This window comes from Tenebrio molitor, chromosome 8 (assembly GCF_963966145.1).
Source record: "Tenebrio molitor chromosome 8, icTenMoli1.1, whole genome shotgun sequence".
NCBI classification, from domain to species: Eukaryota; Metazoa; Arthropoda; class Insecta; order Coleoptera; family Tenebrionidae; genus Tenebrio; species Tenebrio molitor.
The window spans coordinates 17,322,078-17,386,371 of record NC_091053.1 but is presented as its reverse complement, the minus strand read 5'-3'; the positions used below and the strand labels follow the sequence as shown (position 1 = coordinate 17,386,371).

The 64,294-nt window shown below is 33.8% G+C and overlaps 2 protein-coding genes and 1 long non-coding RNA gene across 3 annotated transcripts; 1 reads left to right on the top strand and 2 right to left on the bottom strand.

The window, feature by feature from the left end:
• The first annotated feature begins 27,254 nt into the window (after positions 1–27,254).
• On the top strand, positions 27,255–47,397 carry LOC138136973 (G-protein coupled receptor dmsr-1-like). The gene is made up of 4 exons (XM_069056281.1): positions 27,255–27,320; positions 34,165–34,814; positions 46,151–46,824; positions 46,875–47,397. Exons 2-4 carry the CDS (start codon positions 34,273–34,275, stop codon positions 46,880–46,882), a joined length of 1,224 nt encoding a protein of 407 aa, XP_068912382.1. The 5' UTR covers positions 27,255–27,320; positions 34,165–34,272; the 3' UTR covers positions 46,883–47,397.
• Positions 47,398–55,705: 8,308 nt separating this feature from the next.
• On the bottom strand, positions 55,706–56,477 carry LOC138137415 (uncharacterized). Its single transcript, XR_011161723.1, has 2 exons — positions 55,961–56,477; positions 55,706–55,907 (listed from the first exon to the last, which is right to left on the bottom strand). It is a non-coding gene; the product is annotated as an uncharacterized lncRNA (long non-coding RNA).
• A 3,239-nt stretch (positions 56,478–59,716) lies between these two features.
• On the bottom strand, positions 59,717–62,711 carry LOC138136728 (UDP-glycosyltransferase UGT5-like). The gene is made up of 4 exons (XM_069056008.1): positions 62,209–62,711; positions 61,356–62,159; positions 61,086–61,305; positions 59,717–61,034 (listed from the first exon to the last, which is right to left on the bottom strand). Exons 1-4 carry the CDS (start codon positions 62,441–62,443, stop codon positions 60,758–60,760), a joined length of 1,536 nt encoding a protein of 511 aa, XP_068912109.1. The 5' UTR covers positions 62,444–62,711; the 3' UTR covers positions 59,717–60,757.
• Between the last annotated feature and the right edge of the window lie 1,583 nt (positions 62,712–64,294).

Here is a 64,294-nt window from a genome sequence, read left to right as displayed (position 1 = left end):
ATTTTCGTTTTAATCAGGAATATAACTTCTTTTTTTGACTTTTTTCAACGAAGTTGTGCCGGTAGGGAAAAAAATAGTATTCAAACCTTGTTAAGAAAGTGCCCTTGCAGACCTTAGGCACTTACAAACCTCGCCTACGGCTCTGTTTATAATCTTTGCCTGCGGTCTGCAAGAAAGCACTTTCTTACCTTGGTTTAAAATATACTATTACTTCAGAACATAAAAGATTCATCATTGAATCTTACTTTCGTAATGGTGTTTTCAATAACGAAGAATGGACATACAGGGCTGTTACCTGTCTGACCGAGTTTCAGCAAAAATTTCTAAATTTAAATTGAAATAGGTATAGGCAACCAAAAATACATCCAGCATTCCAGAGCATGTGAACGTCTGAACCTCAAGAAGATTTGGACATATAGCCGGAAGAATATATATTTGAGAACTCATTATAAAAAGCCGATTGCCTTTTACAATGGTTTATAGCTTGTCCGTAACGATGTCGTAAATAATACCTGATTTCGGGCGGCTGGCCGTACTCGAAATTTTGTAATGTGTACCAGGAATTCTGACTCTTTCGATAAAAAAATGGATTATTGGATTTTCCAAGCCCTTCTAGGTACTTATTGATACTTTGAAATGATACGTGACGTGATCGGCGCGACCTATTTTTTATTAGTTCGCAAAAATTGCAGAGCACAAATGCGTTGAAGAACTCCAGCGCAAATGTAAATACAGCCCATTTCTGAACCTCCAATAATTTGAATTATTTATGACGGCCGACAGCAATGGTCTGTCGCAACCGTTCCGACCCTCATAAAAGTATTAATACGTTATAAAGACCTGCATAAATCGTTCCCAAATGTCTGTTCCTACGACTATACGTCCAAAATCTCAAAGGCTTCTTTGATTTAAATAATTGTTGATTGCACGGTACAACTCACAGTTAATTATTATTTTTATTAGCTATTACTGTACATAACGATTAGTATTAACTTACATACTTGTTGCTAATTGTGAGTTATAAAAAAAATTATGAGGTTTCTATTTTATACGCGTATGGATTTTCTGGCAATGAAGAAGAAAAACCTCAGCTTTATCTTATTTAGCCACACTTGAGACCAATTTATCGTAAACTCAAACAATATACTTAACTCAAGTCAACATGTAGCACTTTTGTATTTGCCTTGATCTTGCTCCTATTGCTTTGGTTTCCTGTTTTGTTTTATTGTCATTCGTGATCGTGTCCACTTAAAGATAATCGACTCAAGAACCGTAGTATGCTATATCGTGCTGAACTGGAATTTAACTAAATGGATTACGAGACATTCTTCAGTTTCCGAGATACTTTGTGACTTCGTGACTGGACATCACGATATCCAGTAATTTATCGAATTGAAGTTGTTTAGGGGATATGAGGATAAGACACTAGGAAATTGAATAAATGTGTGTTTGTTTTCTTACATTTTTGTTTCATTTGCTACTTGGTTTTTCCGATACATAGTTATTTAAGTATGTTTTTTTTTTAAATTTAGAATCAACTAATTAATAATTATTACAGACATAAAAAAATAAAGGAGTACAGCACTCGGTACAGCACCTGCCGGATAACAGGTATATGCAACCAAAAATTCATCCATGTATTCTAGAGCATGCATCTGAACGTCTGAACCTCAAGAAGATTTGGTTTGGACATACGTCCAAAATCTCAAAGGCTTCTTTGATCTAAATAATTGTTGATCGCACTGTATTACGAGGTCGGTTATAACACCCCATGTATGTATCGTATCGTGCGTTCACTTAAATTTATCCTCAAAGTTGGCGTTGAAGAGTCGATTGTGAACGCATCACTCTTGTAAAAACGTAAGATTTAAACAACTGATCCGTGATCCGTAATCCGTATAGTTCGTTCACAATCGAGTCTTCAACGCCAACTTTGAGGATAAATTTAAATGAACGCACGATATTTGAATTGTCATGCGGAAAAATCCTGTTATAACTAGATCTAAAAATAGATCACCGACCGACGCAGACCTTATTTGGCTTGATTTATGTTTCCAAACGGCAAATATTCAGTCTCGTTAGACCTCTCTAAAGAGAATCATGTGGACTTTTACTAAATTAAAACGTAGACAGTTCACAATTAGTAAAAAATGGAGATTCTATAAAAAGTCGATGGTGGTGTTACAAAATCTGTAGCATGCAAAGAGTATGGTTCATCCAGTCAATCTTATCCACTTAAAAAAAACGAAGAAATAGCCATTCAATTTGGTGTATAAATAATTAAAATCCTCCAATAAATAAGAGACTTATGGACTCGTCTTTATTTTGGGGACACCATGCTTTTAGTCTTCTACGTTGTCCCACAACCTCGTAGGTAAAATTTTGGCACATTTTTAAAATACACCTTTGTATAGTCCATTTTTTAATTATAGTCCGATGTATCAATTAAAAAGCAGAACAACTGTCATATTGCTATCTCTTTTCAACATAATGTAAACAAACTATTGAATTCTTGTACGTATTGTATTAAGCGTGTCCCACTATGCATCTCGCTTTAGCATGTACGATTAGAGCAAGACGCGAATTGTACGTTTATTCCACTAGCGACGTCAAATTTTTAGGTTACGTTTTAACCACGTTATTTGTGATAATTTTGTTTAATTTTGCTTGAAATGTCCTCCGTATGATGCCAAGGAAAAGCATGTGGACAGATCCTTTTACAGAATTTGTAAATTGCAAAAATAATATTGGAATTGCGCGGAAACTTGCAAGACTGGAAGTTAACAGGTAAGGGGGTAAACTAATTCATAGAGAGTTGTTTTGTGTTCATGGCGTTGCCGAAACAAAATGTAGCAAGAAAGAAAGACAGTCTAAATGTGGTTGTTTAGTGCTGTTTTCAACAATTTTTAATATATCTGACCTATTAGGTAGTTGATATGTAAATAATTATCAAAAGCGTTCTGAAGGGAGCGGTTTTTTGAAAGATAAAATTAAAACGAGGAATGAATTTGCAGAAATACCAAGAAAGCACGAAAGAACACAATATCTGTCTCATGTTGCCTAAATAAATGTTCAAATATTGGTAGAACCATGCACTGCTGTCAAATGTCGAAAGCAGACGCAGGTCATGTCGACTTCTTGATTCGGACTAAGCTCATCGGACTATAATAAAAAAATGGACTATATATCTTGTATATGCTTTAAAACAAGGGAACCGCATTAGGGTACGTTTTATAAAACATGATATACAAGGGTGTATTTTAAAAATGTGGTGAAATTTTACCTACGAGGTTGTGGGACAACGTAGAAGACTAAAAGCAACTATAAAAAATTGTACCTCAAAAATCAAATATCAATTTTTTTTTGACATAGAATTTTTTAAATATTTTTTCCGAGTTCTACATGAAGCCAGTAGCTCGTGGTTAAAATTATTCCGTGTATTTCGATTACACCCTGTATAATTTATTGAAATTAGACAATAAATAAAGTTGTTATAGCATTTTGGAATTATTAAAGATCACCTGTATAAACTAACACCTGGTAAGACTCTTTGGGGCCCGATTTCAAGTCATGGTGGCAAATAGGTGGTGCAGCGCAAATATGTAGCTTTCTTTGTCCTACACATTAATTACCAATATGCGTCATCTTTCTCTCTTGTGCCGTTACCATGACAAGTGCGACCGTCGCAAGTCAACTTGAAATCGGCCTTTAAGTCTTAAATTTAAAATTGAAAAGTCTTGTGGGGGTAAGTTATCGAAAGAACGGATAATGGCGAAGAGCTTCATGACTGGGATTCGGAACTCGTTAAGAAAAAAAATTCTCGTCGTCGTACATAATTGGTCAGTTTGCCCACAAGTCCTTAGTTTGAAAAAATATTAAGTTGGTATTTTTACCCCGCAAGACAACTTCAGTGCTGGAGCAGTTAAACCAGTGTATAATAGAAGAAGCTCAAGGAGATTAGCAATAGGATGACGAAGTGCCTCTAAGAGTAAATTTTGTATGGCATTAACTCTGAAAAAATCAACTTTCATGAATTTGTACATATTGACAATCTTGCCCATGCATTAGTCCATACTAATGGAACTTCAATCGAAGAAGAACAGATCGTTGACGGTGCCTACTCCAAAACACGATTAATCTGAATTTGAAAGTGCTGAAACTGACGATGGTGAACTATAATAAAGATTAAATATAATAAAGATTACCAGAAAAAATCTCCGTTGAGAAGTCAGCAAGTGTGTGGCAAAATTGCGAATTATTTTCGAAGCAGAAACTACTTTAAATGTCAGAGACATCTTTGAATTAATTACATTAATTCAGTAATCCACAAGTACATACGAGTACTCGTATATTTATCGCAGATGTCTTATTCCCATCACAGCGCTTTTCATCTTTTCACGTCAATTTTTTCAGTTTCATCTATAAGTATAATAAAGATCAATGGGCTGAGTACTCTTCCCTGCCTTACGCCGGTACTTATATAGTACTTGTAACTTCCTAAGGAATTCTGACTTAAACCCTAAATAAACCGAACAAAAACCCTAGTTAAAGAAATTTATGGTCATATTGTGCCTGTCAATCACTAGACGGTCTCCGACAAATATTTTGATTACTACCCCAGGTAATTTTTTTCTCCGAGACCGCCTAGTGATTGACAGGTACAATATCACAATAAATTTCTTTAAGTAGGGTCTTTGTTCGGTTTATTTATGACTTAAGCTAAAATTCCTTACGAATTTAAAAATACTATACCAAATTCTTTGCTGCACATAGAGGGTGGTCCAACCATTTTTGCGATTACGCAGTTTCTAATTATCGAAAAAATTTTACACTTGGCTAGGAAGAGACACACATTATGGAGCTATAAGCCTGTCTCATTATTTTATTTTTTATCAATTAAAGAAGGTGTCACATAACTGACAGGAATTTATGACGCAGTTACACTAAGTGCCTAATCACAAACCAATTCAGAAGTAAGATTTGCAATAACCCATCACCAAACTGCAGGTACTTACCCTGTCAGGGCCGAACTCGACTATTTTACGCCTAGCAATTTCGGCAAACATTTTGAAGAAATTTTCAAATAAATTGCGTAATGAAGTTGAAATTATTCAATATTCAGTTTTCTAAAATATCTATTTTTCATTTAAAGAAAAATCCTTTATTTGCTGCGAATCGTTTCTATCATAAACTGGAATTTCACCAGTACTGACCTGAAAAATGGTTTCGGGGGAGCCGACAGCCCTGTGTCAAAAAGATTTATTGAGGGACCATCACATTACGAGCTGTCCTATTCAGCTCTACCATAAACGGTCTTGGATTCCAGCTTTCTTTAACTTGATATTTGATCGCAATTTTCACTATTACCTAATTGTAATTCAAAGTCGGAAGTGGATCAATCAAAAAGGTGGGGAGTTCTGTAACTAGTAGAGAAAAAAAAAAGCTTTCAATACGTGGACCAATTTGATATTAAATCGCTATAAAGTTAGCTCCATCACAAAAATTTAATTGAAAAAAATTTATCATGCTCAATCATAGAATATTAATTGTAGATTGTGCCTACCGAGTTTCAGAATTTTTGGACAATTATTAAACGTGTAATCGCAAAAATGGTAAGTGTTGGACCACCCTGTAAAGTGCGTCTATGGATATTTTGAAACGACTTTTTAAACACGAGTTAACATTTTGGGTCGTTTATGATGGTCTCATTACTAGGGGATTATTTACCTACCCTGTAACAAAAACTCTCGATGGTACCTGCGGATTATTGAGGATCGGTTACTCACCACTTTTACGACAATCTTTGTTAGCGGGGAAATAAACCACTGAAGGAAGCAAAAGGTCATTTTAAAATATCGATAGACCCACTTTATTTTGAGTTCTTACCACGTTTCTCGTGCATACGTAATTGCTCTTGGGGCATTATCAAAATAACAATAAAATGTAATTCATATGTTTAAAATATTACTGTGTATGGCGTAATTTACAAACATTTATATAAAGTTGTCATTAACATAATCATTTTAATTATTAACATTAATTATTAATTAAAACACGGTGCGTATACACGAGATTTCAAAGGACTTATTTAATAAAACCTTTTTTAACCAAGCTAATTTGAAAATCCCGTGCGTCCTCGTTATAACCGAATTCTTTGTAGCTGTATATGAAACATACAAGTATTACGTATTTATATAACATTAAAAAAAACTTTAAACATGTTCAAGCTCTTGGATGGGTAACCTTTGTAAACAAAAACCAAGTTGATATCCAACCGGATTTGCGAGACTATATTTTTTTCTCCATTAGTGGTGAAATCGTAGCGAAAGTTTATGTCATACTTGTCGAATATCATATTTTTTGGTCTGAGGGTTTAGGATGGACAATATGAATCGGTCAGTCAGGACATTTGTCTTTGTATACTTACAGGATATTTCACGAGTGATAATGAGCCCGGCGGAATTGAAAATGCAACCCACAATACATTTCGTATTGTTTTACAATGAAATTATGAATCGATGATGGCTTTGCTTCCAATAATTTTATTTGTCACTACTGACATTTAACAAAAAGTGAAAACACGACGATTAAAATGTATTCGAACGATGAGAAAAGAGACATGATCCTGATTTAAGACGAATGTAATAAAAATGCTTCTGCCGTTGCGCGTTTATCCAGACAATAAAACATATTTTTCCAAAAATTCTTTGCTTTTTCACAATTTCATTTAACCAAGCGAATATGACATGTATGTCAAAATTTACGAAACTGCAGAATTAACTGTGCTTTACGTTTTCTAAATCAAAAAACAAATATCCACATTAGCTTTGTGGGTTGCATTTTCAATTCCATCGGGCTCATTATCATTCGTAAAATACTCTGCATAAAGAAAATTGGGATTTTGATATTTCGTTAATAAAACGAAGATACAATATTTGAGGAAATTATATGTAATATGTAGGTTGGTAGGAATATTTCAAATGAACATTAAGTATCTCTTCTTTATTTTACACGTTCTGTTAAATTTTTTCTTTTGCAAATATCCAGACGCTAAAGCAGAAGATGCGTCAAGGCAGCAAGCCTTTGAGATTGCCAGGGATGATATTAAATTAAATGATTGAAGAAATTAGTGAAAAATTTAATTTTGGAAAATTGATAATACATACGTATCTTTCTTATGTTCTAATGTAGGATGTTGGCATTTACGTTGTAGAGAGTTAGGTTAAGACGAATAAGCAGGATGTACAGTCTGATCCAAAGAGGAAATCTATGAATCTTTTATTTTGAAAGTTATCAGAGTTAAATTGTAATAAAAAATGTAAGGAAAAGTAACGATAGTTTAAAAAGTGAAAATTTCGTTCTTCAAATTTTTTATTGGTAAAATGACATGTAATAATTTTTTTCCAATACAGTGTTCCCATTTTATCGGTTCCCGCCTTAAAACTACAAAATAGGCAACATAATTTTTATTATTCTTATTTTAAAAAATAAATAATTTCCACCAAGATATCTGTGCAATGTATTATGTGTTGCCTATTGCTAAACCGTAAGGCGGGAAGAGATAAAATCGGCATCCTGTACTTATTAGAAAATGATCACTAATAAATACAAGAATAGTGACTACGAGGAATAAAATAAACAGTTTTGACAACTCCATCACTTCGTATTTGCATATTTATCACCACCTGTTTTTGTTTCTTATTTCAACTATTCAATGTTATTTTATGCACTGACGCAAATCCTTTGACGCACATTACTTTTTAAATACCCAAAATAATTAAAACATACCTTAAGTGCATATTTTACAATAAATAAAGTACAAACTTAAATTTATCAAGTTAGTTTGTTGTAAGCGTTGTTAGCTCAGCATGAAGAAAATTTTGATTCTTCTTTGTATTTTTGTTCTGGTTCTTGGACAAAATCAGAAACCTGGTCGTTGTCCCACTTCTACAGGACCAGGAATTTGTCCCGAAAATTGTAAGTCAGATCAAGATTGTGCAAAGGACCAGAAATGTTGCTCCAACAATTGCGGTCACATATGTATGGATCCTGCAAAGAACAACTAATCAATCTGTTTCTAAAACATATTCTGAAAGTTTAAAAAATAAAACTGAACCTGCAGTTCTTATTAAACCAAAGAACATTGTCCAGACTGTCAGTCGCACTAAATCTGACGTAAATTCTGCGATAAATCCTGTTGCTGAACAAATAAATGTAAATAAGGTTAAGAGTATAAACAACGGTGGCTTATTAATCGGTTTCTCTTCCAAAGAAGACAATGCAAAATTCAAAAGAGTTGCCGTAAAAAATCTATCACAAGATTATGAAATTAAAGAAGTGAAAGGGTTACAACCGCGAGTAAAATTAGTGGGAATGTCTCAGCGCTTATCTGAACAAGAAATTACTGAATTTATTGAACATGCTGTCAAGTATAATAATGATTGCAACAACGTAGAATCGGAGTGTAAGTTAATCAAATGTTGGCCCACAAAAAAAAAATCGCAATGTTTTCCAAGCTGTTGTTCAGGTGCATCGATCTGCATATGATCAAATTATGAAAGCCGGTGGAGTCTTCATCGGATATGATTTCTGTTTTGCCTTCGATGCTCATGATATCTTAAGATGCTATAACTGCAATGGGTTTAATCATTCTTCAAAATTTTGCAATCAGAAAAAGTCATGTCCAAAATGTGGTGTAGAAGATAAATTAGATCATACCATATCTGAGTGTGAATCACTGACCATTAAATGTATAAATTGTATCAAATTAAACAGAGACGAAAATGCAAATTTTGATACAGAACATGCCGCTTGGGACTTTCGCTGCACGTGCTATCAGCGTGAGCTCGAAAAAATAAAAGATTACTTTCAACTAAAAAAATAGCAATTAACTTCTTCTTCTATTACTAGTAACAAGGCTAAAGAAATTACTATTTATTATCAAAATGTTCGGGGAGTTAACACAAAATTAAATGAAATATTCAATGCTATTTCCTGTTCATGTTTTGACTTTATTGCGTTATCTGAAACCTGGCTGAAGTCTTCAGTACTTGATTCTGAAATATGTCCTAGTAACTATAAAGTTTTTCGAAGCGATAGAAATCTGTTGAAAATGGACAAAAGTACAGGAGGAGGTGTTTTGTTACTTGGTAAATGCAATTACTTTATGGAAAAACTAGATCTGTCCTCGGTAGGATTTGACACTTTGTCATCAACTGACATCCTTGGTATTAAATGCTCCAATAATATTTCCACTGTTTTTATTTTCGTTATATATATGCACCCCAAATCCTCTGCATCTGAATATGAACTTTTATTTCAATTATTGGCCCAATTTGTCGATATTCAAGGACACAGGATTTTACTTGTCGGCGATTTTAACATCCCCCATTACTCACCTGACTTACCTATTGATAGCATTGGAAATGACCAAAAATTGTCAATTTTATACAACTATTTAAACTTTTTCGATGTCAAACAGTTTAACAATGTACCAAACCATCATGGTCGCTATCTTGATTTGATCATTTGCAACGAATCGTGTGAAATTACTAAAGCCAATGATATTCTCACAGCTGAAGATCCGCATCATCCATCACTCTGTATAACTTTGAAGCATGTTAGTATTGCTAATAGATCATTCTGTAATTTAAAATATAAGCAATGGAATTTTAAGAAAGCTAACATTCAGCAGTTGTATGATAATCTTTCTAAGATAAACTGGTCCTTTCTTCACAATTGTGACAATGTAAACTATGCTTGTTTATTATTTTATAATAAGCTATACAGTGTGTTCGATACCTGCGTGGCCAAAACGCACTGTGGTAGCAGCAAATCTTTTCCCCCGTGGTTTACAGCAAATATTATAAAAATGATAAAATGTAAATGGCAACTGTGGCGTAGCTATAACAAAAATCGGTCAATCACTAACTATAATAAATTCAAAACAATTAGGGCTGAAGTAAAAAAGAAAGTCAATGCCGCTCACATTGACTATCTCAAAAAAGTTGAAAACGATATAAAGATGGATCCAAAAAAATTTTGGAGCTTTCTAAGTAATATGAAAGGTACCTCTGGGATTCCCAGTCAATTGATCTTGAACGGTGAAACACTCTCTACACCAATCAAAATTGTTGATGCCTTTGCTGATCATTTCAATGTAAATTATATCAAATCTAATTCAAGTCCTAGTCTAACTGATAACTTAATTTATCACATTATCTCTTTTGGCTCGGTTTCCGAAGATCAAGTCCTCTCTGCTTTAAAGAAAATTAAACCGAAATCAACAACTGGTCCTGATGGCATTCCGGCTTTTCTGCTGCCCAATTGTGCCGCTACACTTGCATTTCCTCTCTCAGTAATTTTTAACCTTGCACTAAAAACAAGTGACTTTCCTTCAACATGGAAAAATTCATATATAACCCCAGTTCATAAAAAGGGTGATAAGTATGACGTTAGTAACTACAGACCAATTTCACTTATCTGCAATTTTGCCAAAACATTTGAGTTCATTCTGCATGAGTATTTATTTACTAAAGTATGTAATCATTTATCCAACTGCCAACATGGTTTCTTTCTGAAACGCTCTACAATCTCGAATCTTTGCTGCTTTACCCAGTTTTCAGCTGAGTGTATTGATGAAAGAAAACAGGTTGATGTGATCTATACGGATTTCTCAAAAGCCTTTGACAGATTAGATCACAATATTCTTCTCTCTAAATTGAACAGTTTTGGGTTTTCTGCTTCTTTGTTAACTTTTTTTAAGTCTTACCTAACTGGAAGGAAGCAGTATGTTTTCTATAAGGGATTCAAATCTAAAGAAATTATTCCAACTTCAGGTGTTCCTCAAGGATCTGTATTGGGACCCCTCTTTTTTTCGATTTTCATCAATGATATAGTCAATGGCTTATCATCTTTGAAACTGCTATTTGCTGACGATTTTAAGTTGTACCGTGAAATCTCTACCATTAGTGACTGTGTGCTTCTTCAAGATGACTTACTCAAACTCAGTCGATGGTGTCATGAAAATAAATTAGATCTAAATCTGAACAAGTGTACTGTAATGTCCATTACACACAAAATCAACATCATTGAGTTTGAGTATAGAATTAATAACGTGAAATTAGCAAGAGTTCAATCGGTTGTTGATTTAGGTATTACGTTTGACAACAAATTGTCCTTTGTTCCACATATAAACGTTGTCGTTGCAAAAGCATTTCAGGCACTTGGCTTTATTATAAGGTGTTCCATGCACTTCAGAAATATTGACACATTAAAACTCTTATATTGTGCATATGTAAGATCAAAACTTGAGTATGGCAGCATCATTTGGGATCCAAGTTATCAGAGTTATGTGGATAAAGTCGAAACTATTCAGCGTCGTTTTCTCAAATTCTTAGCATTCAAGACTGATGGTGTCTATCCTGAGAGAGGTTATTCTCAACAGAACTTACTCAAAAGATTTGACTTTCTAGATCTTCAGACCAGGAGAAGAAATTTTTCAATTAATTTTTTAAAAAAATTGATCAAATACAAAATTGACTGTCCTGACTTGCTGAGTCAGATTTCTCTTCATGTGCCTAACAAAGGAACTCGCCAGTCGAGAACTTTTTACATATCCATACCCAGAACGAATGTTTTGAAGTTTTCACCTTTACACCAAATGTGCACTTATTATAATGAGTCACAAGACAATGATATTTTCAAGTGATTGCTGAACGCCGTAAAGTTTCCTGCCCCGTAATTGGATTCGTCTGTCGGGCAGTGTATAATAATAATAATAATAATAATAATAATAATAATAACTAAGCCTGGTGTATAACGTTTCTGCAAGATCTTTGGTGATGGGTTTTTGAACATTCTTATGACAGTGTTATTGTAATTATATTGTGCGTTTTAAACATTAGTAATAAAATGATTACATATTACCTATTCTTCCTAAATTTCATCCTTTAAGAACTGGAGGAGTCGAAAGATAACCAATGAGGCATCATGCTCTAAATTAAGTGTAATTGTTGTGTCTAGTTACTTTGCATTCAAAATAAATATAAATAAACCATATCAGTTAGTTTTGAAAAAACTGTTTGTAATAAAGAAGTGCACGAAAGGAACGGAGAAGATGTTCTATCACAAACTGGAAGTTTACACTTGAGGACAGTGACAACATATTGTGATGGCTATAAGGTTTCATAAGCTGCAGCACAGAGAAAATAAACATGTTTTTATTTAGACACCCGATAAGTGCAAAATTGCTCATATTTCCAAAACAACTAATCCAACGTAATTAATTGTGATTAATATACAGGATGTTTGCGAAGTTGAGGCGTTCCTTTTAACATGTGATAGTATGCGTTGTTCTAAAGAGTTTCAGCCAAAATCACTTTAGTAAAATGTGTACTACAATGAAGATACAATAAGTTAATTTTTTTGAAATTTTTGAAACCGGTCCTGCTCAAATTTGCGCTGATTTGTTAGAAATTAGCATTGACAAAAAATAATCAAATGAGCATGGACATTAATCAAAAATACTGTCAGAGTTGTCATCTAATTAGTCGGAATGGCTTTATCATTACGAAAATAATGAGCTCTCAGATATGTTGCTAATGTATGGGCAATGTTATCACGTTATCAGAATGCAGCTGCGGCGTCCAGAGAGTACGCAGAGCGATAGAAAGACACCATCTTGGGCAACGTCAGTTATTAATCTAGTGCAGCGGAGAAATAGGCAGGACCGGACTCAAAATTTTAGAAAACAATAAAAATATACAATCAATTATCTCCGTTAATACAAACATTTTACTAAGAAGATTTAGGCTAAAATTCTTAAGAATAATGTATATTACCTCGTGTTACAAGGAACGCCTCAACTTCGAAAACACCCTGTATATTAATCGATTATAATGATTAATCATAACTAACAATAAAATTATGACTTCCTCCGCATGGATGGACACGCGGTCCCTGTTTTTCTCTCAAGATCAGTGACATAATGATGACACAGATCTTAGTGATTTTGTAGGCTGTGATTAAAGTTGCAATCGTAATCAAATAACAGACATACAAACAGTCTTCAGCTGGAGTCCTCACAATATTTTTTTCACTGTTTAGCTTCCTTACGTGATAGCGTGATTATGCTAATTGAAAAGAACAAAGCTATCCAACACTGAAAGATTTCTGGAAAACGGTCCAGTAATTCTTGAGTTTACCCTGAACATACAAACACAGCAGGCCTTGCAAATTATTATCGGTCATGTCGTGGCGGATTCTAGATATGCAAATAAGCGTTCAATGCATGGGCGTGCCGTAGACAATTTGTGGTCTTAAACGCCAGTTCATAATAAATCATACCTCATGAATTTTAGACATTGGAATTATAATTGTGCATAATGAAGGAAATTTACTAAATAAACATTTTACATTCGGAAGAATGGGTAATTTACCAGCTTTGTTGCCAAACGCGACGCCACTGGTAAGCAGATTTTCCGCGGAAATGTCAAAGAAACGTCAACAATGTGCTGTAATTAACCTTTTAGCAAAGTTTACAGATGTTTACTGTAATTGTAAGCGGCAATTATTCCCAGTGGCGGCTCGTGACTCGTTGACGAGGGAGGGCTCTGTCACATATATGAGATAAAAAAATGTTTTATGCTGTATGAACATCACACAAAAACACGAATAGTACACGAAACGTATTATACCGAGAGTTTTTTATTTTACTGAACATACGCCTAATGTATATGTAAGTTTGGTTGCCTATCTCAAATGAATTGACTTGTCCACTTTAGAACTGAACATAACAATTTTACATCACATAAACGTAAAATATCTATAGTTTTTGCAAGAATATCTCTATTTTTCGTAGCCTCACAAAATTGTTTTTATGTTTTTTGGGATCCTCATGCTTGTTTATTTTTGTAACAAGATGTTTTAAATGACACACAACTTCGTTAGTCCACTTATCGTCTCCACCAAACAGTAGGCACACAAAACAGAAAAAGGCATTTGTTTCTTCACAACCACATATCTACGGTTTTTTTTATAAACACTCTATTTTTTAAATAAATGTTCGTTTCTATAGTCAATAAGTACCTCAAACTTCAGATTTTTTAAGTCATTTACTTTCATTTTGTCAACGTTAAAAAAGTGTAAATACTGCCAACGCGCGTCAAAATCTCGTTTGCAACGAAGCCTGTGAACGCTGGGCGCCGACTTTTCCTGCCACAGATCGTCTGGTAAAACGTGACGTTGTCATGGCAACGCAACTCGACGCTGCATTTCATTGTTGCATGATACGCGACCGAGAGCTCCGCGCTGGACGCCCAAAAGAGGAGAATGAATAATATGAAACTTACAGCGGACGCGGACACAGTTAGATTACTACAACCTTTAATAAACTAGGCAAAAATGAATAGGGAATTTCACAATTTTTCTTGGAAAACAAAATAATTGCCCCAATCCTCCCACGTATTCTTCAACACAAAATAAATTTAAAATGTTACAAGTACTTGAAACATTACATTTAATGTGTATATTAATATATTTCTCACACATTTCATTGCAAATTTTAAACTGTATTTAAAAAAAATTCAAAAAAGGAAAAATTCCCTATTCATTTTTGCCTAGTTTATTTTAAAAAAATATTTCCCTTATTTTCTTTATAAATTTCTGGGAGGGCGCCACCCCAGAGCCTCCCTCACGAGCCGCCACTGATTATTCCAGAATTTGTGTAGTATTTCATACCTGGGAAGTTTATATAATTTTAAAATATGTATATTGTTAAAGTTACGTAGGTATTAAAATAAGAACAAAAATGAAAATGTCGAGTAAGTTATAAAATAAACTCCTCCAAGTTATTCCAAATGGAACATTTTTCTTTTGTTTTATTAAAATTATACCGAATTGGGGTTGGAAAGTCCTGTGATCTGTAAAATTAATGTAGAATTCTATTTATGAATGAAGAAGCTACCGACCGATGACGAGTTAACGGAATTAATTAAATTGCCTGGAGTGGCTGAAACGAGTAGAAAAGAGAAAAAGAATTAGCCTTTGTTTTCCCAAACTTCACATTACAAAGAACTTCATTAAAGGTGTAGTCTGCGTAGGTGCTCTTTAATGGAATTGCAATCATGAGGCGGATTGATTTCTGTCTGATGTGAATAGATGAGTAAGCTGTGTGTAATTGAAGAGTAAATTGCACATTCGATCTCATTAGCGGATAAATCTTCTTAGTGACTCGCCGACCACTCATTATGCAGTATGTCCAGAGAAATTTCTAGATATACAGGGTATTTCACGAGTGATAATGAGCACGGCGGAATTGAAAATCCAACCCACAATACATACAATATCGTATTGTTTTAAAATAATATTATGAATCCACGATGGCTTTGCTTCCAATAATTTTATTTGTCACAAATGACATTTTACGAAAAAGTTAAAATACGACGCTTAATAGTTATTTACGAACCAAGTGCGGGAAGACGATGTTCCCGCATGAGCGCATTTTTTAAAGCACGAGCGACGAAGGAGCGAGTGCCTTTAATTAATGCGCGAATGAGCGGAAGATGTCTTCACGCAAGTGGTTCGTACAATATTTTTTGTACGAACATTAAATTAAAATTTTTTGTTTTAATATATTAAACATAAACGAACATAAAACCAAGTAGGCAGTGACCTTTGGTTATTAGAAACAATTGCTTCACTTGAAATTTCAATGTTTGCAATAATTTGTGAATTTTGTAGGAACAATTTTCAACGATTATAAATATTTCCCTAATTTTTTAATGAAGGAAAATTCAGGGAAGTTGTATTTTATGAACTAAATTTTATTATTATCAAGACCGATTTTTTTTTGAATGTCTCAAAGGGCCAGTGTTTTTTGCAATTTTCCTTTCGGGTGTTGGAAGCGTCGCTTTCAAGGCTATGAGTACAAAAAATGTATTCCAACGATGAGAAAACAGACATGGTTTTGATTTATGGCGAATGTAATAAAAATACTTCCATCGTTGCTCGTTTATCCATTTTCTCAAAAACTCTTCGTTTTTTTATAATTTCATTTAACCAAGCGAATGACCTTTATGTCAAAATTTACGAAACTGCACAGCTAACTATGTTTTATGTTTTTTAAGTCAAAAAACAAATATCCACGTTAACTTTGCAAATGAATTGTGGGTTGCTTTTTCAATTCCGTCGGGCTCATTAGCACTCGTGAAATACCCTGTATACTCTAGACCTCACACTTATCGCCGAAAATCAATTGTTAATGAATGTTAATAAATAGAAAGCATTCATGATACATTTGTACTTCAGGAAATAGAAGGCCTGCAAGATCTTTGAAGACACTTTTCAAATAAAAGCGCTTCTTACAACGCACTGGCTCACAATGTATGTAGTTCTATTTAAGGAAAGCATTTAGGGCGGCATTCAGGGCAAGAAAGGTAGCAACAGGAGATGTAAACATATCCACGATGTCTCCGACAACCTAGGACGTCAATTAGAGGAAAATCCAAAGAAATCTAAGACATCTTTCGCGAGAAATCAATTCCCTGTTGAAATTTACCTCACCACTGACAAAAAAATATTTTTGGAGGAAGCTATCAGCTATTGACTAACTTAATTTATTTTTCTTTAATGATGAGGCTTGGTTCCATATGGTGTAAACACTTTTGCATTGGGTCAAAATTAGTACATATTTGGTGTATTTAATCACGGAGAAAGTAAATTGCATTATTTGATTACACGAATGTAATCAGATAACGCTACTTGTGGCATTTTCTGTAGTTCCTTTTGAATTAACATTTTACTTAATAGTTGTGTATTTGAAAGACACCTCAAAATTCACAAGACACAAACTAGTTTCTAATTCGACGTGATGCTACCAGCTTTGCGAAATGCTGGTGGTTTCTCTTGTGGTTATGCGTCGAGGTTACCAATTGTGGTTGTTTTTGTCATGGTAATATCACACACGTGATGATGTCGGATTCACCAATGTGCGTTTTAGCTTGGAACCGATAAACTTACAAATGTATCGTATGATAAATATATGTATGTGTGTGATAAATTCGTTGCAATTTTAGATAATTTAACGTTGAAAATACAGCATTAACACAGCAGTGAAGATTATATCACATTGTGTAACATTAAACGTATAAAGATGAAATAATATTTACTTTAGATGTAAACAAAACATAAATGCATTTTAGAATTTTTATATTTATAAAAGTAAAATTGAACGTACAATGGCCGGCAATAAAAACTACCCAACACTTTTCTGTCACGTCCAAATCCAAATATGTAATTAATTCTTTAATTACACTGACATTTAAATGATGGCTAACTTTTTTTGCCGGCTACTGTACATAACAATAAAATAGTAATAATATAATTTCAGATATTGTTGAGCCAAATATACCTGACACTACAGCAAATATAAAACAGAAGTCTTTACATGGGAGATACTTTAAAGAACTGGAACAACGAGAAATTAATATTTATGCATGGCTTAAGAAATCAAATATTCACCCTGAGACAGAGGGTTTTATATTTGCAATGCAAGATCGTGTTATAAATACAAGAAATTATAAAAAACACATATATGCGGTTTGCAATCGATCATTGATAAATGTAGGATTTGCGGAACTGAAGGGGGGCGTAAGTTTTATAAAATATGATATACAGGGTGTATTTTTAAAATATGCCGAAATTTTACCTACGAGGTTGTGGGACAATGTAGAAGACTAAAAGCAGTTAAAAAAAAATTTTCCTCAAAAATTAAATGTCAATTTATTTTTTGACATAGAATTTTTTAAATATTTTTTCCGAGTTCTACATGAAGCCAGTAGCTCGCGGTTAAAGTTTGGCCGGACGTTTACCTAACACCCTGTATACAATATACAGTATGAGTCAATTGTGGTCAATTGTGGGGTATTTCTGAAATGGTCTTTGATGCAACCAAAAATACTAATTCCAGCATTCACTAGATCTGTAATTTAAAAAAAATTAAAACATTAATCCATGATTGCATTGCTTTGAGAATTGTCAACTTTGTCTTGACAGTTTTGCTAAAACTTGGTTATGAACTCTTATGACTCAAACAATGAGAAAGTGGACATGGTTTCTCATGTACGGGGTACGCATGTCGTAAAAATGCCATGGTTGCTGCAAATCTGTATCTACAGAAATATCCAAATTGCAGCTACATTTTTATTTTTTACAAAATGAGTTAGCCCTTATTGTTGGAACAGTTAGATGTGAATAAATGAACAAGACAACAATGTAAAGGGGTTCTAGCAGCGCCTTTAAATTTTTTTCTTGTGGGAAAGAGTCTACCAAACACCTGTACTTACGATTGATGAACTCAAAGAATTCGTGATGAGTGCATGACCATAACGCCAGAGACATTACACAACGTTCAAAGGTCCTTTTTAAACAGGGTTGACACGTGTTTACTCCAAAATGGAATGAATGTTGAACAATTTTTACGTTAGTTTTCTTTTTACGTTGTCATTTTGCTGATTAAATTTCCCAATTGTCATTTTGACGTTTGTAGCCAAAAACGCAATTTTGATTCAATTTATTATTTATGTTAAACACAGTATCAAGCGGTAAGTGGAATTAGTATTTTTGGTTGCTTCTAAGAAAATTTCAGAAATACCCCACAATTGACTCATACTGTATATATATTTTATAATAACTACAAATAATATATGTGACTCAAGCAGAACAGAGAAATACCAAAATACAATTAGAATTGGAGAAAAAGCAACTCGAACTCGAAAAAAAAATTTGAACTCGAGAGAAAAGACTTCAAACTGGAACTGGAGAGAAAAAAACCACGAACTCGAAAACAAATACTACGAATTACAGTTACAAAAACTCGAATTCGAACTTAAGATTAAGATATTATCAAAATATTACGTAAGTTAATGTGATATTGATTAATTAATTTGCCGTGATTTCTAATACACGCCTACGCCCTTCGATGAAAATTGTCCCGAAATCTTGCAAAATCGTGCTACTTCGTCCCGGATTTGTGCTACTAAATATGGGTGTTGTGGTTATTAAAAACTCCGTTTCGTGTAAAACCCACTCACAAAATTCTTGCCGGCGAATGTAATCGTTTGGTTGCAATGCTTGTACCCGCTGAACATGACATGGGCGCAACCCTTGCTCTTTAAAAACAAGGGCATACTGAGAAACCTTCAGTTCACGAGCTAACTGCCGCGTACAGTTAATTTCAAAATTATAGAGTACACCTAATTCTCTACAGTGTGAAATGCACTTACATTTTTTGTCAATGATCAATGTCAATTTTGACAAACAAAATGACTAGTCTAACCGAAAACGCGAAAGTGCTCTTTGTTTCCAAATTAGAAGAAGGGTTCTCGATCCGGAGGGTAGTCCAGTATTATAACATCACGAAGAGCACCGTGCAGAGGATAAAACAGACAATATAATGGTGTTCTAAAAGATCAGCGACATTTTATGTTGTCAAACTTACCTAATCTATATAAAAAATATGACGCTCAAAATTCAAAAAGGCATCTTTACATGTAGAAAAAACTGTAGTAAATCAACTTCTTGATTTTTGAGGTGTACTCGATAATTTTGAAATTAACTGTACTGGTTTTCTTCCACAGTGTCTAGAATTTGGGGTTCGAGGTCTAATATCAGTGGCGTACGCTCTTGGCCCCTATCCACACTTCTCGGTCAAAAAGTACCATTTTCCCGTTGACAACAGCCAGAAATGTTTGCGAATGCGGAACACGACGCGCCGGAATCTTTTCGCGATACAAAGCTTGTACCCTTGAGACAACACCATCTGCACTTCTGTAACAAAGCACCACATCGGTCATTTCACTATTGGTATAATTTCCCATGATAATGGCAGACTGAGACGTACAATTCGAAGCAAACAATAGCCGAAGGTCGCACTGAACGCAACTAATCTGCACGCGGTACTAGCATCCGCGACAACAAAACTTCTTGCATCTTTTTGCGTTGCACTGGATAATTTTTTTGTGCTTAATCTGTACATGGCATTTCTGTCCTCAAGTGAAAGAAATAATGAGAAGCCTGGGAAAGTATGTGAAGGAGAAAAAGCTGGAAGTGAATGTTGAGTGAAAAGCTTGAGTGGAAGTGTGAAGGAAGGAAAATAGAACGAGTGAGCGAGTTCAAGTATTTGGGATACACCTTCAACGAAAGAACCACGGACAAGCCACATAGTGAGGAAGGCAAACAAGATAGTGTGGGGGAAATGGAAATGTGGGAAATGGAAAAGAGAAAGTGGGGAGGTGATTTCAGGAGGAGAATGATGATGTTTGAGAGCATGGTAGAAAGCGTATTGATGTAGGGGACAGAGATCCGGGGATGGCAGAAACAAGAGGAGGTAGAAAGTGTGCAAGAAGAATATTGAGATGGGTGCTAGGAGTGGACAGAGAAGCGCCAGATTACATAGTGAGAGAAAAGTGCCAGAAGAAGAGACTGAGACTGAAAGTGGGAAAGAGAGCGGCAAAGTTTGAGAACAAAATGGATGGAAGGGAAGAGATACTGACGGAATGCAGGAGAGAAAATAAAAAGAACAAGGAGAGGAAGATGATAGAGAATTACTACCAGAGGATCGGGTGTGCCAGTGAAGAAGTGGAGAGGAAAAGGAAGAGGGATGAATGTAAGGGACAAAGAGACAGTGCAAGAGGGAGAAAAATGATGGGATTCAGATGTTGAAACGAGCAGAGAGAAAATAGGATAGAAGGAGAAGAAAGAAAGTGCAGAAAGTCCTATGAGGAGAGAGAAAGACAATCGAGCACATGTGGAATGGATGTAGCGAAATGAGAGAGAGAGGGAGGGGGAGGAACGGGGGAAATACAGAACAAAGACGGAAAGGAGATATGATGGATGAAAGAGATATGGAAGAGGAGGGAAAGGATTGAGAAGGAGAGGGGTAGGGAATATGAATTAAAAAAGTTATTTTTTTAAATTTCTTGGAATTGTTATTTTATGTTTATTATGTTTATGTATAGGTAATTGTGTTTATAATGTATTTCCGAATCTGAAAGCCCGTAGGGCAAATAAAGCAAATAATGTATATTTCATACCTCGGAAGTTTATACAGTGTGGAAACCACTTATGGAATAAATTCAGTAATTTCAAAACTAATGACATTTGTCAAAAACGCTGAAACAGGTCGATTTTTATTTCTCCTGGTGCTTATTTCAAGTTGCTTCACTTGTTCATGACGTCATCCATTTTTGAGCTATAACGTCATTACCATTTTTTTTAAATGACAACACTGACTTTTTTCTTCTTTTTCTGATAGACCTTACTACTACCTAAACGATTAATGAAAAAAATTGATACCTTAGATAACAATTTTTTTGAGAAAATGACAAATTGTACGTCAAAAATTTAATTTAATTTTAGATGTAAACATTTTAATTGACCTTAAACAGAAACAAACAAACATCTAAGGTTAACAATAAAATGTTACGCAAATGTTGAAATTATCCCCCGCCAACTTTTGGCACTGTACACCGCGCTCAATAATGTCAGGGCTGATTTGTTCCATTTCAGCGCGAATTCTCTGTCACAAATCTTCTAAATTGTTTGGTCTATTAAAGTAAACCCTCGATTTTAAATAACCACATAGAAAAAAAATACATTAAAAATGAAATTAAATTTTTGAAATAAAATTTGTTATTTTCTCAAAAAAATTGTTATGTAAGGTACCAATTTTTTTCATTCATCGTTTAGGTAGTAGGAAGATCTATCAGAAAGAGAAGAAAAATGTGGGGGTTGTCATTTAAAAAAATTGGTGATGACGTCATAGCTCAAAAATTGATGACGTCAGTGACATGTGAAGTAACTTAAAATAAGCATTATTAAAAACACAAATTAACCTGTTTCAGCGTTTTCAGCAAATGTCATTAGTGTTGAAATTACTGAATTTATTCCATAAGTAATTTCCACACTGTATAATTTTAAAACATATTATTAAAGTTACGTGTTAAATTAAGTAAATACATTTTTCTTTTGTTTATCTTTAAAATTATACCGAATTGGGGTTGGAAAGTCTTGTGAGGTGTAAAATTAATGTAGAATCCTATTTCTGAACAAACAAGCTACCAACCGATGATTAGTTAACGGAATTAATTAAATTGCCGGGAGTGGATGAGACGCGAAGAAAAGAGAAAAAGAATTAGTCTTTATTTTCCTAAACTTCACATTACAAAGAACTTCATTAAAGGTGTGGTCTGCGTAGGTGCTCTTTAATGGAATATAAATCATGAGGCTGATTGATTTTTGTCTGATATGAATAGATGAGTAAGCTGTGTGTAATTGAAGAGTAAATTGCGCATTGGATCTCATTAGCGGATAAATCTTCTTAGTGACACCCCGAGAATTCATTATACAGGGTGTCCCAGACCCAGAGTTGCGAAAAAGCTCCATAACTTGTTTGTTATTAAAGATATCAACTTTTTCTCTTTTCTAGAATCTAGATGATAGCTACGCTTCTACTGCATATTCGAAAAAATATTGCGGTATATATACAGGTGTCCCAATATTATAAAAACACTAAAGTTATGTTTTTTTAAATGGCACCTACCCAGTTTGATTTCATTTTTGGATTATTGGGTTTATTGAGAGCCATCATCATTATGAGCTGTTCATAAACGGCCTTGGATTCCAGCTTTCTATAACTTGATGTTTGATCGCACTTTTCACTATTACCTAATTATAATTCAAAGTCGGAAGTGAATCAATCAAAAAGTGACGAGCTCTGTAACTAGTAGAGAAAATAAACTCCAATATTTGGACTAATTTGATATTAAATCGCTACAAAGTTAGCTCCATCACACAAATTTAATTGAAAAAAAAAATTTTTTTGGACAATTATTAACTGTGTAATCGCGAAAATGGTAAGTGTTGGACCACCCGGTATATGTTCTGCAGTCTAATACAAACATCATCACGACTGAAATTTGGCAAATCTTTTCTGTATTAAATGTAGCACTTTTTATTGCTACTTTAACTTCATAGCTAATAATTCTTGGCATTTTTAAGCAAGTATTAATTTCTCAGTAATTTATTGATAAATAATGTTTTAGCAGGCTTTATCAAACAATACGTTTTTAAGTCACGTAATTATTACATGTATTGTATTCTCAATTTGGTTGTAGGTCGTAAAATTTTATTGCATATTATGAGCGATTAACGGGCACAATGGTTGGGTTTGAAAAGGTTGGGAAGCGGCGCGTGCCGTTTGCCGTACAATGCAAATATACAAAATGGACAATACAACCCTGCTTAAAATATTACCTGCTAGTGGTAAACTAGGATTTATAAGCCCCGCAAGATCTTTAACTTAAAGTATCATAAAATTTTACGACCTACAACCAAATTGAAAATAGAATACACGTTATGTACATTTTGATAGGTCCGCATGTTAGGCACTTTTGCGACGGAAATCAAACAGTGTGTCCAACGTAAAAAAATGAAACCATGGCCTCCTATTATGCCAAAAACAACATGAACGGTGTTTACATTACATTATATTGTTCGTTGTATTGCAGTAAATAAAACAAGATTCAAGAATTCTTATAACAAGTAAATATTTATGTAATCAAAGAGAACACGGCATCCAGACTAAATTTTATTTTATCATAATGGATATTTCTATCAGGTAATGATGGTGCAATTATTATTAAGACACCACTTTTTGCATAAAATGCGATTCTTTGGGAATTGTTTCTGTAAACAATAAAGTTGGTCAAGAAGCTTTTTTACAGATTGTCACAGAAATATTTTTCACCTTCGATGGAAACTACTTTATTTTAGACATTTATACTCGTATGTACATCGTTCGTGATATCCAAGAAAAATATTTTTAATGAAAAAACTGAAAATATTAATGTTCAAACTCTACTTTTTAAAATCTGTTGCAGATGTAGTTGCATCCGTTACCTTGAATTACCAATTAATACAAAATTCCCTAGAATTTGAATATTTAATTTTTTTATTTAAAAATTAAAACAAGGGTGCAAATTCTAAAAAATAATACAAAAAACTCGTTTTATAAAAGCATTGGCGCACACGTCCCATAGAAAACTCCCCTACGGCTCGTTTTCTACACTTGGGACTCGTGCGCCAAATCAACCCTTATGAAACTCGTTCTTTAATATACTATTTAATCTTATCGAAGGTAAAATAACCTAATTTTCTTATCGGATAAATTTTTCAATTTTATGAAAACTTTTTCAAAGATTAAACCCTCGAGCTAAAGCTCTCGGGCCTAACCAGAATAAAAATGCCCAAATTCAACTCGTAAAATTGTCTAAAGCAAAAATGTTTAAGGGAAAATTGGGAAATTTATCAGATAGACTACGTCCACTGATAGAATGCATTTTTTTAAATATCCTTAGATAACAAAATCCCCAAACCATAACATTAAAAATATTAAGAAAGTATCATAGATTGTGTTGGTAATATCTTGAAGCATTCGCGCCATTGATTCTCATTGGTTGTTATGAAACCCACGCGAAAAATAAATTATATGACATTTCAAATTTGAAATTGTCAGTTCTGTCAAAGTGGTTTAAGCATTTAGATTTGCGATTTTTCATCTTTAGAGCTTTGTTTCGCGATTCTCTGGTTTTAAAAGTTATTAGTTTTGACCGTATTGCTGTTTTGATCTGTTCCGTTGCGATTTTTTGTTTATTTTTTTAAATTTGTGAAGTGAGTTGCTGCCTCAAAAATCTAATTACATACAAACATCGAAAATGATACAGAGGTAATTTTTGTTCATGCATGAAATAGGAGTACATATTAAATAATCTCTTGTTTATGTTTAGCCATTTCCGAAAAAAGCTGGATATTTTAATTTCATTTGCCAGCTTTTTCGGAAATTCGAAAATGTGTATTGTGGGTTGCATTTTTTATTCCGTCGAGCACATTATTACTCGTGAAATACCCTGTATTAATAAAACGTAATATATTACTCCTACTGTACTGAAGTTTTCTTTCGTCTTTCGTCTTTCCTAAGTGCAAACATGCAGAATAATTATAAAACATTACGTGCTTTTTCCATTTTTTAAAATTTCGCGCCGGATCTATTTGTTGTAGCGTAGAGTGAACATTTTTAGTAACATTTATGTCAAGCAATCTATGAGTGGACAGAGTTTATAAAAAATTAAGTCGTGTTATTTTTGGCAAAATTAATTCCAGAATACAAACTTCAGCGTTAATTATTTAGTTATACCTACAGTGATTAACAACACAATTATTAAAAACAATTTGAAAATCTGCCAGAAGTAGCATGCAATTTTAATTACCTTTGACGGATGACAGAGTAGCAGGACGTTTTTATCGCGGTAAACATTTTTGATTGGATGAAAGCAAGCGCTCTGATTGGCTGAACACGCACGTTTGATGTACGTGAGAATTCATCATAAATCATAATAAAACAATGTAAATTCTGCTAATAACGTTATTTCAGTGCATACAGTGTGTCCAAAAAATATGGAAACACCCCAATAAAATAGAAACCAATTCTTTTCGAGAAAAACGCAAAAACATATAAACTAGCGTTTTCAAAAAGTTTACTGCTGATGGTATCCGTTTGCTGTTTTTGATGACCTTGAAAGTTTTTTTTAAATAGCAACGTCGCGTTTTTACTACCGTTTTTATAGATCTTTTAATTATCTACCCGACGGTCAAAAAAATTTTCAATTTTCAATTTTTTAAGAAATTTCCTGAAAAAACCTATTTTCTTTTGTATCATAATAACTTTTTCAAGGTCATCGAAAACACCAAAACGAAAATATCAACAGAAAGCTTTTTTAAAACACTAATTGACCTGTCTAGATTTTTTTCAAAAATTATACGTTACGTTTTTATTTGGGTGTTTCCAGACTTTTTGGACACACTGTATACTTTATACATGGGAAAAAAAATTTCCTCGAAAAAACTTGGATCATCGGGCTTCACAATCCCCTTTATCTCTGGTGTAGCAACCGTCATTTCCTACCAGATTATCATTTGGACGCGTTCAATAAATTTCGTCATCCATCACAATGGACTTTTCCAATAATTTTCTTCCAAATTTTTCTGGTCGACTTATTTTTCACTATGTTTAGAACCTTACCCCCTCTTGTGTTATCACGAATTATGCTTAAATAAAGTGCAGTGAATGCATCCACATTTTGCAACCAGTTTCGAATTAGGTTTTAGTGTTACAGCTTCTTGCATAGTCCTCAAATTGTAATTTATTTTATTATTATTTATAACAAAATCTAAAAAAGAAAAGTATGAGGCCTTAAAGGAAAGACGTATCTTTCAAATAAAAAAAGGACCTTGCCTTCATCTGTTGTGGTTTTAAAGAAATGGATGTTTAAAAACCACCGTTTTTCGACCATTTCAAATCAGGCCTTTTTATGTTGTCTTCAAGCCTTTCATTTGATAATAATGCTTCAAAATGTTAAAATGTAATACTGAATCAATTCTTATCAAGGTTTACTTCTTTTAAAAACAACTGAAAAAATAAATAACAATGTAATGGGGTATCATTGTTTGGGCAGGTAGTTCAGAAGTATAGTGGGCTGCCTAATAACCGAATTTTATCCATTTTTTTGAAACTCCAAATTCCAAAATTTTTAAGTTGGTATTATGGAAGTGCAACTCTTGCCTTCTAGAACACATGGAACATTGTCCCCATGAGTGTGAGTTGGTCACACGAACTTCATGAGGAAGTGGTGAATCCTTCTGTCCCAATCACACTTCTATATTTTCATTCTGTATCAAACTAGTAAATACAAAACTGATCCTTTCTAACTTCCTCCAAGCCTTTATCCATCCAGATCCTGGTTAAAAATGTCTAAACATACCTCAATGACTAACATTTCGGATCATGCTTGGTAGGTATTGATTCATTCGAATTTTTTTAGGTCCTCTCCAAACAAGCTACAATTCTATGGTAGGTATAAGTTTCACCGTGACTCATCCATCGAAGACAACAATAGAGTGGACCAAGTTAATATTTTCTTATGTCATAATAGTTCTGAGGTGTCTGACGTCTTTAATCCACAAGATTCTCTGTCCAGTTTGAAAGCTCTGCACCCGTTATGGATTTCTCGCTTGTCGGTCTTGACGACGTATTTATCTTAGCAGTCTTTTTTCTTTGAAAAATGGAAAATTTTCCAACAAAATTTTCAGGACACATGCGCCTTCAATTCGTCACAATTGTGGTGTAAGTTGCGCTTATTAGTATCTGGATAGCTTTCGAAGCGATAAGTGTGTTCATATCAAGACTGCTACCTGTTGATTATAAGGTAAATTGTTACTCTTTGATCAGTGTTGTGCATAATAAAATAATTTCTGGTGGTGTTAATATTAAACAACAAAATTAAATTAAAAAAATAAATAAATTGTCATATGTCGTTTGCTTAAATTTAAATCAATACTAAATGTTTTTCCGTGGAATGCTACGTAAAGAAACTGAAACAAATTATATATTAGCGATCGCTACTGTCATTTTTATGTTGCATTTCTACGAAGAAAGTTTTTTTTGAATTGTTTTTAGCAGTCAGTAAGTGTTGTAAGTCATAACAAGCGCGAAAAAAACTTCAAAGAATTTGTAAACGATCAATGAAACACTTGTTGGAGCAAAAACTTGCAACTTCAGTGAGCTGAAAATGAACCTCTCTTTGGTTATTTACTTATTTATTATACTGTATAAATTAAACTTCCAAGTTAGAGATTCGGGAGTTATGCAACAATTACATAATTTGTTTAATACTTTTTATTACTTAAGAAGACACAATACAACTAATAAATTAACACTATACTATACACTATAAATATATTGTAACGAAACACTTCAGCTAACGAGAACTTGTTATCTTTTATCAACATACAATATAATTAAAAAAATAACAGGTGGCTATGGGAAAAAATTGTGCAAACGTGCTGCGTTACTTAATTAACTGTCATTAGTCAATTTTGACGTTTACGTAAATTTTGTTTAAAAGTGGTTGAGAATACAAAACATTCTTTACAGATTCATATTTTTGAAATGAGACCGAAGAAAATGATGATTGGTTTTACCATTTCATTTTTGATTTTTTTTAACCTTTCTTTAAAGTCATTACAAATGTTTAAATTTTTTTTTTAATTTTTAAATAGAGATTTTTTGGGAACGAAGTGATGATGATGAAAGTGTACTTCTTTTACAGCTATATGATGTTATTATTATTAAATATTCCTACAATTTGTTGTTTGGAAAATATCTCTTTCTGCATAAGTACTTATCGTACTTAGATCTCCATGTTCTATGTTTTTCATTTCTAACCTTGATGTGATTTATTCAAGTAAAAATAGTAACAATAATAGAAATAAACAAACAAGCCATTTACACAAACGTTAAGATAACAACGCAACAAAAACAAAAACAAACCTTTTATTGCTAAAATAAAATATTTTTATTTTCCCACTTTATTTATATTATAACGCCTATATTCCGTTTCTGAGTCCAATGCCGCTAAGCCATAAAACGACTGAAGCGCTGACAGATTCCAGTGCGTCCAAATCATTTCATAAATAATTAATTATAAGCAGCCTTGGCCATTCTACTGGTATTAAAATGTTACGTTTCAAGTTTTTGGATTTCCTTGTCTTACCTTGGCATCTTCCAAACATCATGTTTTCTCACTCTTACGTCCGCACACAGCTTTCAGAACGAGGATGGCCAGTATTTTCTCGACAAAATAAATTTGTATGTGCTTGTGTTAAGCGGTGATTTTTATTGATTTATGACAACCCGGTTTTACGACTTACCGGCAACGAACTCAGAAACGGAGTCTAAATGAAAAACCCTGACCCACAACGTATCAGATATCAATGTTTTAACACATTATCTTGAAAGAAACGGTATTTCCCTGTGTTTGGAGCTTTTCAAGTCAGAGATCTTTAACTTATGGCGATGAGATTCGATGTAACTCTTTCCTTCTATTACGTTTTTTATGGGAAACAGTTTCAAAACCATCACAACAGAAGTCTTCTTAGTTGTATGCAAAATTTTGATTGTTTAGAACTGCAGACTTTTTGATTAAATGTCATTTCATTGGATTTTTTCGAAACATCAAGCTGTCATTATCATACAACAGAGTTTCTACCTCTGGAATTACTGGCAAAGTTCTCAATGATACCAGTATGTTTCCAACGTTATATTACGTCATTCATTAGTTTTGTACTTTCTTTCTAGATGAAATCATTAATGATTGGATTCTAACAGCTTTAAAAGGTTGCCTTCCGCGTACACGAGAGGTCGAATAGAAATATTTTTCCCAATTATGAAACACTCTCTACAAAACAGCGTTTTATCCAAAACTTGTTCAGGTTTCGTCAAATTACTGCATTCTATGTGTGTACTAAAATCACACAAACTGGCACACTGTAATGGTTTATTTTCTTTATTTTCTTCATCGTCGCTCATGGCTGACATTCCAGAATAATAGTTATTTATGTAACAAGTGTTGAAAACGATCCATTGCTTTACGAACGGTAATATGGCGCGAGACGCAGTCGAGTGCTATACTGTTTTCTCAATTTGGTTGTCCGTCGTAAAATTTGATGGTACTTTAAGTTAAAAATCTTGTGGGGCTTATAAATCCTAGTTTACCACTAGCAGGTAATATTTTAAGCAAGGTTGTATTGTACATTTTGCATATTTGCATTGTACGGGAAATGGCACCCGCCGCTTCCCAACCTTTTCAAACCCAACCATTAATCGCTCATAATACGCAATAAAATTTTACGACCTACAAAGAAACTGAAAGTGAATAAAGCAATAGAGTTTTCACAAGAGTAGTTACCATACAATGTTTTTTGTGCTGCCTTTTGTAACAAAAAATATTTCTTAAACATTAAAATAATAAATATTACTTAAACAAAATTATGTTGGTATTCAATTTATCACTAAATATGTCATTGTCAATATGTCAGTGCTGGAATTTCAAATTCAAACTCGTATTTAAAAAAATGGAAATTCCCTCACATATCAAAATTTTTTTTAGACAAAGTCACTGCAAATTTACTACCTGTAAAATTCGGAGGCCCATATGAAGCAGAATACCAAAAATTCTTCAATGTCAATAGATCATTCAACTTTGCAGAGCTTTGTCTTACCAACCGAAATTTTTAGAAATAAACTCCGCTACCCTAAAATTAACACATTTTAGAATTTTTTAAATATTTATCAAGCCCCTTTTGTTTTATAACATTGGAAACATAATTGTCTTTCTTTAGGTCTTTTGCAGCACTAGAGTTTTCTCATTTCCATTGCCGCAAGGTAATCGTCAACGTAAAATGTCAATTAAAACTATGGCAGAACAAAAAAATATTAAGTATTCTCTCCTTTTGACGTCTGTGCTTTTATTATTATTTTTTTTTTAATTTACAATAAATACATAACAGGCACAAAACAAAAGCACTAAATGCAAACTGTTCTGTAAATTGAGAAAGGACCAAAATAACAGAGAAATTAACAGGAAAACAATGTTTGCATTTTTTATTAAAGGAAACTACTTTGTCAGGCAGCTTTCTGTGTTTAGTTTCGATTGTCCTATTAATAATGAGTCCGACGGAATTGGAAATGCAACCCACAATACATTTGCAAAGTTAACGTGGATATTTGGTTTTTGATTTAAAAAACATAAAACATAGTTAGCTGTGAAGTTTCGTAAACTTTAACATAAACGTCATTCGCTTGGTTAGATGAAATTGTGAAAAAACGAAGAGTTTTTGGGAATTTATTTATTGTCTGGATAAACGCGCAACGCCAGAAGCATTTTTATTACATTCGCCTTAAATCAGGATCATGTTTGTTTTCTCATCGTTCGAGCACATTCTATTTTAACTTTTTCGTAAATGTCAATTGTGAAAAAAATTATTGGAAGCAAACCCGTCGTGGATCCATAATTTCATTTTAAAACAATGCGATATTTAAAATAGCCACATTAACTTTGGAAATGTATTGTGGGTTGCATTGTCAATTCCGCCAGCTAATTATCACTCGTGAAATACCCTATATGCTATATGTTTAATGTACAAAGTATCTATAAAAGAACGTATATCAAGAGTCCTGTGGAATTCGAATATGTATGTTTGATTTTTGCCGCTCTGTAGCATATTATGGTACCAAATAGAAAAACAGAAGTTATGTAAATCCATTAATAACAGATTTTTATTAAAGACTGTTGTAAGATGAAAAGTAACTAGATTATGGAAAAACTGAAGAAAATCACAAGGAAAACAGATTTAATAATTTGACATGTGACACTTGACAGGTTATTCGACGGCTTCAACGGCTCGACATAGTTCGGCACAATAAAATTATAGAACCGCATAATTCCACACGACTCTTGATATACGTTCTTTTATAGACACCTAGTAGCGATAATACGACTTAAAAATACAGGGCCATTATAAATTATTGTCCCATCGCAGTTGGCGTTGAAAACCCACACAAAACGTTAGACAAACTAGTAGCCAGCAGCGCTACCTATCGGCGCTACTAGTCTGACTCATGTTAGGAAGCTTGCGGCGCATTCAACTACGTCACCAACGCCTACTGCGCTGTATAATAAGAAATATTGCTATGGAGAACCTTACGTCACCTTTTCCTAAATTATTTGTAAGAATAATTTTTAACAGGAATAGTATTAGTAGAATTTTTCAAAATTCTGGTCAAGAGTATTTGGAAAATTTTTACGGAAACATGTCCACCATAACATTTCTGTTATTACATTTAATCTGTGCATTTAACTAAGTGAGAACCATTATAGGTAACGATCGCTCATCGTTGATCTTGAAGCCATTGAGGAAACAACTTTTTGTCATAAATACCTTTTGTTTTGTTGAATGAACCACTTTGTAATATTAGATCAGTTTGTTTCGAAAAAAAGAAACTTATAATAAAAATAGAAAACTAAATGAACAAATAGACATTTTATCACAGATTGGCAGTGAAACTTGACGGCAGTGACAGCACGTGGGGATAGCTACAAGGTTTCATAAGCAACAGTAGAGGGAAAATAAACAGAATTTGCAAAATTGCGCATATTTTCAAAACAGCTATTTCGAGTTGCACTAAAATTAATTAGTTTTGAATTCTTACTAAAACAAATATTTTCCACAAGGAAATATTCCAGTTGGTTTCTTTTTACACAAGTTATCGTAAATAAAAGAAATTGCAAAATTGCATAAAAGTGCAAACAGTCTGATTTTGAAAATTGTACAGATAACAACAAATACTGTAATTGTGAGTAAAAGTATAAAATAAGACATTAGAGAAGTTGCTCGAAATGTCTGCCATCGTTTACAAGGCAAGCTTCAGTACGACGTGTCCAAGAAAGCTGAACTCGATTGAGAATGTCTCTGTTTTCATGAATTTCCTGAGCGGTGTTTTGAATGTAATGACCACCATCGGTACCACATTTTTCGTCGAATTACTAGAGGGATTCCCTCGACTAATTCGGGCAAAACTTCGTTTAACAATTGAAGATAACCGCTTATGCATTTCGAAACGCTCGAAATCGCGAAGATACTGCACAACGTTCACAAAGGTTCGTAATTGGAACCTTGGAAGAAACCTTTCACCGTAGATTTGCCGTGCTAGCTGTAAATGTCCACCGGCTTTGCCATAGATCAAAAACCATATCGGTTTGCTCCAGGTTGTGATTTAAATTGAGGTTAAGATTGATGCTCTTGTCAAAGTGACTTGATTTTGAATTAAGTGACAAAAAAAATATTACTGTGATTTCTTTTGACCCATTTTTTCATAAAATTCAGTGGTTTCCAAACTTTTTTTTTGAAAAACTTTTAGCTTCATTTTTTCGAAAAATATCAACATTTGTATAAGACATTCTTGGCTCAATCTTCTGTGAGGTTCGATGACAGGTTAAAATATCTGCACAACCTTCAAAGTCACCCTGTATATCGGGTGTGTCAAAAAGGACGGACACCAAAGAAGGTACACAATTTAGGGTAATCATGGAACATGAAGAAATTTTTTATTTTTGCTTTTGGCCTTTCGTTAACGCGCAAGAGCTTTTGGAAGTTACAACTAAACTAGGTACTTGTAAAACTGAACGATCCTGTTATTGATGTGGGAACATATTACATAATTGTATGTGGCAACGTTTGAAATCCGTTTCTTCGTCAGTGTTAAATATGATTAAATTTGGTGTGGGGGAGTTATTATCAAACTCGGCAACATTGCTAACATATCCTAGCAACCAAAAAAAAGACACCTTTATTAAATAAAATTGTGACAGTTTTCAACTCGGTTTTCAAATTGTTTGGAAAATGAATTTTACCGCAGATTAATAGATATTGTATACAGGGTGTTACAGAAATGCACGGAAAAATTTTAACCACGAGCTACTGGCTTCATGTGAAACTCAGAAAAAATATTTAAAAAATTTTATATCAAAAAATAAAATGACATTTGATATTTGAGGTAAACAATTTTTTTAATTGGTTTTAGTCTTCTACGTTGTTCCACAACATCGTAGGTAAAATTTCGGCACATTTTAAAAATACACCCTTGTACCCCTACGAGTATAACATATTTTATAAAATGTATGCCAATTATTTTTTCCGAGTTCTACATGAAGTCAGTTGCTCGTGGTTAACATTTTTCCGTGCATTTCTGTAACACCCTGTATAATATGTATTTAGCTCTGGGTGCCGTAGAAAATAACGCGATATTTATCTGCACGGACATACACCGTGCGTTTTCCAGAACAGTTTTTGGTACAAAATCGGGGTATGTGTTATGCTATGGTATGCTACCAAAACGCCTGCCCGTCCAATTGGCATCAAAATCAAGAGGCCTGGAGTAACATCCGAAACAAACATTTTGTCCAAAAAAGAATAAAATCGATGCGTTTTTGCGGACGTTGTCGTGAACGAAAGAACATTCTGCAGACAGATAAACAGACCGACACACAGACAGACAGAGACAGACAGACAAATACACAGACGTGCGCACAGCCGCCTCGCGCAAAACCACTTTTTTACGTTTTAAGTATCGGCCAATAGAATTTGATTTAATCTCAGGCATGTGAGTTAAAAAAATGATGCAAAAATAATTTGAAATTATTGTTGTTTCAGTCAAATCAATCCCTCTTAATTGTGAAACTCACATCCGGGAACTGACGTCTACAACTCTAGAAGAAACAAGAAGAGAAAGACGTGACGAAACTATTTGAAGAAAACAATATGGCTGCATTAATATCCAATAATAATTTAAAACTATTTCAGCTAATTAATTCTTTGAATGCTTCCAACAACACATACAACTTTACCGAAAACGAATTACAAGTTCTTCAAAATCAACTTTCTTTTCTAAAACGCAACTCGACCGCTTTTGCGGAGACTCACAGGAACTTCAAGGACTGTGCAGGCAGATTCACACATTTTGCTCGAATCTATGCCGCTTATTACCATCCGTATTTCGCTATTTTTGTATGTGTGTTTGGAACCATTGCCAATATCTTGAATATTGTTGTTTTAACAAGGAAAGACATGGCGTGTGCTCCCGTAAATCGCATTTTAACAGCGCTGGCTGTGGCTGACATATTGCTCATGGTGGAGTACATTCCATACGTTTATTACTATTACATTGCCTTACCAAAAAGTCTGGATTTTTCGTACCATGGGGCTATTTTTATGCTGATCCACGTCCACATCACGCAGATTTTCCACACCACGTCTGTGTGTCTTAACCTCACTCTGGCTGTGTGGAGGTACTTGGCCCTTAGGTAAGTTATTAACAAATAAAAACATTGTATTATTATTAATACTTTTATTTTGTCGAACATATTGGCATTTTATTTTCTGTTATGTGTTATTATATGTATTACATTCACCATACAAAAATGTTGAAACAATTTTTTCAAATTATAAATTACGTTGTATAAATTTTAATTAAAGTGTTTTTCATTGGATAACAGGATTCATTACCACATTCATGGCCAGTTATTTATCAATTTCTCTTCATAGCCGAATTCTACTCGCAGATAAGGCTTGGATGAATTACGCCACTCGCCTGCAGCTCGTGACACAAAATCATCCTCACCAGTAATAATCATCATTATCCGCTCATTGCGTAATATACTATTTTGTGACAATTTCAGTGGAATTTTTCACTCTCACCTTGTATCACTTTTAAAAATCAATACCTCAGGAACCATTAGTTCAAAGGTCATGGTACAAGGACATAGGGGTTGCCATTTAAAAAATTGAAATGACGTCATTGCGCCGAAACGGAAAAGGACAGAAAAATAAAAATGATCGAAATTTAAAGTATTTGACCTATAAGAGTTCTTTTCGAAAAGCTCAACGGGAAAAAAATATTTCCTGTATTCCAAGCTTTTGGAGTTCACTGTATATGGCTTACCATTAAAGCTAATGAACGTTATATGAAGTTGCAATTTGAGGGCTTCGTTTCAGCGTTCTCTACCTTTATTTGTTTAGTCTGTTGTTGTGTGCTGTCATCTGATGTATTCTTATTTGTATAGAAGAATTTTGTCTAGGAAAACTTTCCGATATAGCTTTTCTAATTCACTGAACGAACTCCAGACAATTAGCTAAACCTGTACGAATTCTTTTGCTCTAGATTAAATTTTTAAACAATCCATATAAGTACCATAAAGGCGTAATTATGCAGGGTCATTATAAATTATTGTCCCATCGCAGTTGGCGTTGAAAACAATGAAAACCCACGTACATTTTGGATGTGCCGCCAGCCTTGCAACGTTAGACAAACTAATAGACAGATTTCCACTACCGCCAGGGGCGCCACCTATCGGCGATACTAGGCTCACTCATGTTACGAGGCTTGCGGCACATTCAACTACGTCACCAACGCCTACTGTGATGAGACAATCATTTATAATGTCCCTGTACTAATTTTAGATGTATTATGGGATTCACAAGACTCCCCAAGGCTCTGTTATGGGTCCCACTATTTTCCTTTTGTATATAAATAACTTATCAAATCTAACAAACACATTAAATGAAACGAAGGAAACACTTTCAGAAAGATTTTCTTACTAAAGTGGTTATGCTCTATTGTTTGTAGAAATCTCTTTCTTTCCATCAATCAACCAAACACACTAACTTGTTCGAATTATTTGTAAACGTTCTTTTAAGGAAATCTCTGTCATGACACTACCTCGTTGTTATATTCTTTGATCATTATTAAAGTAAAAAGAAAGAGAAGCGTCTGAAGGAGAAGCATTTCGCCTGAAAACTTAAGAACCTGCTTTTACGTGACAACCGCAGAACTCTTCGACTGTAAACAAAGTTAGATTAGCCAACATGATCGGTAACGTCTGGAACAGATAGGCACATGAAGAAGAAAAAAATATTGAGAAAGAGGCAAACTTGTTACGCTCCTTTTCCTTCTCCAAACCTTAAACTCGGCGATTTTCTTTCCTTTGACCGATAACAAATGCACAATCGCTCCTTCCGTGATTCTCGCGAAAATACCCTCTTTTTTTCATTTTTCAAACGATTTTCGTCCTTTTAGAAAATTATTTTTTAAACGACTGACAGAAATTAAAAACTTTAATATTGTTTTTGTGCAGCCGTACGCGAAACGACCACTTCGCGTACCAAAAACCAGGCCGCGAAATTGGATATCGCGGCCGTTGCTTTGACCGACGGCCGTTAAAGTCGTTTTAATATTTGATAAAGTAAATGTATTCATTTTTTGAATTCGATGCCTGTCCACACAAAGCTGCAGATTCCGGAATACATTCATGCTGTCTCATAAACTTCATTTTGAACTTTTTACGATGCGTACTTTATACGGAAGTTTTTCAACAAGAAATGTTGACAAAATTAACTGGTGTTTTGTACCGGAATCAAGATATTCGAAGCTTTCTAAATATATGTTTACTCATTTTGGGGCAATTTGTGGGATTACTTTTCTCTCATATTTATAAATTTCTTATTTTAATTCTTTACAGGCGCTATCAGTTTCATTGAAAGAACTTTTTCCCCTGGAAGCGTATTAAAAGTTGTACTAAAAATAAACTCGGATCGATCATATTACTTATCCTTCACTGCAATTGAAGAACGAAGTGTTGAACCTTTATTGGCATTTTCTTTCATCAAGAATAGCAGAATCGATTTTGTGTATAAAAATATTTAAAGCTTTCAGTTTTCACCTTTATTGAACTTTTATTTGTGACGGAATATTTTCTCCACATTCTCTTTGTCCTAATATCCGTGCTAGGCAATTCCACATTTTTGCAGTAATTAATTGGCCTACTCAAAATTAAATATTCATTTACCTCATGGTTAATTTCGCTTTCATTCAATAATTATGTACCTTTTAAGTTACAGTACAAATACAAAACAGGTATATGAAGTTCATTTTAAAAGTCAAAACTGAACAAATAAATAATTAATAACATAACATCACTGTAAGAGCTAAATTTAAAAAGGGATATTGAACAAACACTTTATTATAATAAGCCTTTTTTGTTCGTAGCATTTTAATCGAATTTTTTTTTCCGGAGGCCTCTTATTATATTGCCTGGATGTTTTTAGATAATTGAAACACATTTTTAAACAAATTATTTAAAACAATAAAATTTAATTTTAGATTGTGAAACAACTATTTATTTTCCTTTCAAAATGTTCCTAATATTTAATAAAACGCAAATTAATTTGGATTTCGAGATGATGCAACCAGGCTTACGAATACGCTGCAAATTGCTGCCGGTTGCTCTAGATAGAACTACACTGTGAGCAAGTGCGTTGTATAAAGGAATTTTCCGGATGAATACATTGGGAAGGGTCCTGCAAATTCTTGCAAGCAAGATTCGATATATATGATAATTTCATTGTCCATGCTGAGTAATGTAGTGGTTTATACAAACCTTTTACAAATTAAATCACGTCAAAATAATAAAATGGAAAAGCTCTGTTAACACGTCATGCGTCATTCATAACAACTCATGCGTTATAAATCCACGGGGGAATTTGACGGGAAATCTGTGTAAACATACTTTATACGAATGTGATTTACACAAGTTTTGCAACTTGTAAATACATAATATTTCTGTTTTTAAACAACACAAAATATTAGATTTCTATTTTCACTGTAAAAGATCTTCACATTAAATTAACACCTACAAAGAGATCCAAAAATATTGTGGTGGTTGGATTGGAAAAGATTTTTGGTAACTACTTCTGGAATTTTCGCTTTTTCTGGCTAGACAGCCTCAGGGCGTCCTCCTAGATCGTGTCCCACCATTCAAACCTTGTGCAAATGCCTTTTTTCTCTCTCTTGTTGTGTTTCAAGGTCGCGTCAAGGTCGCGCCAAGTCTTAGTATAACTAAAAGATAAGAAAAATTTTCATTTGCACAAGGTTTGACTGGTGGGAAACGATGCAGAAGGACGTCCTGAGGGTGTCTAGCCAGAAAAAACGCGAAAATTCCAGAAGTAGTTAAAGTGAACAATTACCAGATTTTTGCCACCTGTCGACGATAAGGTTCCGCACTATACTACATAAAACATAATCTCCAAGCCGCTGGCAAATGTCAAATATCATTTCTGTCATTCATTGCATGTTGTCAATATTCAAAAATTCGCAAAAAAGAGAAATCGAGTTTACCCAACGAAAACTAGTCGAAACATTTTATTATTCTAAAGGATCGTTACAAACTGATTTAGTTAATATTTTTTGATTCATAAAGATAAACCTAACTTGTCTTATACCTGTCATTTTGACAGTTCTTTGTAGATTTGGTTTTATAAGACGTATCGTTAAAAACAAGACGATTTTATATTTCATTATTAAAAGTGCAAATTCTTCTCTCATTTGTAAATTGACGTCTTTAAGTAGGTAGGTACATTTTAAGCACTTGAAAGAAATTGCTTCCAGTTCATTGTACTCAATTTAATGAAACAACAAATTTTAATGGCAAGTTATCGGATCTTGTGTTTACAAGGGTTAAATGTGATCCTTGAGTGAACAAAAACAAGCATCACACTGCATTGTCTGTTGATATTTTTGTTGCACAACATATTCATGGAAAATGTTTTTTTCAGTAGTAGGTACGTCTTACAATTTTCGCAAAACTGTGGTTTATCGAGTATCGATTCGTCGCTGAATATACTTCATCTGTGAACTCACTCAATGGTTAATTGCTTTATAAGATGTAATACGATTTGTTGATTGGGTACCTAATTATGTTTCTATGTTTGGTTCTCCACGGATTTATGCTCCTTCAATAGTTCGAGTATTACGCCTTGATATTTATTGTGATTTAAGAAACTGTTATTGAGAACATTCAGGAAGCTTACTCAATATACCTACCTTGTTCGAGATAATATTTATCTTTCCAGATATTTCTTGTCTTATATCGTTTGCCAAAAAAATGCAGTGAAAAATTACGAATAAACATAAATTGAATTGGAACATCGAATTCTAAAGGTCATGAAGAGCAAACATTAATAAACAGAAAGAGAAGGAAGTAGAAGATATTGCGTTATAATTTTTTGCTTATTCCATTCCAGTTACACATTTTTTCTTTCGAAATCATAACTAAAGTAAATTTAAAATAGATTGGGTATTTCAAGGTCCACTAATTTTATTTTTTGGTTATGTGATTATGTGACCTGCAGGGAACCAACATAACAATGTTCAATCCAACGTGAACGGCGTATACTAATTATCACCAATAATTTGCAAGTTCCTTCTAAACGTTTGGAAATGTATTATTTCTGATAATGATTTCCTATAAATCCTTGGAGACAGGATCCCTTTCTTTGGTGTTAAAGCAGACCAAAGTCTGTCCTGTTTTAAAATCGGGCGACAAATCTGTTATGACTAATTTCCATTTTGTCGCAATTCTCATGAATTCTTGTAACGAAGCAAGAATCACAGTACATATAACAATAAAAAAAGAAAGAAAATAAAAAAGATTCATTATACACTTATGACAGTTCAAATGCTTTTGATGTAGAAAATCAAATACATAATACATATTATTAGAAGTAAAAAATATATACAAGGTGAATCACGAGTAATAATGAGCATAAAAAAATTTGTGATGCAACCAACAATACATGTCCCCCATAGTTTGTTACTTTGTGTTTTTATTGATTATTCTACATAATGATTTTCATTAAATTTGACAAATGTAATGTCGGGCAGTTGACTGTGATTTGTAAAATTAAAATACAGGGTATTTCACGAGTGACAATGAGCCTGACGGAATTGAAAATGCAACCCACAATACATTTCCAAAGTTACGAGTAATAATGACACTAAAAAAACTTGTGATGCAACCAACAATACATGTCCCCCATAGTTTTTTACTTGCGTTTTTATTGATTATTCCACACAATGATTTTGATTAAATTTGACAAATGTAATGTCGGGCGTGTTGACTATCTTTTATAAAATTAAAATACCAGTATGTTTTTTTAAATCCACAGAATCGGTGCAAATGTATTGTTAGCTGCATCACAAAATTCGTTCGTTACGCGTTATTGAATTATCTTTTATATTTAATGACATTTTACAGGTTGTAATAGCTATTTACAATCGAGTGTGGGAAGTTACATTTTGCAGCGCGAAGTTTCATAAACTGAGCGTTGCAAAATGTCTCACACACAAGGTATGTATACTCCGTACTCTGATAGATTGTACGTTTTTTGACAGAATACAGACACAGAGAGTAGTGTGGCGGGAATTAAGCTGCAGGGGTACAACGGTTTTCTAAAGTTGACTCAAGTTGCAAAAAACCACTTATCATTTGCAACAGCATTTTTTTCATATTTTTGAACCAAATAAAGGCACAAAGGGACCAGAAAATCATAGTTTGGGTTGAATATTTTCCATATAAGTACAGTTTTAAAGTAATTTCAAATGACTAATGCCATAAAAGTGCTGTTGCAAATGCAAAGTGATTTTTTGCAACTTGAGTCAACTTTACATAACGTGAAACAATTGAGATGGAGAGTTTAGTATTTTTCACTGCTTTATGTTTTGGAACTAGAATTTAAAAACGTACGATCTATCACCGTACGGAGTTTATAATGCTTTTTGGCCGACGTTTTTTAATTTAAAGTGTTATACTAAGGACAACGTAAGGTTATACCTACGAAGAAATAATGGATGAAACAAAAACATTAGAAATATGCCTATTTGGATATCTTTGAGACTAAACATGTGCAGGTGGAATAGCATTTTTACGGCACTCATCAAAAATGAGAATTATGTCTGTTTTTTATCGTTTAAATACATGATACAATCGTGTAAAATGTACGATTTTTTTTTATTATGTCAAACTATAAAATGATTCTTCTTATAACCTTACATAGAGAACAAAAACGTTAAACATGGCATCTAGCAATCTGAGCTTTTGGTATTTTGTGTTGCATAACATAAATTTTTCGCTGGAACTCTACGGTGAATAACCCTGTATATCTGTTATATGGAGTATTTCACGAGTGATAATGAGCCCGACTGAATTAAAAATGCAAGACACAATACATTTGGAAAGTAAACCTGGATATTTTTCACGCCCGTATCCATCTTTACTTTGCAAATGTATTGTGGGTTGTATTTTCAATTCCATCAGATTTATTATAACTCGTGAAATACCCTGTAAGTATATCTATTATTTACATAACAACGTCAATTATTCACAATATGTACAAACAACTTCCAAAACTTTAACCTAAAAGATGAATCAAGACACGATATGTAATCTTGATTAACTACTATATTTACTAAACTTTTAAAAATTACACTCAGTTGTTCAAAAAAAAATTCATATTCATATTTTAACATTTTATTTTATTTTTTAAAATTGTGCAACGACATTCTAGAAACATCAGAAAAGATTATTTATTATTTATTATAGAACAAACAGAATTCAAGTCTGAATAATATCAAGTATTTTATTTGGAAGACAGAAAATCTCGAGGGTTTCTTTTATCCACTAGACTACTTTTTTTAAATGATATTAAATCTACCATGATACACCGCATTTGTCAGTCCTTTAGAAAAAACGCGGAATTCATACATGTCACGAATTCCTTTTTATAAAACATTTAATTTGACAAACTGGAAAATATATTGATTTTCTAACTCCCGTGGGTACTATTGGGGACAAAATACTTTGGTCGTCATTCTTCTGTCACTTCAAAACAAATTAATGTAAACGAAGCATTAACGTCAAGTCAATAGTGATGACAATTTCAAATTATTGACTTTTCTCTTGTCAAAAATATGGCACCTTCCACCATTCAAAAATTTAGAATCATCTCCCTTGTTTCTGGGGGATTGTCCATGGGCCAAATTGCCTTGTGGAAACCTTTTCAATTTTTTCTCCTAGGCATATCTCCTTCAGTTGTCCACTTTTCGCATTTGCAATGATGAGTTTGACAGTGACAGTGGTTGACAGTAGTAAAAAATAAGGTTAACCGTCCTAATGCTTGCTTTACAACTTTATGTCAGTCAACTGACTTTGACGACCAAAGTAATTTGTCTCCAATAGTACACCTACACGTGCAGAAATTAAATGATACAATTCAATTTTAAATCTAAACTAAGTTGTTTCTTGTTTTTTGCGTTGTTGCTGTATGTGGCTGCTATCCCTCTGTGACAAAATTCGAGCGCACAATTCGATTTGCCTCAACTTTCTCCTCTTTCAAATTTTATTTAGAAACCCCAAATGTCCAGATGTGACAGCTCAAATTAGTACAAATTATTACTTTTCGAATTTTAGTGGAACGCACCCAAGAATTGTTGAATATGAAGTAGAACCGACAGATGGCGCTGATATTTTATTACTTTTAGATTTTATTTTCTAAAACTAATTGAATTCAAAATGTATACATATTGTTCTCCTGAAACTCAGCTTCATTAATTAAAAATTGTGTATTTTTTCTAGGTTTCTAAAGGTTAAAAACAAGGATTATTTACTTTGCCGCATAGTATGTGGGAAAAATTCACCGTCGCACAGTCGCCGTAAAAACAAAGTTTCATCTGACGTGAACAAAGCGTATTTGCAAAATTTCCATCACAGAAGGCCAAAAAGAATTTATAAATTTTCCTGGGAGTTCGTTTACTTTGTTTTCTTCGTATATTATTATAACAGTGCGCCCGACATTAATTGAATCCAAACTCCTTCATATTACATGCTTTGAAAATTTTACTTTTATCATGTACGACTACCTTTTGTTAAAATTCTCTTCGTTAAACATTTGTTTTTACAAGTTTTGTAAGAGCATGATAAAATAAAAAATAAATAAGCACACTCCAAACAAAATATCTTGTTAACTTGTGATTATGCAACCAACAAAACGAACAACTCCCACAAAGAGCCCTGAGGACGGCTTTTCAGAGCATTGTATGCCAAAAATAAACTTTCAAATGTCAAATACTTTCAAACGTCAATCATAATGACAATAAAGCGTGGCTTACATTGACATTTCTTGAAGTGACATAAATATGACATATAAAATTCCGTGTCCGCAACGAAATTTAATAATTCAATCCTAAACTTTGAATCGTCTTCCGTCATTGATTTGGAAGGAATATGACGATATATGAGTACTAAAAATGTAAAACGAAGCTTCTTTGCAGCGCGTCATATTTGTATAATAATGAATCCTGTTATAGATCACACAACATCTTAAATTCAATCTTCTTGACAATTCTAGTGCTTCGTCTCCAACATTGTGAGGAATTTATTACCGTATGCATCACATTCGCAAGTTCCTTCTAAACGTTTGGAAATGTATTATTTCTGCTAACAATTTCCAATAAATCCTTGGAGACAGGATCCCTTTCTTTGGTGTTAAAGCCGCCTAAAGCCTGTCCTGTTTTAAACGGACGACAAATCTGTTATGACTAATTTCCATCTTGTCGCAATTCTCTTGAATTCTTGTAACGACGCAAGAATCACAGCATAACAATAAAACAATTAAAAATATCAAGAAAGAATCGAAAAATATTTATTCATTATACACTTATGACAGTTCAATTGCTTTTGATTTAGGAGATCAAATACATAATATTGTTAGAAGTACTATTTGATCCTTATATGATATGCTGGAAAAAATATATACAAGGTGATTTACGAGTAATAATGAGGCTAACAAAACGTATGATGCAACCAACAATACACGTCCCCCATAGTTTTTTACTTGTATTTTTATTGATTATTCCACATAAGTATTCTGATTAAATTTGACAAATGTAATGTCAGGCGTGTCGACTACGTTTTATAAACTTAAAATACCAGTGTATTTTTTTAAATCCACAGTTGGTTGCATCACAAATTTCGTTCGTTAGGCGTTATTGAATTATCTTTTATATTTAATGACGTTTAAAAGTTTGTAATAGTTATTTTCATATGAGTAGCGCTGTCACATTACTTTTCAAGTATGAGGCCGAAATTTGAAGCACGAGGCGTCAGTCCAGTGATGCAAAACAGGCCGAATACCTGAAAAGCGACAGTGCACGAATATTGGATAACGTTTTTCATGTTCGTTTGGGCAAAGTCTTAAAAAACATTAATTAATTGTAAATTTTGAGGTTATCTTTGACAGATGTCAAGTTAGGTATATAACCGGGAAAGTTATATACATATTTAGTTATACAGAATGTCTCAATATTCGCGAATTTCAAATTCAGAGCGTTGTAGGGGATCACTTCAGTAGTCCAAATATGGAATATAAAAAAAAATCAGGACTCCCCCCACAAAGATACATTGGTCTGAAGGTGCACTGCTATGTATTGAACAAAATTAAAGTGCTTATATCTTCTTCAAGAAGAGCGAATTTTTCGACCTCCAGTGGGTCCTTCCCTACCACGCTCTGAATTTGCAATTCACGAATTTTGAGACACCCTGTATACCACTTTCCCGGTTACGTATCTCAGGAAACGAACATGAAAAGAATTTTTTAATTTTCCTGGGGGTTCGTTTACTTGTTTTCTTCGTATATTATTATAACAGTGCGCCAACATTTATTGAATCCAAACTCCTTCATATTACATGATTTAAAATTTTACTTTTATCATGTACGACTACCTTTTGTTAAAATTCACTTCGTTAAACATTTGTTTTTGCAAGTTCTTGTAAGAGCACGATAAAATAAAAAATAAATAAGCACATTCAAAACGAAATATCTTGTGAAATTGTGATTATGCAACCAACAGAACGAACAACTCCCAGAAGGAGCCCTGAATATGGCTTTTCACAGCATTGTAATGAAATATGAACACACTAACTTTTAATTTCACATCGAAATTCTTTCTTTACTGTGCGTTTACTTAACATTTTAATTAAATTTTTTCGGCGAATATTTAAAAAAATTTAATATCTTTTCATAATATCGAAGAATTTTTCACTTGAGCTCTAGATAATTTTTCATTACTTTCCACTTTAATACCTGACTCCACATAATTTTCCGTAACAATTTCCTTTCATGACGCATCTAACTACTTTGTCAACGTCTTGAATTATAAGGTTTCTATTGATTAAGAGGTCTTATTGCTTGACGTCGCAATATGTGAGTGGAAGATACGAAGAATAGAGACGTATATAATGTTTTTTTTTTGTTAATGTATCAATCTTATTACGTCTGGATGACTTGGTTCAGCTAGCTCAACTTCTGGCTCTGTTTCAGTGGCGCAACCTTTATTTGCTTTATTCTAAAACGTATTGCGGAACATTATTTATGCAAGAATAAACATCAAACGAAATTGAGGGTGACGATTAAAGTCGAGTGGTAAAGTACAATAAAACAGTCAAACGAGTGGGAATGTAAAAGCTCCAAATAGATTCAGGCACATTACAAAATGTTTCCATCAGGATTCTTACACACCTCTGAAAGCAGTACATTTGCATAATGAAAACAATAGGTGAAATAAGTCAACGTAGTTAATTTTACATTAACATAATTAACTTCTCTAAAAAGTTCTTAAAAGTTGTGAACCAATGTTTGATGTTTTCATTTAATCAGATCTCAGCTCCTGACATTCAAACCCTTTATTTTCCATCGTTTTGGCACTTCATTCTTTCAGCGAACCGTAAATTAATTCGCTTCTTTTGCCCAGATATCCTGCAAGAAAGTACGTGATATGTTCAGAGTTTCGCTGCACTGTAGGAATAGGACTCAGCTACATCCTACCCCTCATCTTGTGCATCCCGACATACACCGCTCTCAGCATAACAACACAGGAAATAGTCGAGAATAAAACAAAATACACCCTTTACCACACCGATCTGAGTGAAATATTTAAGGCAAATACCACACTCCTCCAGATCAACTTCTGGATCTACGCAGTGCTTATCAAGCTGTTGCCTTGTTGCATCTTAACAGTGATAAGCTTCTGGTTGATCCGCACCCTGTTCAACGCCAAGAAACGGAAGCAAGTGCTGCGGAGCTGCGAATGTTATGCTTTGACTGAAATTGGGAGGCCGAGGTCCGATGCATCGAAAAGCGAAAGAAGTGCGGATCGTACCACTAAGATGTTGGTTGCTGTTCTCATCTTGTTTCTTATCACCGAATTTCCGCAGGGAATTTTTGCGTTTATGATTGGAATAAAGGGGAAATACTTGTTTTTAGAGTGTTACCAGCTGTTTGGGGAAATGATGGACATACTGGCGTTGCTCAACGGGGCGATCAGTTTTATTCTGTACTGCTTTATGAACAAGATGTTTAGGAGGACGTTTGGACAGTTGTTCAAAAAGAGAATTCTTGGGTGGACGTTGTCAACTTGCGTACATGGTATGCATATTGTTAAATTTTTTCTTAGAAGCCTCACAATTATATTTCAGGGCAATAAATTGACTTGGAATTGCAGCAAACAGGAAAGTGTTGACCAAGCCTACTTCCAGAAGAATAAAAACACTGATCATAGGTAATAATGTATCTGTTTAAAGAACGCATTTTACTCTTGTTGTTTTTAAGCGTACATGTTGCAAAAGATGTTAATTGTTAACATATATTTGTCGTTCTCAACCCAAAAAGACAACCCGCAACTATGAAAAACCAAGCACCAAGTTCTTTCTCAAGATTTTTATGAATGTTTATATTTACTAAACGTTCCTACTTCAGTATATTTGCTCAATGTAGTGTGTAAAACGTTTAATAAAAAGATTTTCTCTAACTGTTGTCTTCTTAAGTAGCAAGAAATGTATAAAATGCCAGTTGGATTTGAAAGCTAATAGTTTTAGTTAGTTTTAGCGTCATCTGTCTGATGATGGTAGCTTTATTGCCAAAACGCATGTCAGCTGTAGTTTAGTAATAAAGTGTATTTGGTGTAAGGAAATCAATAAAATATTATAATTATAAACGCCAAATGGTTTATTAAATTTCATTTGATTTTGTATTGCAATTTAATTATTACCAAAATGGAATAATTTATCAACGAAAGGGTCGTTTACCTTCTTGAAACGTCTTATTTACAGCGTCATTATCGTGAACCGTAGTATGGACGCCACTGGTAACCACAGAAAGCAATAAGACAAGTGGATTCCAAAAAAAATAAAAACCAGTATTTAGTGAGTTTATTCAAAAGAATTGGATATTTTTTCTCGTTATTACTAATTTGAGACCGGATATGTTGTTCTGGTTTTTGCCCGAGGGATCCAATTTATTTTTAATCAAAGCATGGCTACAATTAATTTCAGTCGTAAATCGTATAAAAAATCCTACTGCTGTTTTCTTTGTGGTCTGCAAACCTTTGCTTTAAAATTCTGTTTTAAGCAAACAAACTCAAATTCACTGTTTGGTTTAATTTCGATCGATCGAATCAACAAACACAAATTAAAGATATCTCCAGTTGCAATCACGAGTGGGTTGGATGTTACTGTAAACTAGGCCAATTGCTTTCACTTTTTGTCATATTTTGTCAAGATTTTTTTGTGTCGTTCAATATTGCAAAACTGTTCTACAAGAATTAGATTCTTTTTTTTTTGGTTATAAGAATCCCCAATTATTTAACTTTGTACAAGAAAACAATGATAATTACATAATTAACCTAAACAAAACAAAGTACGTAAACTAAAACTATAAACATAAACTATAAAAGAAAAATTTCTTCCAAAATTAAAAAATTTGGTAAGCTCCCCAAAATGCTGGCACCATTACCGCGTTGGATTGCAAGAGAAATCCTTTGTTTCAAATAATATCTTGCTTTAGAATTTCCAGTCACCAAAAATAGTTTAGTCCCAATTTCATCAATAAAAGACTTAGATTCGTCACACCATGGACCCAGAGATTCAAAAGCTAATGAAGCCGGAATATATAATTAGTTTTTTATATTTGTCATGTTTTTTTTTTACATGCGGTTTCAGCTGCTGAACCAGCTTCTATAGTTGTTTGAGGTAAATAGGAAGTTGCAAGAGTGTCGACACATGTGACGTCCCAAATTAGTCGTTGGCCTTTGGACCAGGGAGTAAGAGTGGCACCATCAGACCTCTTACCATCATCACGCGAGAGACCAGTGGGCTCCAGAGTAGAATGAATATGGGCAGAACTTAAAGCTCTTTGGATAATATTATTAAGATCGCTATGCCTTAGGAATCTTCCTTTACTTTTAGAACAGCTAAGACCATGAATTCCTGTTTCATTAACAAAATTTCCACAGCTACAGACATGGCTTTGGTACAACCAAGTCGTATTTTTATACAGCAATGTTTAGAAAAATAGTGACTTTAAAAATAAGTAATGAAAAACATATGTCACAATTTAAAATAAGAAAGTTAAATTCTCGTATCACCCCATTTAAACCGCTTCTTTAAAAAATAAATTTTATATGGCAGTTCATAGTCCCTTAAACGCCTTTTCATTTGATATATCGTTTATTGAAATCGGACAAGAAATAAAGTTGCTAGAGCATTTAAAAAAAAATTGGATCACTCTGTATGTTGGAAAATCGACATTAACAGATGACCATGCATTTAAAGCTTCCTCTAGAAGATGGATCTGAATCTTGTTATCCTTCATAAGGAGTATATTAGATACAAGATACTCAGCACCATAAATTGAACTAAGGAAGGCAGGAAGACAGATATCTGTAATTTTACGAATTCCCAAACCACCTTTCGATATTGGGAGTGATGCTTGTAGCCACTGGATTTCATTTAGGCGGATATTAAGTAAATGTTCTAAACATGATCGCAGATTAGAATCTATTTTCTCCAATAATGATAGAAATTTCCACATAGCGCAACTTCGGATAAAATATGTTAATTTTGGAACAAAAAGACAATTTTTTAATAGAAAGTACGCGACATGAGGATTGACTTGGTCCAAGCGAGACATAAGAAGCTCTAGTTTGTGTTCTTTCATTGTAAAACTTTCACCATAGGCTTCTTCAAAAATTGGAATTCCTAGAAGTTCAAGGTTTTCCTTCATTCTGATTCGGATACCTGGACAAGCAGTTTCAAATTGAAATTTCATATCTTCGTCAATTTTATGAGAACAGAAAAAAAGTTAATATTTTGCAGTATTTACATTAAGACCAATTTCTGCTGCTAAATTGATAATTTGATATAGATGATTTAGGACAATTTCTGGTTTATCTGCTAAAGTTGCGTCGTCTAAATACCAAACGATTAATTCTGACAGTAACTTTTTTATCAAAGGCTGAATAGTAGCACTAAATGTCATTGGACCACAGGGATCGCCTTGTTGAACACCAACTTCTGATGGAATAGTTTTTTCTCCAAAAAATAAAGAAGAACTTTGACGATAACTTTGGTCTAGGAAAGGATACAGAAGGGAAAATTCGTTTTTAATTTCGGTCAGCATTTTGCCTCTTTTGATTGAATTAAAAGCGTTTGCAAAATGTACTTTCAGTACCACTTTATAATTATTTTCAATCAAATTGACGTATGTTCTCACAGCATGAATAGCGCTTTCACAACCTCTTTGTGTTCCTACTCCAAGTTGATGAGGGGAAAAATAATTTTGAAATTGATCACAATGTTTAAAACATGCTACTTTTGCTGCAAGTCTCCTGAAAACACTTCCTATGGCAATAGGTCTAATTCCTCCATTCTTCTTCAGAAGCGCACAAAGGGAGGCTCCATAGAAAATGGGAAGCACGTCTTTGTTAATTTTGCCCGTAAAAATAAAATTACAGAGACGGGTTATCGCCGCAAGTGCACGTCCGCCTGCTTCACCAGCTGAAAATGAGACAGACCATGTCTTTCAGAAACTGAGGTCTCATACCATCTATTCCTGGAGCTGAACCACAGGGAAATGAGTTAATACTCTTTAAAATATCCGACTCGTTTACGATTAGGGCAGGATGGTCATTTTCAGGAGGGTTTGGAAATGATTGAAAACTAGCTGAAGATCCATGTTTACTTCGTAATGTCCGAAATGTTTCATCGTCGAAGGGTGCAATTTTATCGTCTGAACTTAACGGCTCCTTTTATGTCGAAATCATTAACTTTTGCTTCAATTCTTCTGCCAAGAGAATTTGAAAATTTATTTTTTGAAATTGATGTTGGTAAACTGAAGGAAGCGATATTATTTTTAATTTTTAATGTTAAATTTTTAACATTATACTCATTTATGTTGAAAGATTTGTATGCAAAAAGCAATAAATTTTCCCATGCAAGTAATGAATTAGAATTCAAACAATTGTTTATAATTGATGCTGCTTTTGGTATTCTTCTTAGAATTTGAATGTTCCTTTTTGAGAAAATTAATTTATCTTGCAATTTAGCTTTTTGTGATAATTCAACAGAATTTCTTTCAAAGTTTTGCGATGGGGATAATAGAGATTCAAATTTCCAAGGTATTTTCTTCTGATTATTTTTTGTTGATGTTTTCGATGTTGATATTTCTTTTGAAAGGTTACTGGAATATTCATATATTATACAACTAGAGGATTGAAAATTCTCGATTATACGAGACGTGTTGCCCGGAAACACCACGAGATCGTAGATCGAGTGGTGTTTCCGGCAACACGTCGAGTAATCGAGAATTTCCAATCCTCGAGTTGTATACGGGTAGACTATATCATGAATAAAATAAATAAATAAATAAATAAATAAACAAGTTCCCGAAACCGACTGGGCGCATTCAGTAGCAGAGCGATTTAATGTGACGGCTAGCGCAAAAAAATTTGTAAGTTAAGGCGGCGAGCGAAAATACAAAGGTTGGTATATTCGAATATACAAAGGTTCGTATATTCGAAATCGCCCTGGTTACTACAATAACCGCTGTAATACATGGTTACTAAAGAAAATCAAAGATTCTTATTGGTTTATAAAGTAATGAATGATCTAGTCAAGAGAAGCAGAATGTAATCTTGAATGATGAATTTTCAGCCCTTTGAGATTTTTAAAGGAACAATGACAGATTTCACAATACTTTTTTTCAATGACATCTACATGAGAATTAATTTCAGAATTATTACCATGAGAGGGGCCTGCATCTTGTAAATCTTCTTTGCACACGTTCCAATTTTGTCTAATATTACCTGGTCTTGCACTACATGGATATTTATAAGGTAAATACTCTTCATCCGATGAAAATTCGTTAGAGATAATTTTTCAAATTTCAAATCAGATTATTATTAATTTAGATCTGTATTTTTTAAAAATGCAGTTGGTAAAAAAATAAGGAATCTAGAACAAGCCAGAACTGTAAGGGATGCTTATCTTTCTTATTTTCTTAAGCCCAGGCTCACACCCTGGCTACAAGACGTTCCAGTTTCAGTTTATCAAAGTTCAAAAGCTGACGATAATTCTTCAAGCATTTTAGGAATATAAAAACTAAGGAAAATAAAACCGAGAAATTATTGATATAGCCGGAACGTTATGGATGTGGATTGGGGAGTTGTCGTTAAGTTGGCACTACTAATAAAAGTAACTATATAGGCGCACCAATAGAAACAATCCTGATGACAACTTATGGTATCATCAAGATGGTGTAAGATGTTCGAAAAGATCTTGATCAAGTATTTCTAAATAAATGGATTGGAAGACGCGGAACCAGTGAATTGCCACCAAGGTAATTGGAATTCAGCTCTTTAGCTTTTTTCTTGTTGCATTACCTAAAAAACACATACAAAAGTAGATCTGACGATACTGATGAATTAGAAGACAGAATATGTAACAACATATCTCAAGCAACTGTAAATAATATTCAACAAGAATTTATTGAGCATTCAAGATACTGTCAGGAACGTTTAATTACATACCTAATTTAATATGGCTGCTTGTAGCATAAATCACGGATGTAGTACCAAAGCGCTCCGTACTAACCCTTTCGAAGCGCTACCGTCGCCAGCGAGAATCTAATCGCTGGGCTCCTACCATCACATCAGCTGCGCGCCGTCGGAGCGTGCCGCACCATCCCCAGCCAGGCTATAAAAGGGATGCACGCATGGACAATAATTCATTATTCATATGATCATTCGAGCTCCCTCAAGAGTCTCACCACAAACCTTTGTTAACTTTGTTTACCTTTATGTAAATAAACAATTTACAACACAAACGATGTTAAAAGTGACTCCACAACGTGAGGCATAATGTTAAATGCTTATATTACTATTTACTGCTTTTCTTTTAAAAAATTACAAGAAAAACAAATTTAAATACATTGGACCGTATGATTTCCCTTTCATTAAAGTTAAAGAACGTCGTTAAATTGTTTTGTCTCTGTCTAACATAGTGCTTGGCATATACTCTCACTTTGTCTAATTAATTATTTAGCTGATGAAAGGCTTAAGGAATGGGAAATTATACGGCCCACTATTCTCAAATGTTTTTAGTTTCCAACTTAGCAAATTTAGACCCTAAGTATAATAAGCTTTTGAAAGCAGCTCTTCATGAAAAGCAAAAACATAAGGTGGCCCAACACTTACCATTTTGCAATATTATAATCGAAACTGAAAGGAATTTATCACGTCTGCCGTCGGAAAGTTCGTGAACACATTTGTTTTTAAATTTTTTTAGTAAGAAAATTGTTATTAGAAAGTTTTTGATTTTTTGCTTAATAGACAAAAAGAATAGATTAAAATACAAGTAAGATTTCATGTTGTATTTGGCGTTAATTGGTGTATTTGAAAATGTTGGTATTATTAATTTAGAGTGTCACAAGCAATTAAAAGGTCCAAAAGGATTTTTTTTCATTACATTTTATAAATGACACATTTATGGGTTCAATCTAGTAATCGTGTGCTGTCAAAAGTGATTAGTGTGCTTGATTATTTATTTGTGCCAGTGGTAGTGCTTAATATTGTAAAATGTCGCAGTTAAGAAAAAGTATATGGGAAGAAAAACGTGCGCAGGCATGTATTCTTTCAAAAGAAGGGTATACTGTGCGGGAAATTTCAAGCAAACTTGGAATATCTGTAGGAGCTGACAGCAAAGCCATCGCCATCTAGAACACAAAGCCTTAAGGCAGCAATTGTTTTTGATCGTGACGTCACAGTAAAGGCTTCATCGAAAAACGCATTAAACCTCCAGAATTTAATAAAAACAGTTAAATTCTTGGTTAGCACTCTTTTTTTTTTAGTAGAACGGTGTGTTTAGGCTTTACAATTACTGCCTCGTGGAGTAAAATGCCATTAATGACGCGAAAATTGTCATTTACAAATGAGGTTAAGTTTGTATATTTATTGTTTTTGTGTAATTTTTACTTTGTGAATCATTTAAATAACACCAAATTACAACAAATGCTTCTTACATATCAATTATATGTGTAGCAAATATAGTTTCAACTAAATTGCCCTTACAACGACTTGTAATCACGAAAATGTTGATAGGGTATACAAATACTTCCCAGGTTTCAAGGTCTCTTGCGACGTTCGATGAACAGTAAATACCCTGGTATCAACTGAAACTATTATATACACTTGCCACCAAGCTTTTGCTTATCTCACAATTTTAAATTGATTTGATTAAAACACCGTATTTGATACTTTCTGAAAATGTAAACAAATGTCAAATTTTGACGTTTGGCCTTCCTCGTGACGTCATACGCTGTCTGGCTTAAGGCCTGGAGTTCGAGATGGCAATGGCAAAGCGGTACAACGAAAGCGTGAAACTGGCGCTCATCATGACAGACCAGGATCAGGACGCCCCCGAGACACCTCAAAAAGAGAAGTACATCGTTTCACAAAGTAAACGTAATTGGAGGCTAACAGCACCGAAATTGCTATTCAATTAAATAATAGCCGTGAAAAGCCAATTTCTGTTACCACAGTAAAAGAGCCTTCTTCATGCAGGACTTGGAGGTGGTGTAGCAGTAAAAAAAACATTTTTTCTACCGGAGTTTAGAAAACTTTAACATTGTAATACTCATTTGAGTCAGGAAAAGTGAAAAATTTCCTACTAAGGGCGGAAATAATATTTCAACACTAAAAGTTCAATTTTGGTCGTTTCCTGGGATACGTAACGTAAAAAGTGGTATTTAATTGAGAGAAAAGCTTAAACGCCTTCACAATTTTTCATTAATTAATTGTTTCTCTATGGTAACGAAAGTAGGACAATTTTGATTTCGCTTTGTTAATTTAGAAATAATGAATAAAATATCCAAATTTTATGTATTTTCCAAACTCCAGTAGAAAAAATCATGTGTGCAATACGGCATGTTTTTGATCTCGACTGTCGTCTCGATCAAAAATCCCATGCCTAATACGGAAAAAAATTGAATTTCCTAACTTATTGCACAAATAGCTATTTGCGTAAGCAAAATATTAAAAAGAGGCTGATATGGGCCAAAAAACACATAAACTGGACTGCAGAAGAATGGAAATAGTTATTTGTATAGCAAGGCTGCGAAATCCTACTTTGACGAACCGAGAGAAAAATTGTCGTCAAGGCCGCTTTGCGGCCGAGACAAGACAATCTCGAGGTAGTCAAAGGATTTCGTAGCCAAGGTGTACACAACATTTTGTGTGCAACCCGAAAATTTGTAATTATAAAATGAACAAATAAAATTTCCTTCACTGTCAATAAAAATAAAGTCGGCCTACATGTCACCATGTCGCTATGGAAACGACATAAATAAAACAATTCATTTTGAGAAAAATTGGAAAAATGTCGCAAGAAAATTACGTTTTCGGCCTCCCAATCTGGGAAATATAGCGTTACCTTACACTTTAGGTCAAGGGAGGTGCGATTTCCCGTACAATGTCAAAAATTTCTAGTGGAATGTGGGAAAAATCTGGTGGAGTACGGGAAAAATGTGCGGACACCGTTGATTTATTCTTTTCACAGTTACTTTAAAATTAAAGTGTCCATACGTTACTTTAATTTAGTGTAAAAAAACACATTTCCCTGTATAATTTTTCCGATAAATGTGTTTGTTTAATTTATATCGATCGAAAAAGAAAATAATCGTAACAGGGAAAATACAACCTATTGGGTTGGCAGCTGTATATGTCAAAAAGTTTGACAATTGTCAGGTATTTCATAAATATCTGCAAAATTGCACAATAAAACTAAACCACAGAAGTTAATATATGGTTTTGTGTACCTACTTTATCCAGTACTAGCTGTTAGTGCTAAAGTGCAACTGGAAAATAAAAATACACAAAACATTCTAACCCCAAAATCTTGTATTCACCTGAAGAAAGATGATTCGTTTTCACCAGGAAGTAGTGGTTAAGTACAAGACATTTTAATAATTTGCAACATTATTAACATAATTTATTTTGTAAAATTACAGTTGTAAACATTATTGTTACAATTCTCCACTTTAGAGAACAATGCAGAAACAATTTGGTAACTGTCAGCTTTATTACTTCTGGGTTGAATGTCAATATGTTGTACTGGTGCTTCTCTTACGGTACTGATGATGGAATTCTCAATGTTGGATGGTTACATTGGAAGCAACTGCTAAAAATTTAAGTAGATTAAAGCACTGTTTCGAAGTTTGTGACACAACTCACCATTGTTTGAGCTGTAGCTGCAACACAGTACATTTTCTTTTTGATGTTGAAGGAAGGCTATCAGTCATCACGAATCATTTTAGGAACTTCCATCTTGTGTCCATAAGGCAATCAAGGTTCAAATATTTGTCAATTTTATTTGAAATTGTTTTAATTGTATTAATACCAATTTAACCTGACTTCCATATATTTCTTCATAGTTTCAATCCAGTTTGGATTGGTAATGGCAAACGATCTACAAATATTGGTTTTTGTGTCAGTTATCAATATAATATCTTCTCTTGACATTTTCCATTTTCAGAGTATATAACTCCTTTCGGGAGACAGGCACCACAAACACCTATTAATAAAACTGTCTATAATAAAATATGGTTTATTAAAAATTTGTGAATTAAAGAATAGTTATTACATACTTTCGTGAGAAAAAATTGTCCTATGTTTCGATTTTTGTGGTAATAATTCAGAATTTAGTCCTGCCACTAGTTGTACTGCCTCTGGTGTCACATTTAACTCACTCTATATTATACCGGGTGATTCAGTTTGGTATTCGCGGCCCTACATCTTTTTTGTTTTAAGAAAAAAGTATAGCAAACCATATATATTTGTAAATCGCTTGTGAAACTACAATAGATGATGTTGTCAAATCTTCTCTACGATGACATATGTCAAAGTTAAGACAGTCAACTTTTTTTTTTAAATAGTACACTATGCATTTCTTAGCCCATTCTTGTAAAGCTTTTTTTTCTACATTTGAATGTGTAAAAAAAGTTGACACTTACATCAGAAAAAAATCGAGAAAAATAATAAAATATAATTTAATTTATTCGAAAGCGTTATTTTCTAAAAAGAGCTAGTAAGCCAAACATTTGTAAATTCGCATTATGTTGGTTCTCTGCATGTCACTATTTACAAGACAACCACGTATCCAAAAAATAAAATGATTTGACCTTGTTTGTTTTCAAGCCTCGGGTGCGCCTCGGCCAGAAAACTGAGATTCGGACGAAATACCAAATCCATTCTGAATTTACTATGCTAAATTCGCGTTATGTTGGTTCCCTGCATCTCACTATTTTAAGAATTACATAGCCAAAAAATAAAATTATTTGACAGTGAAATACCCGATCCATCCTGAATTTACTTTATTCGAATATTAGACTTTACACTTATTCGAATTTTACATAGTCACCTATTCAAATATTCGAATAATTCGAATACGATTCTCAAGACTCATAATGTCATTCATGCACTATCAAAATTCAACTACATATTTTCATCGTGTATGCATTCAAAGCGGTATAGTCAGGAAGAAGTTAGGTTTCGAAGCCAGATGTTATATCATAGTTATTTATTTAAATGTAGGTTATAACATAGCTATTTATTTAAATGTAGGTACGTTAATAATTGACGCTATTAATGTCAAAATTCAATTGTCTCCATGGCTAACTAGCTCTTTTTAGAAAATAACACTTTCGAATAAATTAAATCATATTTTATTTTTTTTCTCGATATTTTCCTATTGCCAGTGTCAACTTTTTTTACACATTCAAATGTAGAAAAAAAAGCTTTACAGGAATACACTAAGAAATGTATAATGTACTATTTAAAAAAAAAAAGTTGACTGTCTTAACTTTGACATATGTCATCGTAGAGAAGATTTGACACCGTCATCTATTGTAGTTTCATAAGCGATTTACAAATATATATGGTTTGCTATACTTTTTTCTTAAAATAAAAAAGATATAAGGGCGCGAATACCAATCTGAATCACCCGGTATACTAGACATTTTTTTCACTCAATACACCAAAATCAAATTTTGAAGCACGACCGTGAAAATTTAGCCGGCAAATAATTTGTTAGGAAAAAAACAAATGAGCGGTCACGGTCGTCAAGGAATTGATTCCACAGCATTCGATTCTTTATTGACGATTTTAAATTCTACAATAAAATAAGTCTTGATTTTTAGAAGATTTAATATTTTGGTCAGCCGAAAAGTCTAATACAAATGTCGTACGGGACGTATTTTCCGGCCCTCCAACTAATCAGGCACTCGGCTGCGCCATCGTGCCCGAAACCAGTTGTCGTGCCGGAAAATTCCCATCCCGTACTCTAATGTAAATAACTATTTTGTTCCGTCTACTTCCCCGGAGTTAAAAAATATTGCAGATTGTGCAGTGTCCAATTTAATACCAGAAAAGTTCAAACGGCAGTACAATATGTGTTACAATGACTTTAAAGAGTGGTGTAATAAAAATAATGTGAAAACGGTGTCGGAGAATGTTGTTTTGGCTTATTTAATGGAAAAATCAAAAACTGTGAAAAGTTCAACTTTATGGAGCACACATTCAATGTTGAAGCTCACGCTGAACATACGGGATGGCATTGATGTTACGAAGTTTCTGAAAATGGTACCTTTTTTGAAAAAAAAAATCAGTTGGTTATCGGGCGAAAAAGTCTAAGGTATTGACACGAGACCAGATCAATTTATTTTTAGAAAAAGCTAGTGATGAAAATTATTTATAGTGGAAGGTAAATATTAAGTTCTGTTATGATAAGCTGTATAATCTGCCCTTTTTTAGGTCATTTTAATCATGGGAATATCAGGAGCCATGCGAAGAGACGAACTAACTAAAATGTCTATCGATGACATCAAGGATGAACATTCTGTATTAATAGTGGCCATTCCTGACACAAAAACTGGCATAAAACGAACTTTTATTGTCACCAATCCAGAATTTGTAAGATTATACCGCAAATATGCAGCTCTTGTTCCGTGTACTCATCCAGAGTTAAAAAAAGTATTATGAACAGACGAAAGCTAATTTAAAATTTTTGGATCACGTCGGCGAGTTATTATTCGCCCCTATCCTCATGAAAAATATTTGTCCGAGTATGTTGTGCCTTCAGTGAAACATGGAGAAGGTAGTGTGATGGTTTGGGGTTGTTTTGGTGGTAATAGAGTAGGAGATTTGATCAAAATTGAGGGAATTATGAAAAAAGAACACTATCTATAAATTTTTCAAAAACCAGGGAGTGTCTTCTGGAACTCGTATTATAGGTAGGGGATTTGCGTTTCAAGAAGATAAAGATCCTAAGCAAAGTTATACACTGTGCAGAGATTTTGTAAAAAAAAAACAAAACCAAAAAGCTATAAAAATTATGGAGTGGCCTCCCCAGTCACCCCAATTGAATTATTCTGGGAAGAACTGGACCGTGAAATGATTTATTGGGTGTCATCACATTATGATCTGTCCTATTCAGCTCTACCATAAACGGCCTTGGATTCCAGCTTTCTATAACTTGATATTTTTCGCTATTACCTAATTATAATTCAAAGTCGATAGTGGATCAATAAAAAAAGTGAGGAGCTCTGTAACTAGTAGAGCAAAAAAACTTTAAATATTTGGATCAATTTGATATTAAATCGCTATACTCACAATCACGAAGCAACGCGTGTACGTTATTAGTTATTACTTATTACACATCCATGACGTCACGACATTACTACGTTAATCTGCGTTAGTCAACGCGAATATTAGGCATCTTCGAATGTTTTGAAACTTGCAGGGATCGTGTAGAGTGATTAGTTTTTGTATGTGGTTTTATCAAGAGTTTTTGTATTATTATTTCAACAGTATGTAAATAGATGTTATTCTGGGCGGTTGTGTTTCTCTGAATGCTCCACCACCCACGGCCTATATATTAGCAATTAGCAAGGAGTAAAATATCCTACAGATCGTAAAAAACACAGGCAAAAGTTAGCTCTGAAAAGAGTTTTATTACACGTAGGAAAGCAATAAATCGAGGATCTCAAAAGGAACGTAAACACTAAACAACAGCGACGACTTCTTCTAACTTTACAAATTGCTTTAATCGTTATCGATCAACAACATGATGTAAACTGACTGAAAACTGGTTCCTCGACATGCCAATCCTTAGGGATAAAAAATATCAACAATTGAACGATAGAATTCGCAGTTTTACAGTTTTAAGTTGGTACTGCAAAACCTTCATCGATGACGTACACGCATTGCTTCGTCTTAAAATTATCGTATTCCGAGTTCGGGGCTTAGTAATGGACATCCTGTTGACCAAGTAAAAATGTAAAAAAGTTGCTGTCACTTTGAAAAAAATATCAAAGTTGCCAATATTTGATCGTAAGTACCTGATTAATATTGTAGCTATATTGTACTTCCCTTTTGAACAAAAATTGGAAAAATAAAACTTATTTTTTCGAGATAAAGCTGCTTTTTCGAGAAATGTCTTTTCATTTATATTTTAATATTTTACATAATCATCCTCACCATACTTCAAAATGAATGTCAACCATTTATATTTTTTATTTGAAGAAAACATGATGAAAAGTTTGAACATTCAGAGCCATATATCTTTGTAAAAACCCCCGATATATTTTTTATTTTATTTTTTCGAAATTCCTGAGATTTTTCCCTACAAGACCCCCTACTTGGAATACGTTAATTTTGCGACACCCTGTATAAAGTTAGTTCCATCACACAAATTTAAGTGAAAAAAATTGATCATGTTCAATCATAGAATAGTAATTGTAGATTGTGCCTACCAAATTTCTGGATTTTTGGACAATTATTACTAAATGTATAATTGCAAATATGCCAAGTGTTGGGCCACCCGGTATAGAGGATTCCATAAAAAAAATATGTCGCCGGCATCATAGCTAGAATACTGCTGACGTCATGGATGAAGAATACAACACAATACATGCGTATTTATTCCATTCTTTATGTACACACTCTATGGAATTGATACATCAATCGAACCACTTAATTCACTTTTTGCTTTCTTTCCTTGCCACAAATCGAAGATATTTTTTTAATACTTTGATACAAGACAAACAAAACAACTAAAGTCACCACTGACACCACCACAATCACATCTAGAAGGAAATATTGGTACCAAGGCACATCTAAACCTGCAACTCTTAAATGTGGAGCTCCACCATGTCGAATCACATACTCGACCCAATAAATTGCCGTGTCCAGTGGACTAACCAGTCTGTCGCGAAAAATGTTTGATCTGCTCTTCGCATTTTTGACATATCTAAAAAAAATAAATTACAACACCCGATGGGAATAATTTCGCAATTTTTACTCCGGATTCGTCAAAAGTTCGTTAATATTGTCGGTTAAAGCTTCCTCGGTAATCTCTTGGAAGTTCATCGTAAGCCCTATTCCTTGATTAACTATTTCCCGAGCGTTCAATTTTTGATCACCAATGATTGGAATCGCCAGAGCTGGAACTCCGTGGTAAATTGTTTCCGTTGTACTCAAGAAACCGCCATGGGTTATGAAAAGTTTAACATTTGGATGAGCTGTAATAATTCATTATTCATCGAAACATTTTTTTTTGTGTGATTATTACCTAAAATATCTTGTTGTGGTAGCCACTTTGCCAAGTGAACATTTGGCGGCTGCCCTGGAAGACTATCTTCTTCCCACTTCCACAAGACTGTCTCTTTCAACTTGGAAAAAGCTTTGACAAATACTTGTCTCTTTTCTTCGGCAAGAAACGCACTCTTTAAATATGATCCTAAACTGAAATAAACCACACCCTCTTCGGCCCCATCTAGCAGTTCTTGTAAGTCTTTGGGCAGTGGTTTTGGAGGTTTCACATGAAGTCCACCAACTTCGATCATGCTTGGGACGCGCGGAATAGGCTGGTGAATGCTTGGATGTGAGTTGAGAAGCAAAATTGAAGCATTATAGATAACATCGTATAGGCTAGGTCCATTTGGAAAATATTTCTTGACCAGCTTGTCTTGTTGTGGGAACATGTACAAACAATTCATACCTTGTTCGGCAACGTACGCTACAGTGTTAAGTAATCTTTGGAAAAATGACATTTTGCTGGAGAAATCGAGAAATACATCCGGTACGTAAGCGAGGGGTTGTGGATTTCCAACTAATTGATTAATCCAAGTGTTAACACCAACTGCGCTAAAGAGAACAAGTGGAGCGTTGAAATGAGATGCGAGAACATTGTGTGCATCGTTCATGAACATTTCCACGATAACAACATCAAACGTATCACCAGAATGGATAAGTTTTTGCACATCTGTATGATTGAAAGTTCGTTCGCACATTTCTATATTTTTCGCAAGGAGCGGGAGAAGGGCAAGAATGCCTTTCTTTTCCATTTCGAAGACATTTATTTCCTTCACCATACCTGCATGATTTTTGTTTTTTTAACTGAATTACAAATGAACTAAACTTACGCTCGTGCTCTTCTGCGAATCCTGTAAGTACAATATTCGTATACGAACCATTTTTTGGTGGATTCTTATCTGCAAACGGACTAATCATTGTTACGTCGTGGCCCTTTTCTGCCAATCCTTTCAATAAGGTATTGCCGAGAATGTAATGACTAGGTACTGGCGCTAGAAATACTCCCAAGATCCTTGCACCATGTGAAGCATAAAGAAACAACAGCCCAACAAGTAAAACAAACATGTTGACTTATATTTTGTTACTGATAGCACTGGAAGGTTGTCATGTGGATGTGTCTTATAAACGATTTTCATTTTTATCGCGAATATAGATAACATTAAATGTTTACTTTGCACGATCAGATTATAAAATATAGGTTGCTGATTTCCAATTATCGTATCCAAAAACAGGCAACTACTAAATTCAAGGCTACCAAATACAGGTGACTTTGAAAGTTGAGCAGAAATTTTAATCAGTGGTAGGACTCCACAATAGGTAACGATTGAGAAAACTCTACAATAGGTAACGATTGAGCCAATAACGCCTTATACAAATGTTGAAAAAGGGGCTAAAAGTTTAAAAAAAAAGCTCAAAAAAATCATATTGAACTTTTTTGTTGTCATTTAATTCAAAATCAAGTCACTTTGACAAGAACATCAGTCTTAACCTAAATTTAAATTACAAATGTCTTTCACCAACCTGGAGAATACCGATATGGTTTTGATCTATGGCGAAGTCCGTGGTCATTCAGAATTAGCACGGAGAATATACGGTGATAGATTCCTCAAAGAATACTTTCCAATGCACGAACCTTTGTAAACGTTGTGCAGCATCTTCGCCATTTCGGCGTTTCGAAATGAATAAGCGCGATCTTGGCCGCCAAAGAGAAGATCGCATTTTAGTTGCAGAAGAAGACATTCTTCATGAAATTGAAAACCAGCCATAAACAAGTACGCCGCATCTTGCAAATCACCTGGCAGTTCCTCAATTTGTAATTTGGCTGCGTGTTCAACACGCCATCACTCAGGAAATCAACACGAAAGAAATGTATTTTTTCTACGACCGCTAGTGTAAAAGCGAAAATCGCTCCAACAACCCCTCTAGTAAACGCTTCCTTATGTACTATTCCGGACACGGAATCTTGGCCCACATTTTTTAGACATTTCTAAATAGTTATTTATTTAACGAGTTCGTCTGTAAATTGGGCTTTTTTGGTATGAGTAGGCCAGATTAAAACGCGAGTGAAACGAGCGTTTTAAAGGCCCACGAGTGCCAAAAAAAGTCCAATTTACACAAGAACGAGTTGAATACAAGGTTTTTTTGTTTGACGACCCCCTTAAAAGCTCCAAATCGCTTAAAATCTTTAAAATTAACTTGACGTTTCGTTTTGACAAGTTGTCACATTTATAAAAATCCGTTCACATAGGAGAAAATTCTCAAATTCTGACAGTGTCGAACAAAAAAAAATTATGTAAACCAATCATTAGTGTCATTAATGAATGACAATTATTAAAAATCACTTTGAAGTTTTTCTTGTGACATCAAAAAAGCAGGGAAATGGTATTATCGAGTGAAAAGTAGGGTTATATTCAATAAAGGCCAGTTCACACATACCTATTTGTCAGTTAAATGTTAAATGTCAGTTGTGGCCAAGATTCCGTGTTAGCAATTGTACGTGCACAGTAAATTAACTCCGCCCACTACTTGTTAGGGAACTTTACGAATTAGGCAAATTATGATGGCAGCACCTATGACCGTTGCTAAGCAACGGCCGTTCAGTGACAATGGTTTAGACTTCTTTCAATTGACATTTTCATCTCGTAGCGTGATCGTTATTTAACAAAAGGTAACACTTATAACAATATTATTTGCTTCTTAACTAAGTGAACTCAACTTTAGCTGGAAAATGTTCAGCGCAAGCGAGGATGAAATGCGTAGGCACGCCGCCTGAAATAATGGAATGCTCAAAATTCCAACCAACAGTCTGCTGCCAAAGAAATTTCGCGATAGATACGAGTGTTGATCAAACATTTATGAATTGGAAAGAAAAGAATAACATTAAGTCCTTTTCAGAGAATGAACTGTTGGCATATT

Bases quoted from the DNA above. Each gene is read 5' to 3' on its own strand.
- LOC138136973 (XM_069056281.1), top strand. From the start codon at position 34,273: ATGGCTGCATTAATATCCAATAATAATTTAAAACTATTTCAGCTAATT. The intron at 34,815-46,150 runs GTAAGTTATTAA...TCTTTTGCCCAG, and splicing joins TGGAGGTACTTGGCCCTTAG to ATATCCTGCAAGAAAGTACG.
- LOC138136728 (XM_069056008.1), bottom strand. From the start codon at position 62,443: ATGTTTGTTTTACTTGTTGGGCTGTTGTTTCTTTATGCTTCACATGGT. The intron at 62,160-62,208 runs GTAAGTTTAGTT...AAAATCATGCAG, and splicing joins ATTCGCAGAAGAGCACGAGC to GTATGGTGAAGGAAATAAAT. The intron at 61,035-61,085 runs GTAAAAATTGCG...TATTTTTTTTAG, and splicing joins GAACTTTTGACGAATCCGGA to ATATGTCAAAAATGCGAAGA.